This window comes from Anomalospiza imberbis, chromosome W (genome assembly GCF_031753505.1).
Source record: "Anomalospiza imberbis isolate Cuckoo-Finch-1a 21T00152 chromosome W, ASM3175350v1, whole genome shotgun sequence".
In the NCBI taxonomy this organism is placed as follows: Eukaryota; Metazoa; Chordata; class Aves; order Passeriformes; family Viduidae; genus Anomalospiza; species Anomalospiza imberbis.
In genome coordinates, this window is record NC_089720.1 from 4391541 (window position 1) to 4463629 (window position 72089).

At 41.4% G+C, this 72089-nt stretch overlaps 1 pseudogene; it reads right to left on the minus strand.

The window, feature by feature from the left end:
- Positions 1–6808: 6808 nt before the first annotated feature.
- On the minus strand, positions 6809–36670 carry LOC137464324 (polyadenylate-binding protein-interacting protein 1-like; annotated as a pseudogene).
- Between the last annotated feature and the right edge of the window lie 35419 nt (positions 36671–72089).

Here is a 72089-nt window from a genome sequence, read left to right on the forward strand (position 1 = left end):
GTGCCAGTTGGTGTGTTATTGTCAACAGTGCACTGTTGTGGTAGCAATTGGTATCTGTTCTTCTTTGACCTTCAGCAATTCCACAGCCGAAGTGTCCTCTGAGAGGCCAGGCAAGGTATTCATCTGTTTAATACCCTCTGTCTCCACAGCTGCTCTCCCAAAAGCCCAACAATGGGTCCCTGAAATACCCTCTCCTGAGGTAATCTATGCCAAGGATGCACGGGGCCTCTGGACCAGTCACAATGGGGTGTTTTTGCCATTTGTTCCCAGTCAGACTCACTACAGCTTCCAGTACAGTCAGGTGTTGTGATCCCCCTGGCACTCCAGAAATTGAGGTAGATTCTGCCCCTAGGTATCTCGATGGCATCAGGGTACATTGTGTGCTGGTGTAAAGTAAAGCCTTATATTCCTGTGGGTCTAATGTGCCAGGCCATTGGATCCACACAGTGCAATAGATCCGATTGCTCTTTTCCTCCACCTAGCTGAAGGCAAGGCCCCTCTAGTTCATATGAACTGGAGGTTCCTTCAAGAAGATTGGAAGTAACATCAGCCCTTTTATTTGTAGCAGGGCATCTTGCCACCCCACAAGAGCTTATCGATTGCTTGTTCACTGGTGAAATAACTCAAACAGGACAAGCTGTCTTGTAGAAATTTATTTTGGTGCCATGGGATTAACACTCTCAGCTGACAATAAACATCTTACTGTGGAAGTGAGATCTGGAAAAATAAGCTGTATTTCTGACTGACAGACACTTTATAAAAGCCACACCAAACTTTCATGAAGCAGACATCTGCACATTCCCCGGAAATGTGTGTAGCTTCTCCCCAAAGCAGGGATGCCTGCTCTGTGGTTACTCCTCTGAAGGTGGAGCGAAAGGACTCTGTGTACACTATCGTCATTTTGGTGGTAAGTTACATTTGACTCCTAATTAATACTATTTCTTTTGGTAGCTTTACAATAGGTATCTTGATCTCGTGCACTGTTTTATGTAATCTACTAGTAGTTCTTTTAGTTTTATGCTGTGTAGTAACTCCGATTAAGACCTTTTGTCTGTTATCTCCCATCTGCTCAATAAATAACTCATAAATAGACCTGATCTGCCATCCTTAGAACTTGCGGGCCAGAGTGATTTCTTAAATTTAAGCTGTTGCCAAAAATATGAGGCAAAGGCAGGGCTTGTCTGAAGTTCCCACACTCTGTGACACTATTCTGCCTGGGGACTTGCTCACTGGAAACTGGAGCAGTATTTATCCTTGAAGAATTTCCTGCAGTGATTGTTCTTCCTCTCAACTCATGTATTTGTGATTCCAGGCCAGAGGTGGGTTTTCCACCTGACTTCTTCATGTCCTCTCTGTGGTCATGCAGGTAAAAGCACCGGTAACCTTGTGGTGTCTCCTCTCTTGAGTGGGGTAGTGCTGTGAGAGATTAGAAAGATTAATGTCTTGAGATATTTTGGGGTGCATGTATGTGAGGGAAGGGGCAGGTTGGGCATTGCTGTGGTGAGGCAGTGCACTGCCCTACACCCCTGTATTGGTTTTGCACGGCCTAGTTATTGGCAGCAGGGGGGCCAGAAAGATGGCTTCTGTGAGAAGCTACTGGAAGCTTCCCATCATGTCTGGCAGAGCCAATGGCTGATGGCTCTGAAGATGGACATGCTGCTGGCCAAAACTGGGCCAATGAGAGAGGTTGGTAATGCCTCTGTGATGACATATTTAAGAAGAAAATTAAAACAAAATCACAGGTTTTTGCTCTTAGAGAGGAGGAAGAGGTGAGAACATGTGAGGGAAAACAACATGGAGACACCAAGGTCAGTGGAGAAGTAGGGGGAGGAGGTGCTCCAGGTGCCAGAGCTGAGATTCTTCTGCAGGCTGTGGTGAAGACCATGGTGAAGCAGGTTGTCCCCCTGCAGCCCATGGGTCCAGGGGGCATGCAGAGAGATCCACCCACAGCCCACAGGGGAGGTTCCTATGCTGGAGCAGGTAGATGCTTGGAGGAGGCTGTGATCCACTGGAAGACTCGGTGGAGAGAAGGAGCCCCTACTTCCAGGCTGGAGCAGTCTGTCCTTGGAGAACTGCACCCCGTGAAAGACTCACGTCACAGCAGTTTTGGAAGGGCCATTTGCCCGTGGGGGAGTTCACATTGCAGCAGGTGCAGTGTGGCTGCTGCTCATGAGAGTGGACCCACACTGGAGAAGCTCATGGAGAACTGTCTCCTGTGGGAGGGACCTCATGGCCTCACAGGGGAAGGACTCCTCTCCCAAAGCAGCAGAAGAAAATCTTGGTGATGAACTGACCAAAACCCCCATGCCCTGTCTCCCTGTGCTGTTGGTGGGAAGGGGGGAGGGGCTGGGGGGGAAACGATGTTATAAGGGCTTATTTGACTTCTCATTATCCTCCTCTGACTCTGTTAGTAATAAATTTACTTTGCAATTTAAGTTGAGCCTGTTTTGCCCTTGAAATATTTCTCCTGGTCCTTATCTCACTCATGAAGCATTTGTTTTTCGTTTTTTTTTTTTGTTTTTTTTTTTTTCCTTTTTCCCTCCTCTGCCCAGCTGTAGCAGGGGAGGGTGAGCAAGAGACTTTCATGTGTGCCTGGTGTTGGGCCAGTGTCAAACCACGACAATCCCCCACTCCTAGAGCCTGTATCCCAGCCCCACGGTGGCTGCCAATGACTGGCATCCTGGAGACAATGCTCCACACCTGCCCCTGGAGCCCTTAACCCAGCTCCTGAGTGGCCAAATGACAGGCAATCCCTCCTGGGGGAAGGGCCCAGGAAGGCCAAAGGGTATTTAAAGCTGAAAGTGAGGTGAGCATATGTCTTGACCCTACCTCTTCTTGGAATTTCTATCAGCTGAACCACTGGAACACAGGAGTTGGTAGCTATATGTGTCCTCTTCTATATCTTTCTCTCTTTTTTCTTCCAATTTTCTCTTCTCAGAATTTCTGAGTAACTTAGAATTGAATGAGCATAGAGTTTGCTAAGTTAAAGCTTTGAGAAGTATTTTGTGTTGATTGAATGTTGCACTAAACCTTTTGCCCAAGTTGTCTGATTTTCTAAAGTTGCCAGTAGTTTTTTTTTGTTGTTTTGACCTCTTGAGAATATGTTGTTGGTATTACTCCTGTACTTCTAACTCAGAGTACATGAACAACTTGCAAGCCTTTTAAAAAGCTTTGTTGAATGAGGTTTTTTTGGGCCTTACAGGTATTTGCTCCAAATAGCAGAGACTCTGGTCCATACTGGTGGGGCATGGGACATTTCCTCCTTAAATTTCTGGTAGCTCTCTTTAGATTTCTGCTGGTCCTCTTTAATTTCCTCTTTTAATTGCTGGAAGTCCTTGGACAGTCTTTCCACAGATGAGATGCGGGCCTGTATTGGGGTGGAGATAGTTTCTTCATATAGCTGGAGTCTGCTAAGAAAAGTGTCCACTTTTTGTTCTCCTTCTTTCCATGACATCACTCTCAATGAGTTGACATATGACACTGGCATGCTCTGTAGGAATTCCCACCACATGGTTTGTGTACACGGGATGTCATCCATATTTATATAGCATTGCTCGTTATTTGAATCCCTACAGACTATCTCCAGCACAGCTAATTCTCTGAGGTACTCAATACTTTTCTCCATGGTGTTCCACTTGTCTTAGCGCACTAATAGATCAACCTTGCAAAGATACCTTTCTCTCACGCTTGATAGGAATCACCTCCAGAGGCTGAGTGTTTCTGTCCTTTTCCCAATCCCCTTGTCAATGCCCATGTCCCAGGACATGTACCCAAGTTGCTTGGTTTCACTACCATCCAGTTCTAATAGTGTGGGCTGCAATATCCCAGCATTGGGGCAGCCAGGTCACCAGGGACTCACCTGACTGGTGGCTGAAATATTTTCGCATATCTCACAGCTTACCTGGGAACAGGGATCAGATCTCTGGCTCTGTCTCTTCCATTAGTTGTGAGGGCCCTGTTTCCTCTTCATCCCTCACTAAGCAAACTGATTTGGTCTTGGATTTTTTCTTCTGTATGGGGGTGACTGCTACTGGCACGGGTTATTTCTCTGGTTCAGCTGCAGAGTTTGAGTGCCTGTTGTTCTGTTTTCCTCCTCCTCCTTCCCCTGAGGGTGCTGTCTAGTATTGAGCAGTGTCTGATAAATAATAGACAGGGCCCAGCATGTTTCATAACTCTGTGCCTCTCTGGATCTGCCATAGCATTTTTTAAATCAAATATTCTGCCACTTTATCAGGGTCCTGTAGTTTTTCAGGGGTAAACTTCCAAATCATTGGAGCAGAATACTCCATCAAAAGCTGGTCCATTCTCTCCCACATTCTATGCCACTCATGACTATCCATCCCCTGGGGCAGGTCTTGGGACAACTTCCCTAGACATTTCTGTCCTGACTCTAAACATGGTGTGGACCACACTGAGGAGACCTGGCAGACTTAGCAACAAGAACATGCTTTCCTTAACATCCAAAGGGAATTCAAAATCCTCAAAAGCTGTTGTAACAGGCCTGAAGGAAGAGAAGGAGGTGAAAGGCTGGGAAAATCATCCTCTCCTGTTCCCACCACAGGCTGGGTAAAATTATTAATGAATTCTCAGAAGTAGTAGCCAAAGCCAGGACAGGAGAGCAACACTGAATACACATCCCAAATGACCCCCATTATCCTTGATGTTATCACGTCATAAACTGATATCACACAGTACAACAACAAAACAATCTTGATCTCTCTCCCTGCTCTGAAAAAGAGCACTGCTGTGGACACATAATGCATATATGGGAGTATATACAGGGTTAGGTACCACAACCATGTGGACAGACTGAGCAGCCTTGTAACCAGGGAGTTTTGTAGCTAATACACAAATGCATAGATGAAAGATGTTATCTCAACCCTATCATGCCTCAAGTTGGGCACCAATCGAATGTGGTGGTTTAACACCAGCTTGAAACTATACTCCAAATAAGGCACTCCCCTTCCCCCTACCCCCTTTGATAAGAGAGGGACAAAGGCAGAGACTGTGGGTTGAGATAATTTACTGAAAGCAAACAGCAATGGAATAAGAAATCCACAGTGACAGCAGCAATATTAATAACAAAAGCATGTAAAAAAAAAAAAGGTGCTTTACACACAAAAGTTGTTCATCACCTCAACTTAGTTCCGTGTGGCCACTGGGACAAAGACAAGAAGGCGGATGCTCCCCATAAGTCACAGGTATCAGTTGTGTCCATGTGGCCCCCTGGGACAAAGACAAGTTGGCAGGCACTCCCTGCACTTGGCTCTCCCCATCCCTGAGCTTGAGACAATGGAAAACAATTATGGGAAAAACCTCTAAAAGCTAGATCATCCACACTGCAACATGCTGCCACTTCAGACTGCTACACTGAGCTTGGCCCAACTCTTTTTCACCACTGCTTCAGACTGCTCCCCTGGGGTCCATTCCGTGGGGCTGTTGCTGCTTTTTAGTTACATCCCAGAGCCACATTTGCTGCTTTTCAGAACCACCTTCTGGAGCTGCGTCTCAGAGGAATAGGAAGGGAATGGGCAGCAGCTGTGGCAGAGGACAAGGTGCACAGAGCTGATCCCAGCAACTCCCTCCAATGAAGAGGGAGACAAACGGTGCCATTTCCAGGGGTGTGCTCACCTTTTCTTCTCCCCAAAGCTACACTCCCCAGCAATGATGTAGGTGATATAGAAGAGCAACATAGCCATGCCCACATGGCTCTAAACTCCACTTCCTCTCTGTAACCAGGACAAATGCATACTTAATTGCAAAAAAAAAAAAAAAAAAAAAAAAATTAAAGCAAAAACACAAGATAGAGAAAGCTATACCAAAGAAAACAAAGCTGGTTATTTTTTTTTTTAAAACCTCAACTTAAAAGAATATATTAAACACCCAGTACTCACTGTATTAGCAGATACACAAGTCATTTCACCAAATAAGTAAAAATTATTTACATGCATATTTATAACACATGCTCTTTACAATTGCCTTTTGGGAAATATTTCCCATTTGCTTTTGATAAGGGGTTCTACTCAGTCTAACCAGTAACAGGTAATAGGAGGAAATATAACTGAATTTGGCAACAACGACAACGGTATATCCTAGGAAGACTAACATGATTATATGGGTTCAAAAAACTAGCAGTTGACTTCAGAATGTCAACATTTATGAAATATGAGTTTACTCAAAATACAAACTTAAACTATATAAAATAATTAGAATAATGGAGAAAGTGACAAGGATTGCTGAGAGATTAGACATGTTAGATACTTTCAAAAAATATACCAATCACTGCACATACTCCTGGAGAAGCATGGGTTAAAACATAAATATATTCATGTAGTCTTGAAGAACACAGCAAATTACAGGATAGTTTTTGCTTGTAAACGTTGAAAATAAGCTTACCTGAACCAAAGGTCTTGAAATAACCTGATTTCCAAAACACTGTTTTTTCACATATCAACATGTAACATGTTTATTCTAGGAGAGTCCAGACTTCATATATATGTGTTTTGGAAGAGGAAGGAAAAGGAAAACGAAAACCAAAACTCCCCACAAAAATAATCCTTCACAAACCACTTATCACGATTTCATGATTGTGATCTACAGAAAAAAACCCAAAAAAGTAATTGATCATGTGCTCTTTAGTCAGAAAAAAAATTAAATACCATATCTTGTATATTGCAAAAAGGATATGTCCTAGTGTATACTAAACCAAGCAAGCAATTAAATTAAAATTGATTTATTTTTCCTCTTCACCCCCCCCAAAGGTAATCCTATGGGACAGCTCCCCATTACATTTTAATTTCCATTATGATACTTTTAAAATCAATTTTATTGCAGCCAAACATTGTTCATATACCTGTCCATAAAATAAATTGTGATATATACACAACACTAAGTTACAGAGCATAAGTTTACAACTTTTGGAAGATTCTGTTTAACAAAATGGAAATTGAGTAACTTGAGTACTTGAAGAAAGTGAACTTCCTTATTTTGTTACAAATGTTTTTTGCTTCCCTGTACTCTAACCAGACCTAAACTGGTTTAATAAACTAACGTTACTGTGTAACATCTCACTGTTTTCTCTTATGTTTTGATTCTAGACAGAATTTTTCATATGCTTCTTCAATTTCTGGATCCATCTTGTTATCAAGATCATTAAAATACCTAAAAAAAACCAAAAACAAACCCCCCCACCAAAACTGTTATGTTTATGTACAGATTTTCAGAAACAGTAAATAGGTGAAATATTTTACATAAACGTTAAGGATAAAACAGAGCTTATGGGCCCTAGGAAAAAGCATCATAGATATGTACAAATTACTACAGTGTTTGTCACCATTTAGGTCATCTTAGGCTGTCCACAGGTTAAAAGACAGAAATATTTCCAAGATGACAGAAAAATGCAATAATGTAATACAAGCTTTCAAAAATGTAATAACACATTTGCACAGATGCATTTACAAAAATATTATTAGCATCATATTAGCAAAATTTTAGTTGGTTAACATCCCAGTTCAAATACTGTGTCAACTCTCTTGGTTGCACACTAGTCAGAAAAATATATTTATATAGAAAACCTGTATTCCTATTTGTTGATATATGAAAGAAGGTGACCTTACTTCATCTCCCTTTTTTATCTGCATTATATTACCTTCTATTACATGTTAACCAGTCTTTTGGAAAATATCTGTCTTATTTAAGTCACAGAAAAGACTGTATCCCATCAATGATAATCAGTATTGTGCAGAGCGGAGACTAACAGTTTCAAAAAAATCAAGATTGGAAGTGATAGGGATCGCTTAACAGCTTTTTTTTCTCCTCACAGTTACTGAGAAGTAACTTGAGTGTTCCCTGTTTTCTCTAGGTCCAACTGGAGTTTTCATCACCATAAACTAGGACAACAGAGTTGTAGCTGGAACACGATAGTGTATATAATTCTAAACAGCCTTAAAAGAAATCAGCAGCTATTGACTCTCATAAAGGGTGCATTAGTTTCAGGTGCACAGTTTATTACCTTCTGTGATTTAGTCCCAAACAAGGGAATCAGCATGCACATTAAAGCAGATAACATATTTATTTTGTTTGTTCTTCCTTTCCTGTAGAAGTGTAGACTTGAGAAGAAACTCAAGAACCCTTCTCCCTGATGTCAGTCATGAGAAATAGATGATAGAGGATCAGGATAGATTTGTCTATGCTTTTCTTAAGCCTTCAAAGAAGGTTCCACAGTCACCTTGCATGAAGATTGACTCAGTCTTTCATATGCCACTTTTCAGATTTGCTGTGTTTAACTGCTGTCTGTATTAATTTTGCATTTAAGTTGTTCTAAACACAACAGTTAACAAGGGTAGTTTTTTCCACAATATGATCTTGTTGATTTCTGATGACATCACTAATTTATATTCCAAAGTTCCTGTAACTCCCCTCAGCTAATTACCATCTAAAAGTTTTCTAATTTACTAACAAAAACAATGATCCAGACCAGCACTCTTATCATACAAACACAACACTGAAAATGCTTTTGAGTATCAAATGATGATCTAAAAGTCCTCCTTCAACCAGTACAGAGTTCAGAGCAATTTATTTTAGACTTTCTTTCACAGATTTCCTATCAAATTCTTATAAATTGGTGTCAGAAGGTGAGACTATATTCCCATCTACTGCTTCCCCTTTGGCCATTAATTGAGGGAATACTACTTATCCTGAAGAGAAAACCTTAACAACCTTCTCCTTTTGAAAAACACTGAAAATTTTGTAATTATCTCTAGCTAGAATGAATTAAGGTTGTCTCACTACCAACACCTGAAGGTATGATGCATCATTTTGCTTGCAAATTTTTTTCTAAAATGCAGACAAGAGTATGTTTGCACATGGGCAAAAATATATGAATTTAATTGCCCTACTCAGTTGGATAAATATAAACTGTTTCAAACTTGTGTGATTACAAACCAACTTACATCTGAACAAACACATAATTTCCATTGTAAAACTAAATAATATTAATTATTAATTTCTTTTTTACAAGATTGGATTCCTAAATTTGCAGTAAAAATAACTAGTGTTAAAAAAAAACCCAAAACCACCCCACAACAACTATCACTCAAAAAGAAAACATACTGATCTCCAGGTCCTGATAAAGCCACACCATTTTCTTCATAATCTGGAAACAAATCCTCTCTTTCAAGCAGTTCTTGGTATTTTTCTTGGTAATCTGCCATAGTAAAAAATAGACCCAGTAATATATTAGTCCTCTAAATTAATGTACATCTATACAGTTTAAAAATAGCCTATTTAATGACGCCATAAATGGCATGAAACATTATCGAAAAAACTCCTACTACAGTGTTTTCTCAGGACATCAAATTCCAAGAATGATAACTACTTTCCCAAAGAAACAAAGGTAGTCACAGTTGTCTTTACCTCAAATGATGTTGTGCCATGTTGTGTTCAGATTATAGGAAACAAAGAAACAAATCCTTTTGCTACTAACAATGGACAAACAAAAGAGCTGTGGAAACCAAGTGCTGAGGACTATGGCACAAATTCTTCTGAACTATATGAACTCAACTGCACATTCTCCATTTCAAACATTTACCTTCTTTTAACACGGAATAAGGCATGTGTTACACAAAGCCAGGAGTTCAGCTACAGTTTTGTCTGTTAAGTTGTATGAGTTTCAAATATTTTAAGAACAACTTTTTATGTGCTTCAACAGGGCATAATTGCAACTTTTTAAAGATTGAGAAAACAGGGGACATACCCGGATCTGCTGTAGTGAAAGGAATGCCATCAGAAGTGTAAAATGTTGGTTCATTCTAAGAATAGAGTTATACAGTAAGTTATATGAGTTCAGAGACAGATGTTTGTAGCTTTTAGCAATATGATTGTCTATGAATCAAATTCATATTAAACTAAGGAACTGAAATACCAGTACATTCTTACCATAAAATAGTTAGGGTCATTTTCAGGAGTAGCTTTTGTATGTGGAGAAGTTTCATGAACTCTACCCCAGTAACTTGATCATAGTTCCACTACTTTCAGAAGCATATGTTTCACATCTCTGAAAAAACAAAAGCAGCACAAAGTTAGAATGATTTGTGCAAAACAATAATTCGGCTAATGGCTGGCAAATGGGGGAGGGGAAAGACTTAAACCAGACAAACAGAAAACAAACAGAAAGCAAACATATACAACCATCTCATTAAGTGGAACATTAATCTCTAGTAAAAGATAAAAAACAGAACAAAACCAAAATGGAAAGAAACACTCCCCCCACAATTGCTACATGAAAGTGACCAACATACCTTACTTTTTGTAAATGAAAGTTTTTAAGGAAATATTTTGGACATGGCCATTATTCTTGAAGATTTTTAAGATGTTCTGTTTAATATAAAAGCAAAACACTGCAAACAAATTTATCTTCTCACCTGTTACAGTTTGCATCCAACACATTTTCAATTCTCTGAATAGTTTCCTCCATATCATTATTTCCTTTTTCTTTCCAGGCATCTTCTAAAACTGAGCCTGTAAACTAAAGACAAGGTATTAGGTTTTGTTGGGGATTTTTTTGCTTAGTATTTTTTTCTCTTTTAAAGTGAATTATAAAAGTTTAAGAAACTGTCAACAGAAGTTTCTTTAGCAATCCACAGCATTTAGATGCATTATGTGACTACCTATTGAAGGTTCCAATCTTCAACATCTTTTTGTTGAACGGCTTAATGACCACATAAATAGTTCATTTTAGACTACAGACAGTATGGTAACTATGTCCAATGTTGCCTAGAATTTCACAGCCACTTCCCTCATTTCAGTCTTGAAATGTGATTTTGAAACAACTCTTCAGTGATTTAATTACACTGCGAAACAGTCACATTACAACAAAATATGTTTTTTAATATTGCAGTGATTTCTTGTAAAAAAGTGTTACATTTCATCATCTTTCTGAGATTGTGTATCAGTGGGACATGGACCATACTATTACTTGTGTCACATCGACACAAAAATATTACAACATTCTGAATCCTGCTGAAAGGACTAAAAGCATTTGTCAGATCTTAATTGCTTTAAATACATGCTATGAAAAAAGAGACCATATTTTTGCAGATGATGCCACAGACTTGCCTGATAATAACAATAGGCTAGTTAGCTTTAGAAAGACTTCAGTCAACATACCTAGAATCAGATATGCCACAGAATTTCACCTGGGTATGTGTAAAGAGGAGCCAAGAATTATCTGACCAAGCCAACTTGAGTTTTAATACATAAAATCTGTGAGACTGAAACTGTTGCTGAGAGAGTGTTAGCAGCAGACAGTCTAGAACTGCTATGGATGAAAGCTTTTTCTGTTAAGAACAGGTACTTAATTCATTGTCCAATAACTGTACACTAGGAGATAATATTTAAACTACAAAAAATTAATTTTCCTACTATGGTCAAACTTAACAGCAGTTCCTAATCTACTCAGCATAAATACTACATGATCTAAAAATGCTTGGAAAGGTGTCTGATGATACAAAGGAATAAAATGCAAAGATAAAAGCAAGCACTTGTTTCACATTCCCAGTTTTCTGCTGCGGTCCTGCATTGATCCTAGGTAATTAGATAACAACTCTAAGACAGTTTAATTAAAAATAAATATACCACAAAGCAAATAAGTGAAAAGCCCGTATCTACCACTATATTAAATGGAAAGGACAACAGGAGACATCTATTGCTTCAGTAGTGAATCTAGTGTTTGATGAGGTAGCCCAGTCTGGCTACAGATACACTTCAACATTTGTAGATACTTGGAGCTTCCTTCTTCATTCAGGACTATGATGACATATTAAAAAAAAAAAAAAAACAATCTTTTTCTTATTTAAAACTACTGTCTCACCTTGAGCAGTTTCACTGCACACATCAAATTATTATCCATAGGGTTAGAGAAGAGCACATTTAGTAATTCCTGAAGGCCTTCTTGAAGAATTTCTGCTCGTGTGACCTGTCCCTTTGTTCCTTTAATCTGCAAAATATATTTTAAAAAACCAAAACCCAACTACAGTTAAAAGACTTAAGTTTTAGAAATTAATTTAGTCACATTTTCTCTCTCGGATGCTGTATGATTTGGTTTGTGATTAACATAGTTGAGCTCTTCAGCTGAAAGAACATGTCAAATACCGTAACTATTTCTAGAATACAGAGTAGTATCCTTGCAATTCTGACATATACATAACAATGCTTGCCTAGCATTTTTTCATTGCTAATAAATTGCTAAGAAAAGCTGCAAAATGCCTGGCAAGTGATCCACATCATCCCAAATTCTCAGAATCCCATGCTCTTTTCCCATCCCACCTTATGCATTCTCTGCAGCTGTAGAGTACCTTACTTCTAGAAGGCATTCTTTATATATTTTAAAATTAGAAAAAAATGCTTTTAAAATAAATGTTACTCCAAACTGGGCAGCTTCCCCTTCCCCAAATCCTTTGGAAAGCTTCCTTTTTACTTCTAGTAAGTTAAAATTAGATTTCAAGGCCCACTTATGAATAAAAATGGAAGTGTCAGAGTTTTCTTTCCTCATGCCAGCAGAACATTTTTGTAGTGTCTGCTTAAATCAAACCTTTGAAATAATTCAGTGAAAAATATATTTTAAGGACACTACAGTAGTCCGTGAACTTACTGAACTCACGGGTATAAGAGTCAAAGAACTTTTATGTGTACATACATTTTTTTGTACATATCAGAAACAAAAAAAACTGATCTAAGTACAAAATTTCATGCTTCATGCATAAGCCAAGGACTCAACCTTCAGAAGAAATATCTTTCAAGGTCTGCATTTTTATTGTTCATTTTGAAGATTTCCATGCCTTCCTCAAGCATTTGAAAATAGCTCCTATTAGTGGCTGAATACTGAATTACAGGGGTAATTGATACCTATCTGCTTCTGCTAGGTTGTAACATTTTCTATGTTGTTTAAGTGTAGTAATCTGGTGGGTTTACCAGACAAAAACAAATACCAAAAAGTTCATTCCAAAGGTGATTTATGGCTGGTTCTTTTTAGGTATTCTTCCACCGTTTTTTAAATCTTTATATATTTCTCTTGTGATGATCTTGTCCTTTTTCGTTTATCTCTTTCTTGGACACACATTATAATTAAACCGTTCTTAAGTTCTTTTACTTTATTCCCTTTTCCCTTTAAAAAAACAAACTCAAAAAACTCACACCTTAAATGATATTCCATTTTAGTGTTTACTTAAACACAACAAAAATTAATGAATATGAATGACATAGAACTTTCTTCTTACCTCTAGGTTAAGGTAAAGTTCAGCTAAGAACAACACAAAGGAATGAAATTGTTTTTGAGCAGTCTCATCTCCTTTGGCAGCTTCATCTCTGTTTTCATACTCTGTTTGGCACCTGAAAACATTAAAGCAAAAATCATATAGTCTATAGACAAACCAACATATGCAGCATGCTACTTATTTAGTAGAATGCTAAGAACTTATTCACTGCATTAGAACTATTAAATGCTGAATAGTAGGAAGTTTGATTTGTGAAGTGTTGGGGAAGATGAAATAGGAAAACCTTATAAATATGATTGCCTGGCAAAAGATTTGGAAAATACAGACATTGAGATGAGAACTAGATTTGAAATAGCAAACCTTGACTACTGAATAACTAGAAAACAATAGTATAGCCAAGCTGAAAGCAATCCCCCTTTCTGATTAAACAATGCCCTTTACCTGCGGATAGGTCCAAGGGTCAAATGGAATGCTCTGTCTCACCCCCCAATGTATGGTTCATCCCACACCTGTGACCCTCCCCTGAAGTATCAGGTATCTGTGACCCCATTGGCCCAAGTCCTGTTCCAGCCCACCTTGAAGCCCCGAGGTGTGCCCGAGGGACCGGATGCTCTCTTGGACCTTCCTCTCTTGGACCCTCACCTGGAACCCTTGCTCCCTCTCTCTCTCTCTCTCTCCCTCTCCCCCTGGGCCTGCCACAAGTTGCGCCTGGCAACTCCAAGCAGGGCCTTTCCCCCTTTTAATAAACCATATTTTCTAAGACCTGACTTCAGAGATCTGTCATCCATCCAAACCGTCCTGGAGATCCGCGCTCGTTACAGTGAAGGAAGTGAGAGGACTTCACAAAGAATGCAGATTTTTGTTCTTCTAGGTGAGCACTGAGGTATCTGAGAAAGCAAAACGAAATAGGGAAAAGTACAACATGTAAAAATTAAAAGACAGCTACACAGTTTATATATTAGAATATGGGTCCAGGAAGTTGAACATGGGCAGACAAACAACAACAGAAATAAAATAGGTGTATTCTGAAAGATGTTTTCCCCCTTTCAGGGTGCTGCCCACATTGTTTTAGATGCCTTTACATTTATTTGATAAATTCTTTATCCTACCATTTTAAGTGACAGAAGCAAAATTTAGATATAAATGCAGTTAGGATTAAGATAACATCACAATGAGGTAATTTTTTAGTATTCAACAACTGTGTTCTTTTATCATGCATTTACTCCTAAACATAGGTGGACTAAGTGAAACTTTTAAAGTAAGAATCAAATCTGGAGCTTAGGAAGACAGAAGTCCTTAAAGAAAAAGAGTGATTTCTAAAGAATTCCAAATTATTAAAGTCTACTATTCCTTCAAGTGTCATACAGTAAGATTTAAAAGGAAATACATCCATTTAAAACATGTTGCATTTTTGTCAACTGTGAAGTCTAATCATTACTAAACCTTAATCCCCCAAATTCTGTAGTAAGTGAAAATTGAAGAAATTTATCCTTTGTGATTTTATGCATCATAGGTGTAAAGTCAGTGAGCAAACCAACAACTTTTCACAGCAACTTCAGCCAGAAAAGTAATTAAAGAAAAAACACAATGAAATAAGCCCTGGCGAGAGTCAAAGGACAAAGAGTACATATACATGCATTTAGTACACATTTAAAGTTGACTACTGGGGCAGGCACATTTGTCTCTCTCTTAGGATTTTTTTTATAGAGGAGCACAGAGAAGAAAGAGAAAACAATTTCTATTTCTGCTCCTTGTTTTTCCCATGTGGAATGTGTTTGGAGAATTGTTTACCTGGGATGATTGCTTGATTGGATTCTGGTGAGGATTGTTTGAGCCTGATGCCCAATCAAATCCACCTGTGTCTAGACTCTCACAAGAGGGTCACGAATTGTGCTTGAGTTAGATATGGTAGTTAGAAAAAGTAGGTATGTAGTTTTAGTATCTCCTTTAAATAGTATATTAATGTATTGTAGTATAGTTATAATAAAGAAATCATTCAACCTTCTGAACTAGAGTCAAACGTCATAAATTTCTTCCCACTGGGTTCACCTGCATTTACAATAGACTACCTTTTGAATTTACCCTATAACTTGGTATCAGTACAATATAGTCAACTTAAAGGAGCCTACAGAACTTGGAGTCCTATTTTCATATTAAAAATATATGTTAGATATCTAGTATGTACCTATGCTTTAATAATCCTCAATCTAAATTTCTATTTTAAATATGCACACTATGTTAAGAGTTACATACAGAAAAGGAAGACAACCTGAGAAAGCAACAGGCTTAAAATGACACACTGATACTGACCTTTGAAGTAACAACTGCCGAAAGCTCCCACTTTGTGTACTAATGGTTAGATTATGAGATAGTTACATAATCGTGCTCCCATGTAGGAAAAATTTGGGACAGATGTGGCCTTCCAAAATAAAAGTGGAAAAATAAATTATTCATAGCAGTCATGATTAGGTTATCAGGAAATATCTTTAAGAGATTTTTGAAAATGTCTTTTATAACAGTTGACTAGACAATTGCAGAACAGAAGATTAATAATTACTATTTCTCATGTTAATTTTTCTCTCATAAACACTTTGCTATATGCATTTCAGCACTTTGAAGTTCATTATATTGATTTTGTGGCTTTAAGAAAATAACCAGCATTGTGCCATTTGTTCTCAATTCTACTTCTCCATTGTGACCTACACCAAAGAGTATCAGAAAGTGACTTTCAAACTGTTAATAAAAAAAACAACCACCAAAAAACCAAAACAAACCCAAGAGTAGACATTAAGACTTTTTTTAAGGACCAAACAGTGTGTTAAAATAAATATATCACCTTCATTCAGTCTAAGAGCTATTTATCCCAGATTTTTATTTTTGGCAATAAGGAATGCTCAGGGAAAGAGTACAAGAACGTGGTAAATAAAGATAAATACTTTCTCCTGTACATGCTCCAGCAAACTTCTGATTCAGATATTAAAACTATATCATTACAGTTAATAGTTCTTGAAAAGTCATTTTTTCTAAAACAAGTCCTGTTACTTTGAATATTTATACTTTTACAATCTAAAAACAGGTGGTGGCAATGAAATTCCACAACATAAGTTATACACTGTCTGAAAAATATTTTGCTTTGAAACTGATACTTGAAAATTCCAAGAGGTGGTAAAAGTAATTTGGAATCCATTAGTGTTTACATTCAACCTCTCTTAGAACTTAAAGTAGAACATTTCCTTATTTTGGCAATTTATTACTGCTCATTTGTTTTGAGCTCTCTTCTAACAAGACTTGAATTTGATATCATTTCTCAGATATAGCTTCAGTGAGAAGAGGCTCTGGTCTAAGTAATTTTGTCAGCTCTGCCTAAACCCCCCCCCCCCCCCCCCCATGGATACTAAGAATTCATTAAACTTTTCCTTTGGCTTTATCATCTTCGAACATTCCTTTTACATCTATCAGTGCTATAAATGTGTTTGCATGCTTCTGCTTCTAACATGTTTGAAAAAGCATCTTGCCATTATCATGTCAATGTATTATAGCTACTTACCTTCTACAGTCAGAGGAAAATATGCACTAAACATAATTGTACTATGTGCATTACACTGCTGGAAAGAACTGAGATATCTTTGAAAGATACAACAAATTTAAGTAACTAAGAAATTCAAATCAACTTTAGTTTCCAGTAAGAGGCATATTAAATAGCTAATGAGCTTTTTGGTGCTTTAGTCCAATCAGTTGCTTGGACTTGAAGAGGTGGCCCCCTTTTTATAAGGCAAAATATGTCACTTAAATTACACTTCTCTTTCCTAAGGGAAAAAAAAAACAAACCCAAAACCAACCTTAACCAAAAAAAAAAAAAAGCCACAAAACCAAAAAAACCCCAAACCACCATAAAACACACAAAACAAACCAACAAAATCCCACCAAAACAAACCACCACACAGTCAAAACAAAAAACTACTTCAAACATCATCTGTATTTTTTTTAACCATTAGCTTCCCAATCAGTTGGTCTGTATTTTTGGTTGCATCAAATACTGAAACAATGCCATTTGGGGTATTCTGACCTGGCATAGCACACAGAGACTAAATAAATAAATAAATAAATCTCATAGTTTACTAACCACTCATTATAGTACAGTAATGTCTTTGCTGAATTATTGTTGCTTTGTAATCCCAGTTTATCTCCAACTCCAAAAAAGTCAAAATCTAAGCATGAAGGCTAGCCTACCAATACCTATCTTGAGAAATTTTACTTGCTGTAACAGCAACAGTACACCATACTAACTACACAATAGTCAAGACTTCTTAAGTTATGAAGTCAGAGTGTTCAACTTTTGGAAAACAAGATAACTGGCGCTTCACTCTGCCAAGACATAAATGGATTAGGAAGAACAGAGGGAAGTATATAATTAAGTCTTACAGACAGGCTAAGATACCTGATACCCAGATGAAGGGAAGATTGTACAGGATTTTGGTTTCTTTTATTTTAGCCTTTTTTCCTTCACAAACCATCTGTAGATCTGCTCAAACATCACTGATGGCAGATGCTTATAAACACACTTCAGCATATTTAAATGAAGTTTTGAGATAAACCAGGACAAGTAAAAACAAATACTTGAGCAGAGGTTCAAGACAGAAGAATAAGCATAGTTGACTCACACTCAAACACTGTCATATCCTGACATACAATGAAGCTGAAATCATGTGCTTTTGGATACTAGGACAGCATTTTGCACTGAGATAAGTTTTATTTTTCAGAAAAACTGTTATCTTTCAGACTGGTAACACTCAATGCTTCTCAGTTAAGGAAGGCACATCTAACCCTAACCCATTGGACTTGTTTTAAATAGGGGGAGAGAAAAAGAGGCAGCATTAAAATACTTATCCTAAACAAGAGTCAATTTATTAAACATATATGAAGATTCTTCAAATAAAGTTATATGGAATATTTTCATATTTTATTAATTTTTCTCCATGTGTTCAAATAAAGGATGGAAAAATTATGCTGCCAAACACAGCACAAGTAATCTTAATGTATAACTAAACTGTTCTTAATTAAATGTGTATCAATTCTGTATTATAGTAAGAAACATAAGACTCTACAGTTCTTAAGACTCTACACAATACATGACAATCACGTAGGTTCTACATACCCCAGATTATTTCACAGTAAAAAAATCTGCAAGTATCTGCACTTAGAAGGTGCATAAAGTTTACATTCTTCAATGTAGAATTTGAAAGCAACTCAGGATAATGGGAGATACCTAATGTAATAAATAGCAAGCAGAAGTGTCTTCATTTTCTGCAGCAAGCCCAGAAGACAGTAGCAGCAGCTCATTTGCTAAACAACACAGGTTAAGCTGGTTTTTCCAATAGCTCCCCCAATTAGTACAGAGTTCAGCTCAAGGTCTCTGTCCTTGTTTCCATGACCATCAATGGGACTAGACCGAGGTACCAGCAGACTAGCTTTCCTTTTTTCTAATTATGATGTTCTGAAATAGTTATAATACCAAATGAAGAACAAAGCCTGTCAGTAAAAAAGAGTATTTCCCAAAGTAGGTATCATTTTTTTAAAATACAAAAGAACAAAAAATATCTATTATGAAGAATATTTTTGTAGGATAGAATAAAAATGTACAACTGACAGTCCCTGCTATGTAAATCCAGCAATTCAAATATAGCTTCTTTAATGAGCTGCTGTAATTTCAACTCTAGTATGTGATCTGAGAGATTCAAATACACAACAAAGGAAACAGAGTAAATTAGGGAAATTTATCAATCAGCCAAGTATATCTCACTTGAGCTATCATTACAGTTTATTGAGAAAAATCTTTCGCTATACATTTCAGTCTAAAAAGAAAAATTCATACCACTAAAATACTATGTAGGCACAATGATACAACAAATAATACTAGCATGCATATCTTGCATACTAGGTAACAGAGGCATAACATCCATGTTAAGACAGAAAACACAGGCTACCTGTTGATATACGAGTTCAACAAGTTCTTGCAAAGTCTCATCCGCAGTGACCCAGCCATTCACTGTTTCAGCAAAATGCTCTATTTCAGTTTCAAAACAACCTGGTTGCTCAGCGAGGTGATTTAGAAAGTCTTGTACATATTCTGCCAAAGTCAGCCATCATATTCATCTTCAAAGGAAGAATCCTATAGCAGTGAAAGAATACACCAGCTATTTAAAATAAACCTTAAATAGTCACACTTACTATCTCCAGAAGTAACCAGAGCCCTTAGTCTTGAGTAATTCCTGATGCTCTGCATACTTGATAGTGATCTTTATTACACATTTCACTTAAACATTTTTAGCAAATATAGACCTCTGCATCAAAAAGCTCCAGTAGTCAAGAACTAAGTAACATGTTTTTATAGAGTTTAAGGTCTCCCAGCAAAACACATAAAAAGACATATTAAAAAGAAATTAGTTTGCCAAGTTGACTGTAAGATTAACTAACAAACTAACACTAAGTATACCTCCTAAGAATAAAATTACCAAACTGAGGCTCAACACCCTTTCCTGATGCACACACAAACTTTGCTACAGCTATATGAACTGTAGAAGAAAAAATAATTGGAAATTGGAAACAAAATATTTTGAGCTTACCTAGAGTACAAAAGTGGTCCAAAATATTCAGGAGGGGGAGAAATTACAGAAATACAATACAGTATAATGTTCCCATGTATAAAATACAGGCAGGAAATAATGCATACTTTATCAATGTTTATGCTCCTGCTGATGGAACAGAAAGCCGCCCTACTGGGTTTGTGTGGCCAGGTTTTGGTAGCGGGGGGAACTGCAGAGGTAGCTTCTGTAAGAAGCTGCTGGAAGCTTCTCCCATGTCTGGCAGAGCCAACACCAGCCGGCTCCAAGATGGACTTGCCACTAGCCAAGCCTGAGTCAATCAGAGATGGCAGTGATGCCTCAGGGATAACATAGTTAAGAAAAAAAGTTATTGCGCAGATGTAATTGGGACCAGAGGAGAGTGAAGTGAGAATATGTGAGAGGAACAACTCTGCAGACTCTAAGGTCAGTGCAGAAGGAGGGGCAGGAGGTGCTCCAGGCACTGGAGCTGAGATTCCCCTGCAGCCTGTGGTGAAAACCATGGTGAAGCAGCTGTGCCCCTGCAGCCCAGGGAGGGCCACAGGAATACAGAGATCCACCTGCAGCTTCTGAAAGAGCCCATGCTGGAGCAGGGGATGCCTGAGAGGAGGCTGTGACCCCGTGAGATACCTGTGCTGGAGCAGGGTCCTGGCAGGGACCTACAGACCCGTGGAGAGAGGAGTCCACACTGGAGCAGGTTTCCTGGTAGGACTTGTGACCCTGTGGGGGACCCACGCTGGAGCAGGCTGTGCCTGAAGGACTGACCCTGTGTAAGAGTGACCCATGGTGGAGCAGTCTGGGGAGAGCTGTTGCCTATGGGTGGACTCACACTGGAGAAGTTCATGGAGAACTGTCTCCCATGGGAGGGACTCCATGCTGGAGCAAGGGAAAGACTGACTCCTCTCCCAGAGCAGTGGCAGGAACAATGGGAGATGAACTGACCATAACCCCCATTCCTGTCTCCCTGTGCTGATGGGGGTGGAGAAGGTAGAGCTGGGAAAGGGAGGGAAGGTGTTTTTAAGGTCTTATTTTGCTTCTCATTATCCTGCTCTGATTTTGTTAGTAATAAATTCAATTATTATCTCTAATTCAAGCCTGTTTTGCTCATGGACAGTATTTGGTGAGTGATCTACTCCTGGTCCTTCCCTCAACTCATGAATATTTGTTATATTTTCTCGCCCCTGTCCAGCTGCAGAGGGGAGGGAAAGAGGGGCTTTGGTGGGTGCCTGGCATTCAACCAGGGGCAACCCACTAATTTTGTCCATTCAAAAATGAATGTATGTAAGTCTCTAAAGTCATTGCTGTCCTGGATAATTACAATGCTAGTATATGAGAGGAATAGCATAGGAAGCAACATACTTTGTGATGTAACTAGTAATAACACAGTACCAGTAATTCACCTTTTCATACTGTACAAAAGATTGTGAAAAGTATCTCATGAAATCTCAGAAGAGCAAGCAGGAACCTGAAGAGGGAACTGCTAAAGAGCTGACAATTAGTGATTCAAGACATAAGGGTAACATACAAGATACCAGAATTCTCAACTGATCTACTAGTTAATGTGAAAAATATTTAAATACATCTACTGTAATGAAAAATCAAGCTAAAAATATGTTATGGTTTGATACTGGCTCAATGCTAGCGCCCCATGAAAATGTACTTTCTTAAATAATGGTTGTGAGATGTGATTAGGAATTGAGCAGAGCAGGCCTAAGCTTAATAACAAAAGAAAAAACTTTATTAAACTACTACTACTACTATAAAAAAAACAGACACTAAATCCAGGATGAAGACTCTCTAAAACACTCTTCCTCTTCCTACTTAATTTCCAATAAAACTACAGTGAGACACTACCTAGGATTCTTGATCAAGCTGCCACCCTTCAGATAATCAATACTCAATCCCTCAAAGGAGAGAGAAGTCTCTCTTGCACCACAGACTCCCCCAGGAAACACAATTGTCACCCTTGTGTTTCCATGTCACACATGGCAACCGCCCGGAGAAAATCTGCTAGTGTGACACTCTCCTTTCCACGTCACAGTGCTCTCACCAATGTGCATGGACAGACTGCTCATAGAGCCCCTTTAAGGATGCTTTGCTACGGACTAAAAGAGATAACAGTTCAGCATCTCATCTTGGGACTACAGTCCGTCCCCATTTTCTCCCTGGGGCTGAGGGTCTAAGAACAGAGATCATCTTCTTCTTGAAGACAGAGGGCATCACTATTCTTTCCTCAGCTTTCTTCTGTTCTCTCCATTTCTGCACTGGTGGTTGGTGAAGCAGGTCTCTTTGGTTCACTACTGCATCCTCCTAAAATGCAGTCTCTATTGCAGGAGAATTTGGTTCAGTCTATGGCTAACAAGAAAAGTCCAGCCACAAGCCACTCCATCATCTCCTCCCAACTCAAAAATTTCCTCTTCCATCATCTCGGATCCCAGACTGTCTCTCTTCTACTTCAAATCAAGGAGGAGTAATATTTTACAAAGCCTTCATTTCTTAGGAAAGGGTTAAAAGTTCAGACTCCCCGGACGGCTGCAATCTCTGCCGAGAATTCCAACTCCACCAATGGGCATCTTCCCCCCCCTTTTCTCTTTCTCTTCCGCCGGCAAATTTACAGGTGTCGTCAGACTCTCTGTCTCCTTCCTGCTGGGGCAGGGGACAAAGGCATCTCTGCTTCTTTCTACCCTTCCGTCTACAGGAGCTGGCTCGGTTCCAGTCCTTCAGCTCCCTCGGCTCACCTTGACCAGGCCACATGGCTTCCCCTCCCCTACCCAGCCTGTGGCTGGGCAAGGGAGGTCTGCACAGCACTCTGACCGGAACCAAAGAGACAGCTCCCCTGGGAGTTCTTGCTTTTAACCCCCTGTGTTCTCAGGGGTGTGTCCATACCTTCAGTGGTCACTCCAGGTGCCAATATCTAAACCTGACCACTGATTGGTTTGACCCAACTTCCTGAAAAAAATTCACTTCCATGTCAAACCACAACAAAATGGTAACTGCTTTTTCTTTACTTAGTGGACATAAATACACTGATAAGGTTTATAATTGCATTCTCCCTCTCCCCACCATCCCTCCCTTAATGAGGGAATATCCTTTACTTTCTGTCTTCAAAATGCCTCATTCTTTTCTCTACTGCAAAGCAACATGGATCTGTGAAAGATAAAAGCTCTGGATACAAACTATGGAGATAGATACACATTGCTGAAAATCAAGTATTGGCATTAATTTCACACCCTGTAAAGAATGTGTGGGGGAAAATTCAGATTTTCCAAAATTCTTTAAAGACCTGTGTTGTAAGAGTATAAAACTTAAGCTAATGAGGGACACATCAATATAACAGAAGAAAAACTAGAAAGGTTTCATATGATGCTTAATTAAGTAGAATATTTGCCCAGTGAATAATACTGAAGACAAAGTTAATGTGGCCCAGCAGAAATAGGAAAAAAATGATGTATTTAAGGAAATGGTGGCAAATCATTACTCATAAGGATAAAGCCTTCAACAACCTGATCCAAGTTGATTTTGCTCTGAGTTGGGATCGGACCAGACGAACTTCAGAAGTCTTTTCCAACTGAAATTATTCTATGATTCTAATGGTTTAGAGCTTATGAAGCCAAAGAATAAAAGCTAACAAGCATCTAACTTGCTAAATATTCTATTTCTCTAAAGGAAATAAAATTTTACTAGGCAATTTCAAATAGCTCAGTAAAGGTTTTGTACAACTATTTTGGTCCACAGAACTATGACATTATTTGTGCAACAACTGCAGCTTAGTCACATACAGAACAACTAGTATCTCTTCAAACAACCTGTTTGAAAACTCTCCAGCCAAGTTGCAGGGAATGCAGCTGCTGTAGCTAGTAAAAGAAGCTGCTCTTTCTGAAAACCATCAGGTTGTTATGAGATCCTCATTTAGTAGAGAGGAAGGCATATTCCTCTCATCCTCACCTGATAAAAAGTCACTCTTGGAGGAAACATCTTTGTTCTGAAAGGGACTCCAATCCCATTTGGTATACTGGTGTCCTCATATTCATACTCCTCTTCCCATTTTGTAATTAAAAGACTAACCACAGAGGCTAAACTCAGCCCCACATTCATCTATCTCTACTAATTATGCAACTTCAAAGGCAGTCTAGGTTTTAGTAATTATGCCAGGGAACAGAACAAATGGGAGAGAAAAAAATCCAAACTTTATTATATGTTATATATTGTTAAATTAGGAGCTCTCAATACTTAAAACCTAATTAGATTTCAGTCCAGTAACTTCTAGACGTAAACCCCTCATGTTTCTCACTGGCAGATTTTAAGCTTTAACAAAGGAGATAGAACCACGTACTGTATCAACTAAGTTTTGGGTTTTTATCTTCAGATTATACCTACTCAGCCAGTATACAATAGTTAATGCAAAATTAGGTATAAAGACTGTTACAGGTACAAACCTCATAAGACATGAATAGGTAATTTAATTGGCACCTTAATGTTTGACTAAAAGTATAAACCCCACTAGTGAGGCTGCTTAACCTCCTTTTGGGAATTAGTTGAAGAAAAGAAAAAGGAGGTGGAGGAGAAATTCCACCTAAGATAATACAAATATCACTCATAAAACTATTAACTGAGATCATTATGCCCTTCTGATAGAGTAAGTCATATTATTCTCATATATCCATGTCAGAGAACAAGTCTGATATTTCCTACTGGCAATCCAAACCTAAATCTAGTCACCAGTTCTACTGCAGACATCCACAACTTCCAATGGGATGGACAGGTGTATGCAAACAGAATCCTGTGGAAGGGGCTCACAGCTGGCCTGTGAGTCAGAGCGGGTTAGTGAAAAGACGAAAAGCTGATAAGAGTTGCCTTTGCTCCTGAAAGGAGCCTTACCAATGCCATCAGCATGGAAACGAGGGAGAGAAAGAGAGATAAATGAGGGGCAGGTTGCTTTGCTCCAATGAATGTCGTATTGATTTATTTTGACCAATGTCTAAGTATAAACTTTGTGAAAGACTATAAAAGACAGCATGCTGTAAAATAAAGAGAGAAGCCTTCCTAAATACAGTGTGCTCCTCAGTCTGTTATGACCGTCTTGACAGTGACAGAATCCTACAGAGATCTTTCCTCCCCAAAGTCCTGGTAAAGTTTTTCTGAAAAATCTAGTATGCCCTGGATGCTGTAGCCCTTAAAGTATCTTCACAGGTAGCTGATATTTTTGAGTATCAGAACTAACTGGAGATTAAATAATCTAACAATCAAATGTTATATGGAAACACATAGTAATTACAGTAATGTACAATCAAACAAGGAATCAACCAACACATTATTTCTAAAACAATAAATATTTAATAAATAGCAAAAAACAACACGAATTTTCAGATCTAAAAATTTCAGGGAAAATTATAAATGAAAGCTAAGTATTACTTGTAAGAAAAACTGAATTTTCTCAAAACTGCTTTGTTTCAAATTTTAAAACCCATGGTGAAAATATGTGTAATAGTAAAGTGTGCTAAATTCCTTATTTTTATTGCAGGTGGATCCAGTTTACAAAATTAATTTAGCTATTAAAGTAAAAAAAAAAACCTCCAAAAAACAACAACAAAAACTAACAAACAAAAAATCCCCAAACTCAGTAATAGTGAAGAACTAACAAGTCTGAAACATCATTATTCTATCCCTAATATACTCTGATTAGATTAGGGTCCCTCCAACATACTTCCAAATAAATGTTCTAGGTTTTGCTACCATTTTAGGAGTTATTTTTGTTAACAGACGAGTCACTTGTATTCATAGCGTATTCCTACAACATGCCTGTGTGTTTTTGCAAAACAGCTGAAAAGCAACATTGCTGGACTCAAAACTTTGTAATTATACATATGAACACTCATGCCACCCCAAATGGCATTTTTTATTTATTCATAGAAACCATGTAACATGTACTGGGGCAAAGTAGTATTTTTTCCTCCTAGATGATCCATTCACAGAAGCATGTTTGTACTGACATTTGTCAGTGGTTGCATATGATTATGAGCTTTTATTATTCAGGACAGTGATTTTATTCAGTAAGCTGGTAACATCCAGATAACATCGATTTTACTGGTGAGAAAAATCCCTTCAAAATACCAAACCATCATGTTTAGCATTCAAATCAAGTATTTTTTCCCATAGTTATTCAAAATATATTTATTTCAGTATAATTGTTTATTATAATTTGATTGTATTTGTAAAAGCAATAGTTCCCACCTACTTATACCAGTATCAGTTTATCTGCCTGCATAACAAAAAGATATGCCAAGAATTCACATAGATCTTCCCTAGAGTAGAATTACTGTAGCAACAATATGGAAGACATGGAGAGTAGAAAATAAGAAGTACCAACTTTTATTATGTGGTGAATGTACAATATGGATCAGAGATTACCCTTAGCCTGGCTGCAAATATATTTCATATTAGGTATGCTGCTAGGAATGAGCCCAAACCTACTTTTTGCCCTCTGGTGATACAATATCCCTGAAGGAATTAAAAGACATATGACAGTACATAAAGTTAGGCAGTCATGGCAAATCATACCCATGGCATAGTAAATTTAGGAAAGGTAAAGGCTATGCTTAGAAAAGCTAAAGCTCAAGTTTTCTCCCATACTTGCTTCAAAAACCCATGCAATCTGAATAAAAATGCAGCTAAGTTTTTAATGAAAATGTAGTGCAGATATAACTATAACAGAGGTAGTTGTGAAAAAGACAGCTTATGCTGATGTTGGGTGTAATCAATAAGGAATGTAGTTATCTGGAGCAAACGTCAAGCAAAATACTAAAAGCTCTCACAGTATAACATTTACTTATCACAACATTCTGACTGCGTCTCTGGAGGTTATCATCCAAATTTTTGAAATCTCTTCAGCAAATGAAGCATTCAATTTATCTGATACACAAGAGCACAATAAACATTGTTAAACTGAATTGGCATATACTAAGAAAAGACTAACACTCACTGCAAAGTTCTGGTTATATCCCGATGGATAAAACTCAGGTGCTTTAAAAGACAATTTTGATGTTACCACAGGAGCCACAGCTATCTGAGATTCAGCCATTTCTGGTCCAGAATCAGGAACTGAAACTTTTTCTTGTGATCCAGATGGAATTCTTGCCTGTTGCAGGTGTTCTGAAAAGTTTTTGATAAATGGTTTTTGTTAATGGTTTTTCTTATAAACCACTAAATTAGTATGTATTCACACAGAGTACACAAAAACAAATACATCACTTTTTGGACTTTAAATATACTTTTATTTATACTATAAATATACTTTCCTCCAAGCTCAGGAGGGATGCATCCCAATAAAGAGGAAGTCAGGCAAAATTGCCAGAAGACACCTGCATGGATGAACAAGGAGCTCCTGAACAAACTCAAACACGAAAAGGAAGACTACAGAGGGTAGAAGGGACAGATAGCCTGAGAGGGAGACAGATTGTCCAAGCAGCCAGGGATCAGGTTAGCAGAGCAAAAGCCCTGAGAGAATTAAAACTGGCCAGGGACATCAAGGGCAACAAGAAAAGCTTCTATAGGTATGTCCTACCTGACAAATTTGGTGGCCTTCTACGATGGAGTTACAGCAGTGGTGGATGAGGGAAGAGCAGCTACTACCATCTACCTGGACTTGTGCAAAGCATTTGACACTGTCCCACACAAAATCCTTGTCTCTAAACTGCAGAGACGTAGATTTGACAGATGGACCACTCAGTAGATAAAGAACTGGCTGGTCACACTCAAAGAGTTGTGGTCAATGGCTCAATGTCTAAGTGGAGACCAGTGACAAGTGACCTTCCCCAGGGGTCAGTACTGGGACCAGTGCTGTTTAACATCTTTGTTGGTGATATGGTGTCAGGGTCCGCAAATGCATGCAGGGTCCCTGATAGGTTCTTTTTGGAGATCTCAAAGCACAAAAGACACAGCAGGGGACACAACACTTTGCTTAAACAAAAATGCACTTTTATTTAGTGCCAACAACTGCGATAGTGGGAGAGAAATAAAGAGATAGAGTGAAAAATAGAGAAAGAGGGGAAGGGGATTATAGCTACCAGTCTGAAGAGACGAGGCCCTCGGAGCTTGACGAGATGCTCATAGGCTGTCTTCTCCAGGTGGGGTCCGGACAAAGTCCTCAAAACTCCTTGAGTCCTTTATAGGGTTCCTCAAAGCGGGTGGCATCTGGCCAAAGCGGCAGCTCTCCTGGCTACACGGTGGGTGTGGACTCGTTGTTTTGGGAACTAGTTGTAACCGTCGCGTCGGTGCAGGACCAAGAGTACAGGACCGAAGGTACAGGACGAACTGATTAGGGCTCAGTCCACCATGACCAGTCCATTGTTCTTGCACTGAGTTCCCATGGCATCACATACCAGTCCTTAAGGCTTGGCAGACTTTCCACCTCAGCCAGGCTAGAGCTACTTTCAGGGTCTGGGGTCTCAGTCCTTGGAGACAGTCATGAGGCAAACATGAGGGATTTTCGGACAGACCCTGACACCACCCCGTGACTCACGACTGGCGACGAGAGTACTCCATCAACAAGGTCTGCAGCGTTGTCACAAAGTCTTCAGGGCTCGACTCATCAGTGTCTGGCAGCATATATCCCAGAAAAACCGAAACAGAAAAAGATATCGAAGAGAAAGGGGGAAGAAGTAAAAGAAACAAGGACAGGGATTAAGAAAAGATAAAATAGGAAATAGTGATCAATATTGATTGTAACAATTTTTCTTATAATTGAAACAATTTCTTCGAAAACAATCAAAACAAAATCACAGTATAACATTATTGAAACAAACAATACTAATCAAAACAAACAATGAACAACTCTAATTAATTTGCTGTTATAAGCCTAATTTTTTACTGCTCGTGTAGTTCTTCTTGTGTCAATAACTCTAGGAATGTCTTTAACAAAAGGGGTTTTGACTAAACTGTGTGTATCTATAATTGATGTCAATCGGGTCAGCTGCCTCATCATTTTCCAATTCAAAATGTATAAAATGGCTGATAAACAAAACCAATTAAAACCAAGATCAAAAGAACAACAATGGGATGGCACACTTTATTCAGGATGCCTGTAGCAGTAGGTGACCACCCAAAAAGAGTATCCCACCATCTGTGTTCAGCATCCTTCTTTACTCTTTCTAAAACGTGATGTATCTCCTTCACATCATGATGGACTGTTACCAGGGTCTTTTGTCCATTTTTCTTGACCTTTTCTAAAATTTCAATTAAGTCCTGGTGAAGCAACAATTGCTTAATCAAAGTTAAATTCATTCTAATAGAGGCAGGCAATATCTGGTGAATTAGTGTAAAATTGGATTGTAAAAGGTAGTAAGACATAACTGGGACAGTATAAGAAAAATCACATCCCGTAATCGTGGTAAAGTTACAGACACAAAAATTTGAATGATTCTTGGGATTCACTGCTACATTTTCTATAAACACTACATCACAAGCAGTCCTTACACACACACACCCATTACCTATGTACACTAATATTGTTACAGGAGTCTCATCAGGGTGAACTTCAAAATGGCAAATATTCTGCTCTGTGTCCAAACAAATATCTTGAGCTACAATTGCATTGCTTTCACAAATAAAACCTTGTTGCTCCCCGACAATACAAGATTCTAAATTTACAGTTTGCCATTTCTTACCAATTTGACGGGCCCATTCTCTATGCTCGGAAGGATAGAGAATAGCTCCATCATGATTCAGTCCTAATGCAATGATAGGGAAAATCAAATGCACTGAAGCATTAGATATCGTTAACACAAAAGCTGTGGCTGTGTTTGTACTTGGACTGTAAGTGAAGTTCACCAAGTTCCACCAGGATTGGAATTCCTTTTCAAAATCATTTGCATTGTCCCAAATTATTTTTTGAATTTCAGTAGGGAAAATGCCTTCTTCACCTTCTCTTATAATTGAGGCAACAACTGTCTGCATCCAGAGCTGTGCCTGGATGCAGCTAAGGGCCAGGGAAATGTCGTTTTGTGCAACACTAAGTGCATCAATTATTAATTTGTGATCATTCACATTTACCTTTTCCCAATTTGGTAATATGTTCGATAACAACCACTGTTGTGTTCCCAGGGCGGATAAAGAGGACTGCAGGGGTTGTTGTAATTTTGTCAAGTCTCTTGTGGTGGCAACCAGTTTATTCATCAATACTTCTGAATCAATACTATTTAGGATTCCCAATCCTGTTCCCACAACACCGGTTATGTCTCTTGCCATCCATTTCTTGGAAGGGTTCCATTTTCGCAGCCAGGTGGTCCACCCTTGAAACGAAGTTTGCAAAAAGGGTGAACAGTTTGGCTGAATTTCTGAAACATTGTTCTGCATCAGTAATTAAAGTTGTTTAAGAGACCATGCCGGATTGAACAATATTTGTTGTTGGCCAGTTTTCTTTATTACATATGGTCCGATTTCAAAGATTTTCGGGGTGAGCATAACCGGTGGTTGGGTGGTAGGTGTCACAACATTAACATCAAGTCCTCCCCAGTATTTAAATCAATACTTTAAACTTAAAAGAAAGCACTTCAGTATATTTGGACCAAAACCAAATTACTTCTACAGTTTGTGTTAATGTGAAATTGTGCCAATAACCCTGTACGCTTGGGTGCGTACAAACCTTTTTGTGCTTAAAGAGATCCTTTCACCTTTTCGGCATGCTACTACAATTATTTCAGACCATGGCCACTCAGCTGGTTTCTGGCCATGGGGTTGTGGTAGGATGCAGAAAAGTATCACCAGTTTTATCATGGATTAGGTGGTCTTCATGTCCCTCGGAGTTCTTCTGTAAAAGTAAACACAACAGAATCCTGCCACTATAAGGCAGAAAAGGTTAGAATGATGGAATTATCCAGCGTGTTTTTATCCAGTGCTCTTTTCCTAGAGCATCAGAAGCTGTCCATGCATGTTTATTCAGAGAGGGTTTTAGCACAAGTGGTACTAGCCCTATAGTAAGGGAGGTCCACCAGAACAGGTTGGCCAGGGTAATGTGCTGGATTATTAGGATCATCTGGTACACAGCATAGGAGTCAGTGTAGTTACAGACAAGAGAGGTATTCTGTACCTCATGTTGGAAAACACTACAAACAGCTGTCAGCTCCCCAGCCTGAGCACTGCTTCTTTCTCCCTCAGTAATAATTAGTTCACCAGAGGAAATGTGGGGGGCTGCTGCCCTGTATCTCCACATCTTCCCCTCTCGTTTAGCAGAGGTGTCAGTGAACCAAAAACTTGCTGATTGTTCAGGGGAGAAAGGAGGGGCTACTTTGATTACAGAGGCAGGTTTGTCATGGCTGCTATCCAAGCTCTCAGTTTCTTGGATTGCTAAAGTTTTTACATCTCCTTCTGTCATTGAGAAAAAATTACAGTAATGTTCAACCTGAGCATACCACTTTCTAACTGAGGCCCTCTGAGCTCCCCGTCAGGAGGGGGGGTTCCACTAGTGACTGTCTTAATAACCTTGAAGGGGCCCCTTAGCACAATAGGTTGTTGACGTGCTATTTTTTCCACTTCAATGAGAGCCAAACTAACCACAAACAGCCCCTTTTCCCAGGTAGTGTATCTTTTCTCAGTGTCTCTGAAACCACGAGAATAGAAGCCCACAGGCCTTGTTGGACCCTCAGGTCCCCTCTGTCATATGTGTACTGACAGCCCTGAGGCAGCAAATCCCCATTCTACCTGAAAGGGATCTGTAGGATGGATGGGACCCAATGCTTGATAAGCTGTTGCTTCAAAAATCAGCAATTGCAATGCTTTCTCCTGAGAAGGAGTCCAATCCCATTTTACCCCTTTCCTCAACAAGTCATAAAGGGGAACAAATGGGTTGTTCAGGTTACTAGGAAATCTATCTGGTCTTCCTACGGGACATACAGCTGCTGTGGTTTTTTGAATTAAAATCACTGTAGGTTTGAGTGATTCTGGAAGCCCTTGAATTAAAGGGGTCATTATTTTGGGCTTCACAGGTAATTGCATCAGGGATTCAAAACCAGGAATTAATTTTTTTTCATGAATCATTTGCAAGCAAGCGGCTTTGTGCACACTTTCTAGGAGTTGGTCGAGGGTACTAATTATAGCTATGGGGTCTCCCCTGTCCAAGGGGCTCGTTCCCCCGGCCCAAAAAGCCGCACACTGTGTCAGGGACAATGTGTCACATTTATCTCCCGTTGTTAGGAAGACACCATCTCCCCAATACCCACTGGCTTCTTGTTCTGTTAATTTAATTTGATCACCACCAGTGAGGGACACCCGGAAAACATATTCTGTTTCTGATTCGTGAGGGAGACGTGAATATTCTTTCTTTAATTTGGCTAATTCAGTGGCAGTGTATGGTATTTCTTTGGTGGTAATGTGAGGATCAAAATCCTCTTCATTTATAAAATTGTATTCTGTTTTAATGAGAGGTCTCAAATTGGAACAACAAGATTCTCCACAATTTTGTATGTGTACCAATTCTTTCTGGGGATATATGTGTTTAATGTGGTGTGCTTCTTTCTCTTCTACTTCTTTTGGTGATTCTACATGTTTTAAGTTTTTATCTCTCTCCTCTCTAAGACTTCTTTCATATTCTAATTCTTTCTGCAAAACTTCTACTAGGGTTTGTAGGGAGCCTATTACTGCTTTTTCTTTACTCACACGTTTCTCTCCTCTCTAAGACTCCTTTCATGTTCTAATTCTTTCTGCAAGACTTCTACTAAATTTTGCAGGGAGTCTATGATAGCATGTTCCTCACTTCTTTGCTTGAAGCGAGTTTCTACGGCTGCCATAAGACAAGCTCCCAAAACTGAGCACAAGATGGTTTTATTTTTGCCCAGCTTGAATTTTGTATCATGTTGTAAAGCACATATTCTATCAACTACATTATCCAAAGTAAACCAGTTACTTTGTGCCCATTCCTCTTCTCCCGGAGAAGGTTTGGCATTGTGCTTAGCTAGCAAAGCATAAAGTCCAGCTTTAGTTTTGTCATTAAGGTTATCACTCATTTTGTGAAGGGACCAAAACCACTTTCAGGGAGGTACTCTTAAGTTACACACAAGCACAGCTAAAACTGTGTTTCCCTTCGCTTCCCTGGAGTGGGTGAGGGGACCAAAACTGCTTGGGAGGTACTCCTTAGTTACAAATAGTTGTCTCCTCAACTGCACCAAACAGCTCAAAAACACACACAAAAAATAAAACAACAGAGTCCCATCTTTTGTATAAATGAGATCTTCTTAAAAATCCTGAAGACAGGGGATGCTTTTCACATGGGTGTATGCAGTTTGCGGGAAATTCCACTCACCCCCCTTGCTTTCTAGACAGCGCTCACTGGACGTGGCGTGCTAGGTGCGGCTGAAGCGAGGGTCCTTCCCCTGTTACAAACTACATACAACCCGCAACCCTTAATCTGTCTATCAAGATCCTGCCTACTACGCCAATTTAATGTCAGGGTCCGCAAATGCATGCAGGGTCCCTGATAGGTTCTTTTTGGAGATCTCAAAGCACAAAAGACACTGCAGGGGACACAACACTTTGCTTAAACAAAAATGCACTTTTATTTAGTGCCAACAACTGCGATAGTGGGAGAGAAATAAAGAGATAGAGTGAAAGACAGAGAAAGAGGGGAAGGGGATTATAGCTACCAGTCTGAAGAGACGAGGCCCTCAGAGCTTGACGAGATGCTCATAGGCTGTCTTCTCCAGGTGGGGTCCAGACAAAGTCCTCAAAACTCCTTGAGTCTTTTATAGGGTTCCTCAAAGCGGGTGGCATCTGGCCAAAGCGGCAGCTCTCCTGGCTACACGGTGGGTGTGGACTCGTTGTTTTGGGAACTAGTTGTAACCGTCGCGTCGGTGCAGGACCAAGAGTACAGGACCAAAGGTACAGGATGAACTGATTAGGGCTCAGTCCACCATGACCAGTCCATTGTTCTTGCACTGAGTTCCCATGGCATCACATACCAGTCCTTAAGGCTTGGCAGACTTTCCACCTCAGCCAGGCTAGAGCTACTTTCAGGGTCTGGGGTCTCAGTCCTTGGAGACAGTCATGAGGCAAACATGAGGGATTTTCGGACAGACCCTGACATATGGACAGTGGGATCAAGGGCACCCTCAGTAAGTTCGTTGATGACACAGAGCTGTGTGGTGCAGTCAACACGCTGGAGGGAAGGGATGCCATCCAGAGGGACCTGGAGAGGCATGAGAGATGGGCTTGTGGGAACCTCATGAAGGTCAACAAGGCCAAGTGCAAGGTCCTGCACCTGGGTTGGGGCAATCCCAAACACAAGTACAGGCTGGGCAGAGAATGGGTTGAGAGCAGCCCTGGGGAGAAAGACTTGGGAGTGCTAGTTGACAAGAAGCTCAACATGAGCTGGTAATATGCACTTACAGCCCAGAAAGCCAACCCTGTCCTGGGCTATATCAAAAAATGCATGACCAGCAGGGCGAGGGAGGTGATTCTGCCCCTCTATGCTGCTCTTGTGAGACCACACCTGGAGTAATGCATCCAGTTCTGAGGTCTGCATCCAGTTCTGAGGTCTCCAACACAACAAAGATGTGGACCTGCTGGAGCAAGTCCAGAGGAGGGCCATGAAGATGATCAGAGGGCAGAATCACCTCTGCAATGGAGATAGGTTGGGATTGTTCAGTCTGGAGAACAGAAGGCTCTGGGGAGACCTTATGGTGGCCTTTTAGTACTTGGTGGGGGCCTACAAAAAAGCCAGAGGGTGTGGAAGAGGTTTTACAGCAACTTCTGTGAGCCAGAGAGAAGTTTGATAAGAAGATCCGTGTTTACCCCTGAAAGAATTTTCTACCAAGGTCGTTGACATAGAAACCAAGAAAGAAAGAAGGATAAATAAGAGAAACCTGCAACTGTCTATTCCAATAAGCACTTTGTCTTTCCTGACCAATGAGTAAAGTGTAAACTTATGAGTTTTGTAAGAATGTATAAAAAGCATGCATGCTATAATAAAACCAGGTGTGAAGCCTTCTGAAAATGGAGTGTTGCTTTCTATTGTGACCATCTCAACTACGACAAGAGGGGAAGTTTTTACAAGGTCATGGAGTGATAGGATAAGGAGGAATGGCTTCAAACCGAAAGAGTAGGTTTAGATTGGATATTAGGAAGAAATTCTTCCTTGTGAGGTTGGTGAGGCCCTGGCACAGGTTGCCCAGAAAAGCTGTGGCTGCCCCATCCCTGGAAGTATTCAAGGCTAGGTTGGATGGGGCTTGAAGCAACCTGGTCTAGTGGAAGGTGTCCTGGCCCATGGCAGGAGGGTGGAACTAAATGGTCTTTAAGGTCCCTTCCAACCCAAACCATTCTATCATCCTATCCTTCAAATATATATATATAATATGGATAAAAGCTTTCACTTGAGCAAACTCTAGGCACCTTTCTACATGACAGAAAGTGAACATAATCAATGTTCATGTGAAGATGACCAAAAAAAGGGTGAAAGACAGCCCTCTCTTTCCCCATGAAAACATGTTTTCTAAGAGCTAACCTGAGAAACTAGTACATTTTCTTATTATATTCTTGCTGCTTTTGGGTTTTTCTCATAGATTTTATATGTAAAGGCAAGAATCTAAAGGTCAATAAATGGAAGAAATCACTATTTTTTAACATAATCCTTAAAGACACTTAACTATCATTTTTGTACACAATTTTAAAAATTAATCCAATGAAATGGTGTTTTTTAAACCACATTTTCCTAATCCATGTTTATAAATTAGCTCCTAAATTTACTGAAAACATAATCTGGATCTAGCTGAAAAAGGTAACCAACAAATAATGCTTGATGTTACTGTTGGGTTGGGTTTATTTTTTTGTCAAACCTTTAGTCCACAGTTAGAGAATTCTTCTGTAAGGGGAAGAATGAGAACATCTGTAGTCAGATGAACAAATGGCTAAAACACATACATACAGATGTGTGGGCACAAAAAGTGAGGGAGGGACAGACAGAAAGATTGCAAGCAGGCTACAACGGTACATCATACCTTTACTTGGGCACAGGTCCATAGCTCAGAAACATGAGTGCTCATCTAAGGAAACGTGCGGTTGCCAGGCCCCCTACCCAGCTCATCTCCATGCGGTGGCCTCTAAGCCCCTAGGTGCGTGGGGTGGGAGAAAGTACGTGTCCCTGTGGCTAGGCCGAAGGGAGGTGTGTGAGGGAAGCCCCAGGGCTCCACTCTCAGTGGGACGGCGACGGGAATGGGGGTGGGGGGTGCCGGAGCAGCAAGCGAAGCAGGAGCAGGGCACTTTGCACAAAGAAGGGGAGCTCAGCGGACTTTAGGGGGCCACTCCTCGATACCTTCGGCACCGGGGGCCTCTGGAAGGGTGGGGAAGGGGCCATTGCACGGCGGCGGCCAGTACCTGCGTTTTCGGTGCTCAGCGGCGCTGCCTTCGGAGGTCGCAACGGTTCCTGCTGCAGCAAGAGGCTGCCCGTTTTATGCTGCTTTTCGGCCGAGACTGTACTGTGGGAACCACTACCCCCAAGACAGGCCCCACCACCGCTCTCCAACGCGTCCGCGCCGCTGAAAGCAGCACCACCTCGACCTCAGCCCCGACCAGCACCTGGAGTTCAGTCGAAACTATCCGACATACTCGGGTCGGGGTGGCTCAGGCACTCATGGGAAGGAGCCAGCGACTCAATCTCGCTTCTTCGCGACCGGAGCACTTCACTTTCAGTTTCACCCCCACACACACCGCCACGATGGTCGCAACCTAGGCCGGCTCACAGCGCCCCCTCGCAACCTCTCAAGAACTGTCGCCATAGCAACCTCGGTGGCACTGAGACCTAGCACCACCCGCCGCCGGGAGGGGGAGGAGCACGGCCCGCCAGGCGGCCAAGACGCCGGCCCGCCAGTCGCCATAGTGACACGCATGTTTGGGTCAGGCGTGGTATTTGTGAGAGTTGTCCCCATCAGCTCGGCTGCTCGGAGTTAAAGGCTCTCGCCTGGATGTCAGGCTGTGTATCCAACTTCATCTGTTCAGAATTGATGAGTCAGCTTGCCCCTCTTCTCCCCTAACAGGGGCTCAACTTCCAACAACAAACAAGTTTGTGGTTTGTTTGTGTCAGCAGCTGGTTCTGAGGCCTCGGGATGTATTTGAGTCACACCTCCCTCAAAAATCACAAAAGCTTGGAAATGGCATTTTCAAAAAGACAATATTCTCTTGTAATTGTTTCCTACAGGAACTAATAACATACTGTGACCGTAACAGGAACAAGATTGCAGCTACACATGCTAGGAAACCTGTAGCTACAGGTGTCTTCTTTTAAAAGCATCATACTACACTGTGCATATGCGGTTTTTCACAAGAAAGGGGTTTGTGTGGAAAAGTTGTAGGCAAGATTGTAAATTTAAGCCAATAAAGTTAACACATCAACTTTTATATATGTCAGAGTGTCTGGTTCCTCTTTTGGGAAGCGACCTGTTAAGTAAATTGGAGGCTCAGATTGTATTTAAAGATGGAGAAGTACAATTATTTGTACCAGAGACTAAAGCCATTGAGGCAAGGACTTTTATGTTGCAGGGAACACCAGAACCAGACAATTCTGGAGGAATACAGTAAGCAGTAGAAAATGCAGTAACACCCTTGGTTTGGGCCAGTGGAACTCCAGGCCATTCCCAACAAGCTCAGCCTGTAAGCATTACCCTAAAACCTGTATCAAAGCCAGTAAGGCAGAAGCAGTATCCTTTAAAATTAGAAGCTAGAAGGGGAATCAAGAGTCTAATAGAAAATTTCAGGGAATTTGTATTATTGATAGAATGTGAGTCAGAATATAACACTCCTATTTTGCCAGTTAAAAATCCTGGGATGAATAAATACAGGCTGGCAAAAGACCTAAGAGTGATCAATTAAATAGTTCAGGATATCCACCCTGTTGTAGCCAATCCTTATACCTTGTTAACAGCCCTTATGGAATATCACCAATGGTTTACAGTAACAGATCTGAAGGATGCTTTCTTTTGCATACCTCTCGATAAGCAAAGTCAGGGCATTTTTGCCTTTGAGTGGGAAAATACTCAAACTGGCCAGAAGACTCAGCTTACCTAGACTGTGCTACTGCAAGGATTTAGAAATCGTCCAAGGATTTTTGGGAAACCAACTGGCAAAAGAATTAGAGGTCTGGGAAAAGGACAATCCCAAAGGGTTTGTCCTGCAGTATGTTAATGACATCTTGTTAGCAACTGAAACTAATGAAAAGTGTATGGAATTGACTATCAGTCTTCTAAATTTCCTATGCCAAGTAGGCTACAAAGTGTCTTAGGAAAAATCTCAGACCATGAAGCAGCAAGTTACCTACCAAGAATTTGAAATAATACCGGGACAGTGGAAATTAGGAACAGACAGAAAAGAAGCCATTTTCCAGGTACCCCAACCTGTGACTGCCTGAGATTTAAGAGCATTCTTGGGTATGGCTGGATGGTGCAGATTGTAGGTTTCAAATTATGAACTTTTAGTTAAACTATTGTATGAGCTTTTAAAGGAGGCCCTGGAAGGACCTTTGATTTGGACTCCTGAGGGTGAACATGCATTCCGTAACTTAAAGCTGGCCTTGATGTCTGCGCCTGCCTTAGCACTTCCAGACTTAACAAAGCCCTTTGAGCTTTTTGTGCACAAACGACAGCACCTAGCCTTCAGAGTTCTGGCTCAGAAGGTAGAAGACTTCAAGAGGCCTGTGGGGTACTTTTCAAAACAGCGTGACAAGGTCAGCCAGGGATGGCCCAGATGCCTGCAAGCCTTAGTGGCGACTGTTCTCCTCATCTAAGAGGCCAGGAAATTGACTTTGGGACAATAGATAGCAGTGTATATTCCACATACTATAACCACTGTATTAGGACAAAAAGAGGAGCATTGGCTTTCCCTGAATCATATGCTGAAGTATCAGACTATTTTAATGGAGCAAGAAGATGTGGAGTTGAAATTAACCACAGTGTTAAATCCAGCCTAATTCCTGAACACCCTGATGCAAGGGAATGAACAGTTAACCCATGATTGCTTACAGACAATTTAGCAAGTTTATGCAAGGCGACCAGGCCTACAAGACACACCCACTGAAGATCCAGAGTTCTTTGTAGATGGAAGTAGCTTGGTGCAAGATGGAAAACGAAGAGCCAGCTATGCCATAGTCATGTCAACCAAGATAATAGAAGCTGCACTGCTGCCCACGGACACCTCAGCACAAAGGGCAGAGCTCATAGCCCTATGAAGAGACATGGAATTGGCAGCAGGAAAAAGACCAACTTGAAATATGCTTTTAGCATTGTGTATGCCCATGGAGCTATATGGAAGGAAAGAGGCCTATTAATAGGACAAGAATCTCCCATTAAATATAAACAAGAAATATTGTCCCTTCTCAATGCTATCCAACTGCCCAAAGAAGTGGCTGTACTACACTGCAAGGTACATCAGTGTGGAGATTCCCGAATTCATACAGGAAATAGACTTGCAGATAAAGTAGCACGAGAGGTAGCACAATAAGGCATCCTAGCATTAATACCTGATAAAGCTATGTCACTGCCAGAAGGTAGCCCTGGATATAGCCAAGCAGATTTAAAATTAGCTACTTATCTAAAAGCCCAAAATAAAGAGGGTAGATGTCTGGGAACTCCCAATAACCAGGTCATAGTCCCACCACAACTGATGTTACAAATTGTAAAAGATAAACACCAGCAAACCCACTGGGGAATTGATGCTATGATGACAAGTCTATGGACTCAGATACTCAGTGTTCGGATGACAAAAATTGTCAGGTCTATTACAGAAAAATGCCAGATATGTCTTAAAAATAATCATTTGAATTCAAAAAGACCACCTATGGGGATTACTAAAAGAGGAAACACTCCCAGGGAGTACTGGCAAATTGATTTTTCTGAGCTACCATGCCAACAAGGATACAGGTATCTCCTAGTATTGGTGGATACCTTTTCCAAGTGGCCAGCTTTCCCCTGCCTCACCAACAGGGCTAGAGAAGTTTCCAACATACTCCTCAAAGAGATCATACTCAGGTCCAGAGTGCCTATAGGGATGTTATCTGATAGGGGACCTCATTTTATATCTGAAGTGTTACATCAACTTAGTAAACAGTTGGGTATAAGTCAGGATTTACATACTCTGTGGAGCCAACAATCTAGTGGAAAGGTTGAGTAAATGAATCAAACTTAAAAGAGACAAATTAGCAAAATTTGTCAGGAAACTTTCTTGAAATGGCCACAGGTGTTACCATTAGCTTTGTTATGAATTAGAGTGCAACCCCAAACTAAACTGATGGCGAGCCTGTATGAGTTGATGTTTAGAAGACCGTATTCTGTTGCAACTTTCTCTGGATCTGAAGAAGAAACTGGGAATCAGGAAACAGAACAATATTTTCTTTCATTGGGGAAATCTTGAATGAACTAAATAGATTTATCATTGTCTCAGAACCTCTTACCCTAGACACCCCAGTTCATTCATTTCAGCCTGGGGATCACATATACATCAAGACCTGAAAATCTTAACCACTTCAGGAGCAGTGGAAAGGACCTTATCTAGTTCTGTTGACTACAAGAACAGCAGTGAAGGTGAAAGGAATTAAATCCTGGATACATTGCACCTGAATTAAGAGGGCTCCCAACTCAGAGTGGACAGTGGAAAACACCAGACCCCTGTGGCTGAAAATTTTGAAGACATCTGTAAACGAGCAGCAAAATGTACAGACTAATGTTTATGGGAATCTTTTTATCTTCAGGTGGAGGTGTTGAAGAAAATTAAATTTTGACTTTAATCCAAGGGTTTGGTAAGATTCTCAATCTGTCCAGCATTACAGCCTGCCTCCCTATCCCCAGTTCAGCAGGGAAACCTATTCCTTGGGGGATTATCCCTATAGATCTGTGAATAGTGATTCAATATGATAATCTGACTAATGCAATAGCAAAGGCCAATATCACCCATTATTTGGATGAGAAGGAGAGATGTAGGCAATGAGGAGATGGTATTCTTGAGGATCCAACAGCTTGGAGGCCAGGAGATAATAGAACTGTTTCTGGGAAAAAAAAGAAGTAAGGAGTGTCCAACAGGATCCCATAGTCTCAACCAGCATTTTTTAGAATTCGCCTTAGCAGCTTCAGGAGGAGGAACAACCCGGCTGTGAGATTTATGTTACTAAAAATCACACCCAAAATGTTTCAAACTTGCCAGAGTATCAAAGTCTCTGAACCAAGCCTCATACCTGGATGAAGCCCTTAGACAGACAATGGAATGTCCCAGATAAAAAGGCAAGATGTATTCCATTTGCCATCTGTATGGCAGTTGTCTTCTGTTAAGTGGGCAGTTTTCCTTATCTCTTCCACAGCCAATCCTCTCTCGGGGGAGACATCTGCTGATAATAGGCTATTGAATGTCACTGCATGACTAATAAGAATTATAACATCCCATTGTGAGATGCTCCGCCAAGAGGGAGGAGCCAAGCATTTCTACCTGGATATAATGAGTTTCTAGAACACCAGCACAGTTTTTTCTGCACTAGATTTCCCAGAAGAACAGCTGCCTCTTCCACTGCAGGAAGACTACACCCTTTTCTACAAAATCACTGCTCCAACAGAACCACACCTAACACTCCAAGAAAACTGCAGCCATAATTCCCAATTAGACTGCTACCAACACCCTGACTAACAGAGTGTCAGGTTGTATTCTGACTCTGTCAGTGTTGTTTTAGTTCACTGCATTGTTTATTTTATCTTTTTATTTTCTTCCCTAATAAAGAACTGTTATTCCTGCTCCCATATTTTTGCCTGAGAGCCCCCCTTAATTTCAAATTTGTAACAATTCAAAAGAAAGAGGTCTACATTTTTTTTTCCATTTCAAGGGAGGCTCCTGCTTTCCTTAACAGACACCTGTCTTTCCAAACCAAGACATGGAAATACTTGGGGAAGGTGGGATGTTGTCTAGATTGGGGAATCATATCTATGTATAATTTATGTAAAAATCAGTGGAGGTGTGGAGAAAAACAAAACAATGGAAGTCAGCCCAGCACTATAAGCTGGATGGCCAAATTACTTGTAAATTGAAGTAACCAACCTTTAAATTGCATGAAATCTCTGAAGTTCCTTCCCCAGGTTATACTGTTTGGGCTACCTCAGGCAGATATTGGGCCACCTGACTCCTGTTTGGACCCACCACCAGGCAAGTTACCTTAGAGTTATTAACCTTATGCCCAGCTTGGAAAAGAAGCCCCATAAAAGCCCAGTATTGGGGTATGGTAAAAAAGACACCAAGGATGAATGGACAGGGCCTTCAGCTTCCATACAGTTTGGATGGGCCATGTAGAGTTTGCTCTTGTCAGAAGCCATGGCTCTGGAAAACAGCATTTTGTTAGATAATCTAACTTGGCAAGTAAAGAAACTATCCTAAGCCACAGAAAGGGGATTTCAAATTATAAATTGGGAAATACAGGCAAATACTAAATTGACATTACAAAAAAGACTGACCTTAGATCTATTACTGGCCAAAGAACAAGGGGTCTGTGGGTATTTAAAACTGAATAGAGAACATTGTTGTGTACACATCCCAAATGTAACAGAAGATCTCCAGAAACAACTTGACAAAATGCGGCAAGTTGCTGAAAATAGCAGTGCTATCCAAATGGCCTCAGAAACTAATTGGTTCGATAAAATTCTTCAAGGAATAGGAGGATGGTCCCTGAAAGGATGGCTGGCTGGAATACTGGAAGCTATCATAATTGTGATTGTGATTGTAATAATTATTGGTCTTGCTATTGGTTGCGTTTGCAAAATGATCAGTCATAATCTTGCAGGAATATATGTGACTATAGATAAAACCTGAGTTGAAACTTGTCAAATGGCCTAAAGGAATTTGAGATGTTTCAAAGGGGGGAATTGATACGAAAAGGCTTAATCCAATTTCTACTGTGCCCATGTACTTTTAGCAATAAACAGGGTATGTAGCATCTGCTTTCTCAGCAAGAACAGTTGGAAGATAAGGGGAAGACATCTGTCTTAGGAATGCAGCTACAGCCAAAACAAGAACTGAACCTGGGAACTTCAGGAGGGTTTTATGGTAACAAGCAAATCATAATATGCATGTGGTGACTGCATATAAGCAACACACTTGTAGAAGATACTGTGCATGCAAGGCCCAGAGGCCTGTAATAAATAATGCCCTTCTTAACACTAAATTGGTGTTAAGGACTCTTATTTGACTGGTTTTCAGTTCATTTTGGTGACACTGCCAGGTTTGGGGCATCCACAATCTCCCTGGGCAAACTGTTCCAGTGTCTCACCCACCCTCACAGTAAAAAAATTCTTCCTAATATCTGACCTAAATTTCCCCTCTCTCAGTTTGTACCCATTACTCCTTGTCCTATCACTACAGTTCCTGATGAAGAGTCCCTCTCTGGCTTACCTGTAGGCCCCCTTCAGGTACTGGAAGGTTGCGATGCAACCTCCAGGCTGAACAGCCCCAACTTTCTCAGCCTGTCTTCATAAGGGAGGTGCTCCAGACCTCTTATCAACTTCAGGGCCTTCGTCTGGACTTGCTCCAACAGTTCCATATCCTTCTTATGTTGGGGACACCAGAACTGTACAGAGTACTCCAGGTGTAGTCTCATAAGAGTAGAGGGGGAGAATCACCTCCCTTGACCTGCTGGCCATGCTCCTTTTGATGCAGCCCAGGATTTAGTTGGCTTTCTGGGCCGTGAGTGCACACTGCCAGCTCATGTTGAGTTTTTCCTCAACCATCACCCCTAAGTCTTTCTCCACAGGACTGTTCTCAATCACTTTTCCACCCAACCTGTAGGTGCGCCTGGGATTGCCATGACCCAGGTGTAGGACCATACCTGAGGAAGCCTACACTAGAGGTTACACTAGTAAGATTGGGGATGAAAAGATCTCTTTCTGACCTTCTTCAGCAACTACTGTGTCTGTTCACTGCCTCTTTTAGTTGCTCCCATATGGTCACAGACTGGTGCCTGGTTGCTGTTTTGCTCTTACCTTGATTCTCCCACTGGGCTGGTGGAGTGGCCTCCTACAGAGAGGAGCCCTTCCTATGTGCCCTTCCTTGAAAACTGCCGTGCCATGCCCTGGCTGATGTGGCATGCCCTGTTTGCCAGCTGTCTTGGTTTTGCTGCGGGTTGCTCATGCTCTTTAGGGGCCCCTTATGAGCGAGTGGGAGTGGACACTGTTTCTGCTGGCTCCGCCCATGCGAAGTCACTGCTCTAGAGTGAACTGCCAACTATATGGATCTTGGTACTCCTACTGTTTCCCTGACTCTAGAAACTTGCCCCATTTGCAATGACCCCCCTGCTCTGCTGGGGGAAATGCCTGCACTGGATCTGTTCACCTTGATGAGTGATGGTGTTCAAGGCCAGGCTGGATGGGGCTTTGGTCATCCAGGTCTGTTGGAAGGTTCCCTGTCCATAGCAGAAGGGTTGGAACTAGATGATCTTGAAGGTCCCTTCCAATCCAAGCCTTTCTATGTTTCTGTGATTCAGGTAGAGTAAACAGGTGACTATTTCTACTGTATTGTGCTTTCATAAAACTGCTAAGAAGTTAATCACCAAAGAAGAACTCCCAAAGACAAAAGAAGTTGCTTAGCTTGTCAGCATCAGGGAATTTGAGATGTTTAAATATGACTCATATCTAGAAGTGAATATTGCAGAAGCTAGTGGATGATCTAATGTCCAGTTTTAGTATTATGGGCCAACACCTCCCCTTGCAATACAAAACTATAATTGTTCCTTCATATATAAATATGTTTTAAAGCACTTTCTGGGAATCTTTCACAATGGAAAACAGGATGGGTTATTTTAATAATTCCTGAAGTCACTGGGGTTCTCTTTAACATTTAGCATTCTCTGATTCTTGAACAGAGAAGGATACAAAATGCTGGCAATAATACTTGTCCAATAGCATATTCAGCTAGTAGTTTCTGATTTTAATTTTGGGTAGTTTACCTTTTATTAGGAAAAATCCTATCATCACTGCAAATTATTGGCCTACTGTCTATACAGTGCTGTCTGAAGGTCCCAACACAAGGTTTTCAGGAATATGCAGATCACAGTCATTTACAATCACATGAGATATTTGAGCAAAGTATCTTTTGCTTTGTCCTGAACCTTATATAAAAACTCTGGATAATGCCCTGAGATTTTTGACTTTTCATTAGAAAACAATAGTCTTCCTATGAAAGCCTCCTCACTTGTTTCTTGAACAATTAGAAATATTCATTGCATGCCTTGCCTGAAATAGGTGGGTAAAACAGAAAGTGGAATAACATTCTGCTGTAGCAGTTAAGCCATAAGCCAGACACAGCCTGAACACAAATTGTTCTCTGAATGACGTTATTACCCCTTTTTACTCTAAAAAACCCTATTGTTTCCCTTTCTCAACTCTTACCAAAAACCTCTAACCTTATACCCACTCCCCCATCCTTAGCTTATAGAGAGAGAAAAAAAAGGGGGGGGGGGGAGGAAAGGAGGAAAGGAACAAGGGAGAAAACACTCCCCTCCCACCATAAAGACAACAAAATTTACTTATATTCCCTATCAGAAGCCCCATGCTTAGATGAAAATTGCAATCTAAAATTATACGATCGGAACAAACAAAAAAAAAATTGCTGTCTCCCTATTCCTACCCTGGATAGATGCAGCTAAAGCCCTTGGTGAAATAAATCACTTAGGGTGCTGGCTCAGCAAGCAAGCCAACGCTACATCTGCCATCCCAAGTGATCTTTTAAAGGAAGAAGAAACCACGAGACATGCATCACTTCAAAATCGAGCAGCTATCGACTTCCTACTGCTAACCCATGGACATGGCTGCAAAGACTTTGAAGGGATGTCTTGCTTCAATCTCGCTTCATGCTCGGAATCCATCCACGCAAACATCCAGAAACTGAAGGAATTTGTGAAGAACTTAAAAGTAGAAAACAACCCAGACTGGGTCAATGACCTTTTCGGTCAATGGGGATTAACGGGATGGGTTGCATCTTTGGTTAAGGGAATTTTGTGGATTTTCATTGTAATTGTCATTGTATTAGCTATGTTCTCATGCCTTGTTCATTGTTATAAAAGAACTATTGGGAACGCCTTTTTACTAAATACAGAAAGTGGAGTTGTAGCAGCCAGAGGCCCTGCAAGGCCTCCCTGGCGGTCACTTGCCTAAGATAAGAAATGCCTAGTCATGATGACTGGACCAAAGGAGCCCCTCTTCCGCCTTTGGACCCTTGTTATCTCTCTGTAAGACTATAGGTCATATTCGCCTCGACCCTTACTATTGGACCATTTCCTAAAACCCCTGCACCCTATATAAACCCCCATTTCTGCCCAGTTCAGCAGAAGAGCTGTCACTGAAATCCTTTGCAGGAGCTGCCAATAAAGACACCGCTGTGGAACTTCATACAGCCTTCTCCTCTCTCTCTCCCTGTGTCTGCCCAAGGCACTTAGCAAGCAAAGAGCTGAAATAACTGAAGAGCTGAATTCACCAAAGAGCTGATCTCACTTAAGAGCTGAGCTGCTCGCTAAGATTGCCTGTGGCTGGGAGCTTGCCTGAGGGACCTGGACAGGTTGTGCTTATCAGCCCAGTGCTATCCGGGACACCTACGTCAGCCGAGGTCGGATAGACCCCGGGAACCCCAGGCCGTAATAAAGAACCACAGTATATTAGCAACTGCAGTAGAACCCAAACCATGCTTGGCCACAAGCTGACGTAGTTCGCATAGAGCTGGCCATTGAAAAGGGGTATATTTATCAGAGCTAGTTCCATTGCCCATTATTACAGGATAATCTCCCGGTGTCTCATCCTTTGGTTCCCCGCCCCCAGACACAGGAACATCAATGAGTTCTGCTCCCTCATAATCTCCACTTGCGATAGCAGCAAGCTTTACATTTCCCAGACGCTTGCCGGATCTGGCAGGGCTGTCAGCAACAAGACAACTATGGTATTGTCATGGTGTTCTGCAGGGGGACGATGATCCCTTGTGTTCCTTGCCGGCGTGTAAGGCTGTAATTCCGGTAGAGGTGGGGCTGAGGAGATGGCTGCTCCGTTTCCAGGTCAGATGTCTGCTGGGGTTCCTGGTGGTGACGTTCCCAGACCCACCCTTGGGGGCAGGGTCGGAGGCAGGGCCACTCCCACTAGAGGCACGGCTGTGTTCCTCGGCTTAGGTGTTCCTGTGTTCCACCATGCTTAGGTGCGGGGCCCCGCCCCCTGACGCAGGCAGGATCGGGGGGGAGGGCACATCCCCCAATGTAGGCGTGGCCAGGCTCCACGGAGGCGTGGCTTTGCAGCCAGCCCACTCCGTCTCAGGAGGGGGCAGTCTTGACGCTTCCATGGTGATGGGAGGTGCAGGCGGTCCTGGTGCAAATGGTGGGGGGCCGGTCTCAGCGTCTGCGTGACACGGTATAATAAACGTGGAATTCCCCTTTATCCCAGGAGGGGTCTGAGCGGCCGCTATGTGGTCTGGTCCCCCAGAACAGGGTGGCATAGCGTGCCCGCCTGGATTGGCGATATATTGGTCCGAGGTGGCTGCATAGTGATTACAGCAGTCCGGAGTGGACACGGAGTTGCCGGGGCTGTGGCGGCTGCCATCTCTCCACGTGTCTGGATTGCGCAATCCAACCCCCCGCCTCCTTGAGCAATGCCGGCAGCCGCAGCTCAGGCAGCCTGTGGATAGTCGATGTTTCCTCGGATTGCGCCACTCCCCACGGTCGCTCCGCAGCGGTCAGCCGCAGTCCCATTGTAGCAGCATTTTCGCAGCAGCTGGGGCCGGCCGGCTCCCTGGGTAATGCCGGCTCCTGCGCGGGGTGGAACAAAGAAGCGGCTGCGCTGCTGCCCTTCCCCCTTTGCCTTTCATAATCCAGTTGTTTTAACAAGTCCAGAACGAGCGTCCATGGTTAGGTACCGATGGCTGCGTCATCACCAAATGAGGCTGCTGCAAATACATTTTGTCCAACTGTCATGGTTTGACACTGGCGCAATGCCAGCACCCCCATGAAAATGCACCTTCCCAAATAATTGCTGTAAGATGTGATCAGGAACAGAGCAGAGCAGGCCCAAGCTTAATAACAAAGAAAAAACTTTATTAAACTACTACTACTATAAAAAACACAGACACTAAATCCAGGATGAAGACCCTCCAAAACACCCCTCCTCCTCCCATCCAATTTCCAAACAAAACCAGTGAGACACCACCCAGGATTCCTGATCAAGTTGCCACCCTTCAGATAATCAATACTCAATCCCTCAAAGGAGAGAGAAGGAGAGAGAAGTCTCTCTTGCACCACAGACTCCCCCAGGAAACACAATTGTCACCCTTGTGTTTCCATGTCACACATGGCAACCGCCCGGAGAAAATCTGCCATGGTGACACTCTTCTTTCCATGTCACAGTGCTCTCACCACCGTGCATGGACAGACTGCTCATAGGGCTCCTTTAAGGATGCTTTGCCACGGACTAAAAGAGACAACAGTTCAGCATCTCATCTTGGGACCACAGTCCCCCCCATTTTCCCCCTGGGGCCAAGGATCCAAGAACAGAGATCATCTTCTTCCTGAAGACAGAGGGCGCCACCATTCCCTCCTCAGCTTTCCTCTGTTCTCTCCATTTCTGCACTGGTGGTTGGTGAAGCAGGTCTCTTTGGTTCACCACCGCATCCCCCTAAAATGCAGTTTCTATTGCAGGAGAATTTGGTTCAGTCTATGGCTAACAAGAAAAGTCCAGCCACAAGCCACTCCATCATCTCCTTCCACCCAAAAATTTCTTCTTCTAACATCTCAGATCCCAGACTGCCTCTCTTCTACTTCAAATCAAGGAGGAGTAGTGTTTTACAAAGCCTTCATTTCTTAGGAAAGGGTTAAAAGTTTAGACTAACCGGACGGCTGAAATCTCTGCCCAGAAGCCAATTCCCAAGTCCAAGGCTGGGCACCTCCCCCCCCTTCTCCTTTTCCTCCACTGGTAAATTTACAGGTGCCGTCTGGACTCTCTGTCTCTTCCCCCGGGGGATGTGGGGGGGGGGGGGGGGCAAAGGCATCTCTGCTTCTCTCCACCCTTCCATCCACAGGAGCTGGCTTGCCCAGCCTGTGGCTGGGCAGGGGAGGTCTGCACTGCACTCTGACTGGAACCAAAGAGAAAGCTCCCCTGGGAGTTCCCGCCCCCAACCCCCTGTGCTCTCAGAGGCACGCCCACACCCCCAGCGGCCACCCGAGGCGCCAACATCCAAACCCGACCACCGACTGGCCCGACCCAACCTCCTGAAAAAAAATCACTTCCATGTCAAACCACAACACCAACCCTCTCCCAAAAGGGCAAATCTAAAACAGTCCCTTCTGATACATCCAGCTCATGGCTTTCACACCACATGAGCAAAGCTTGTAGAGCTTGTTCATTGTAATTAATCCCTCTCCTTTTAAAGAAAAAGATCCATGCCTTCTATACGGAGTCTTCTGGTACTGACATCCAGGCTCTCATGGTTTCCTAGGTGATTCCAGTCCATAAAAACAGGGCTGGAAACTTCACAGCCCTTTCCGCTGTCTACCTAGCAAAGTCCCAGTTTTTCACTGTGACGGCTCTTCCACCTTTCCGGCTCTCATGCCAATTCATGTGACATTCACATTCTCTGGACAGCTTCTCTCAGGACAAGCACAGAGAGAAGAACAGAAAACAATCTTTATCTCTTCTCCTTTGTTTTCTCCATGTGGAATTTGGTATGGAGATTGTTTACCTGAAGTGATTGCTTGATTGGATTCTGGTGAAGGTTGTTTGGGTTCAATGACCAATTGGATCCAGCTGTATCTTGGACTCTCAGCAGGCAGTCACGAGTTAGTTAGTTGATGGTTGTTGATAGGTTAGTAAGAAGTATGTATGTAGAATAGGATAGTCTCTCTTTAAATAGTATGTTAATGTCTTATAGTATAGTTTTAATAAAGCAGATCCTTCAGCCTTCTGATCTGCAGCCAGACATCATCATTTCTTCCCTGTCGGGGTTGCCCTTTTTTAATATAGATTCCCAGCTTTTAAGCTGTCTTGGTTTTGGACTGATTTCCAGCTTTCACACCCTTCTGGCTATCGCGCCAATTCCCAGCTTTTACGCTATCTCCCGGTTCTGGACCGATTTCCAGCTTTTATGCTGGTCCAGCTATGATGCTGTAATAAATGAATGCTCCATTTTAATAATTAAAGAAATTTATTAAATGGTCAAAGTATAAATTTGGAAAAAAAAAAGCCACAAGTGATTCGACTCTGAGCCAGGTGATCAGTGTCGGGGAGACTTAGGACTTGGCCTCTATTGCAACAAAGTCCCTGTAGGTCTCCAAGGCTCAGTTCTAAGGGGTCCATTTTTATACTGTCTCTCGGGCTTTGGAAGGGGGTCTTCTTTAGCATATTATCGCGCTTTTCCTGGTGGAAAATTGCTGGACTCCTGTCAGGTGAAAATTTCCGGGATAAGCTTCTGATGATGCCTATCAGAATGCCTTCTGCTGGGGTCTAGTCAGACGAGAAATCCCTTGGAATATACACCTTTGGAGACAGTGTCTTCCTGGAGTTTTGAATTTCTATCACTTAGCTCGCTTGTTGCCCGACACTGGTTTTAGTACCCAAATGCTGTGGTTTTTAATTTCATTTAGCACAAATTATTTTATAACATATATTACATATAACAATCCCTCCCCTTTTATATTAATTTATTAATTCGTGCTTGTTATGGCAAGTTTCAGCTAGTTCGTTCATTACACATTTTCAAAATTAATTTCCAACATTTATAAAATCTAGCACCTACATTTATTAAATTAACAATCTTTGATGTGATAGATTATTCTGATTTTCATAATTTAAAACTTATATTGCTACATGTATCTTAGGATGTTAGTTTTATTACGAGGTAGCTTAAGGTTTACCATGGCTCCTTCCTAAGCAGGATATTGGTAAAAGACTCTACTTGTTTTCTATGTCTGCTAAAACTCATCCTTTTAGCTATCCCACAGCACCTGTGTTTTGTATATTTCATAATGATCTCTGAGTTGACTCATCTGGTCTTCAAACCTAGCTAAAGTTTTCGCGGCTCTGCTTTTCCTATCTTCTTCTCTTAGTTTCATTATTCTAGATGCCTTAGGTGCTTTTGCTAGTTCAGGATCTACTGGTGTTGTTGCTATCTGCATACTTTGGACAACAGAGTGGATTAACTGGATAAAACATGGTATTAAACAGGGTAGAAACAGCAATCCACCTATTGAACATAATATTAAAAACCCTATCTTCTTCCACCAAGCTGCTCCTCTGAACAATTGATCCCATCATGAAGCTTGGAGGATGGAATTCCACTGTTGGACTGGTACATGTGCTATTCTCTTAATCTCTGCAGCAAGGTTGTTTATAGCCTCCCTATAATCGTCAATTTCTACACAGCATTCTGATTCATTAAATTTTCCACAAACCCCTCCTTCTTCGGCTAACAAGTAGTCCAGAGCTATTCGGTTCTGGTATACAAAGGCTCGCATTTGAGAGTGCTGTTTGGCCAATAGTTGTAAAGCTTCTGAAGTATGATTTAACACAACTTCTACTACAGCCTAGAGTCTTATTCGTTGATTAAGTAGATAAATTGGGGTTCTAAATCCCCAGCTCCCATCTTGAGCCCAAGTGGCCGGGCCATAATAGGCGATTATCCTTTCTGCTGGCCATTCGTCCTCTCCCCATTTTTGGTCTCCTCCTGCTTTTGGGAATTCTAGTTTCAACTCTCTCTTTTCTCTATCCAGAGTCTCATATAGGGGTACTCCCAGTAAATTGCTCTCTGACCGAGATAGTACAAAGAAGGAGGGTCTTATCATACATAAAGTACAGGATCCTTTGCGTTTAGGGGGTAGTTCACTGTATGCCTTTTCCCCGCAAATCCAATATATTCCATTGAGGGCTTTCCATGGGTCTTTGACAGCCCCTGGTTTTTCCAAGTAATCCTTTAGGGCCTCCAAGGATTGGTAAGAGTTAGCTCCAGAGCTCTTGAACCAGCACAATTTAATTTGGTTATCCCAGTCACAATTTATTTCTTTGGTTCGACCCCAATACCCAGCGGGAGCCTTCGGCTGCCTGGTCTTGGTATTATTGTTTGAATTTACTGCTAAGGTAGATATACAAGCGGTATAACCTACCATTTGTGTGTATCTTTTCCCTTCCCAACTGATACAAATTATTCCAATTATTTTTCGATCTAGAACCCACCCTTCAGGCCGTATTACCGTTTTAGACATTTCGGTGTAATTCCACCTCAGAAGTTGCTCTGGACTTAAACCCTCCCCCTTCTATGGCCATTTCTCGGCTGATTTGAGCCCTCCACAAATCCAACAGTTGGATAATCCTAACTCTGTAGCAATCTCTTCCATCAGATCTATGAAGAGGTTTTCATTTGAATCGGTTGAACTCCAGCTGCTATATTGCTGTTCTAACTGCTCATATTGCTCGCTTAATTCTTTTAGCTTCTCCTGTTCGATCTCTTTTTTTCTTACTTCTGACTCCTGTTTCTTTAACTCTTGAGTTATTTGTTTCATTCTACTTTCAGGATCTGCACCTTTTTCATCTTTAGCAAAACAAAAAAATCTTATCATACCATAAACAAATTTGATCATCATTCTCTTTTACAAAATTAAGTAACAGAGGTTCCTTATCAAGAGAAGTTATTTTCCCGTATTTTGTATTCTCTCCTACCCAGTATATCTTTCCCCCTCTAGTACACATTCCATTTTTTCTGGGATCGTAGCACGTCGGACTAGCCTGAGCATGTGCCATAAAGGTGGATTCCATCCTTTCCCCAATCCATACTGTATGGTTACACTGATCACAGATGGGGATATTAGGTTTTAACCCAGCAGCCCTCTTATGTAATATATGTGTTAATGTTTTCATATTCTCTTTCATAGGTCACGCTGCTAACCACCGATCCTTAGGTGTCGCTCTGGGGTCATGACAAATTATTCCTCCTTCTGATTGACATACTTTATATCAAGTGCCATTATACATGCAGCTTCCCCTTTCGTTGCCATTCTTGCAGTCAAAGTTAGTCCGGTATGCCATGATTCTTGTAACTGTCAGTCCTTTTAAGGTGGTCTTAAGGCGTTGCTTCACAGTCTTGGGCTGGACTCTGCCCCTCAACATTGAGGTGTTTCTCAGTGATCAGGCTGACCGTCCTGCCCATCATTAGGCTCAGAACCATCAGAGTTCCCCACAGACGTACCCCTCTGCCTTTGCCTGCACCCACTGGGTTGCCACCAGTGACGAGGTAATCCATCTTCATGGCAGCGGGGGTATTCTTCAAAGGACTCATAAATGGAACGAGCTGCCCACCTCCTCTTAAAAGTGTCCCACCTTGACAGTTTGACTGCATCGGCACTACAAGGTACTTTGTTTAACCTGCGACACTCAATTGTAATGGCTTATGCTCTGGAGTTCAATTTACCTCTCATTCCCTCCTGGAACAACCTGTACCACTCTATAGACTCTAATTCCAATATGCCTGCGTTAGTGGTGACCACTTAGGCAAGGGTGGTTATAGCATGTTCCTCCTTCCAGCACGTTGGACAAAGTCCGTGAAGGCTATATCCTCTCCTACTATGTGCAAACCAAATTTCTTGACAATAATAGCATTTAAAATGAATGAATGGATAACATTCACACCCCTGTATCGAACAACTTATCCCCTTCAGTCATTAGTATGCCGGTGCAATTTTATCTTCAAAATCTCCTGGAGGAGAAGTCACTTTCCATTCTGGTGTCCTCTCCTGACGTTCAATCCTTTTTACTTGGGAAGTGTGAGTCCAACACTTCTCAGCTGTTTGTATTGCTGTGTCTGTGGTTAGAAGCACAATGAAAGGACCCTCCCAATGAGGAGTTAGGGAAATTTCTTTCCAAGCCTTAATCAATACCTCATCTCCTGGTTGTATTTTATGTATGGCAAACCCCAAAGGGGTGCTGTTAGAGGCTGTCTGAAGCCCCCTCATTCTCCTTTTGCCTTCCAATTGCCACGAGGAGAAACCCCTTCCCCCACTACAGTTCCGTCTTGGAGAGAGCAGCAGTGCTGTGCCATCACGTTAGCTGTTCCGAACAAGGCCTGGCAAGGACTTGGCAAGGAATCGGCAAAGACCTGGCATGGACCCAGCGAGATATGGCCTACTGCATATTTTCCCACTCTACTCCTTGAGGCCAAATGAACTTTTGGGGTGACTCTAGTGGCCTCTCACTAAAGACCCCTCATCTGCCCCGTTATCACCGTGATAGATGGAGATCGAGAACCCTCCTCCCAAGGACTAAGACTGAGACCACTACCACAGGGAGTGGGGAAACCACTAATGACATGACCTGTTCTTCAGTAATTCCAATGGACTTATTCTTCATTGTGTTCGTCCTGCCTTGGTGGTTTCAGTGGACTCACCTCTTCCCCCGCAGCAATTACAATAGACTCTCATTGTCCTGCATGTTCCCCCCCTTTTTCCTCTGTGGACTATAACTGGACCCCTGAGTTGACCAGAACTTCGAAGACTTCCCCAACACGACAAGACGGATCCATATCGTCCGGACCACTGAGGATCTCACCTGTGTTGGTAGCTATTCCCATTCCCCTCTTCTCTCTCTCTCTCTCTCTCTATCCTTTTATCTCCTTTCTGATCCCCACTATCGCATTTACTGTTTTGGTCCCTAATAAAGGTGCATTTGTTGTGAATAACTGATAGTCCCTTGTTGTTTGCCTTTTTGCACTTTTGGAATCGGTGAAAAGAACCATCACAATTCCTTTGCCCCTACCGGTGGATCGTGACAGGTGCTTTGCATTATTAATCCCTTCTTCCTTAGCTCTTGCAGATTCTTATTTATTGCTATTAAATATGGCTGAATTTGGCTGTCCTCCAGCTTGAGGTGTCCAACTGGCATCCCATGTTCATATGACATTCCAGAAAGCATTTCAAAGGGTGATAGCCCACTTTTTGAGTTAGGCATAGTTCTTATATTTAGTAGGGCTAAAGGAAGGCACTTGATCCATGACATTTTAGTTTCCAACATCAGTTTTGACAAGTGGGCTTTTAGCATCTGATTTATCCTTTCTACTCACCCTGAACTCTGAGGGTGCCATGGAGTATGATATTCCCAGCAGATTCCTAGAGCTTCGTCCAACTGCTTGATAATTTTTGATGTAAAGTGCATTCCCTGATCTGAATCTATAGAATCTACTATACCATATTGAGGTATAATATCTTCTAGACACTGTCTGAGCTGTAGCCTTGGTGCTTGGAAAGGCCTCCACCCAATGTGTCAATTGATCTACCATTACCAACAGGTATTTATACCTTCCCACTTTAGGTAGTTTAGTGAAATCTACCTGAATCTTTTCAAATGGATGATATGCCAATGGCCGACCTCCGAATTGAGTTTGTCGTGACCTGGCCTTATTTATCTTTTGACAGGACATGCATCCTTGTACCTCCTGTTTAGCTAACTCATAAATCCTTTTGCACCCAAAGAATTTCAAAAATTGTTCTGCAAGTGCTTGTGTCCCCCAGTGGGTCTGCTGGTGAAGCCTATTTAGAATTTTCCTTGCATACTCTTCGGATAATAATTGTCTTCCATCAGGCAGCTTCCATTTACCTTCCTCCCACTTGCCTCCTATTTTCTCGTACCATTCAATTTCCTTCGAGGAGGGACAGGAGGGATAGTCCTGGGTCTTATCCCCTCTAACTTCTGGAATATTCATTACCAATAATGCTGCCTTTTTAGCTTCCCTGTCTGCCAGATTGTTTCCCCGAGTCCAAAATTGCATCCCCAGCTGGTGTCCCTTAACATGTACTACAGAAATTGCTTCTGGTCCTCTAATAGCCTCTAGGATCTGTCTTATTAATTCTTCATGAACCAACCTTCTTCCACAAGTGCTGATCAAACCTCTTTCTTCCCAAATTTTCCCAAAAGTGTGGACTACCCCAAAGGCATATTTGGAATCAGTAAAAATTGTCCCCCTCTTCCCTTTTAAACTTTTGAGTGCTTGTAAGACCACATACAGTTCACAAGCTGGTGCCGACCAGCTGGCACCTAGAGGTCCTGACTCTACTACTTTTCCTGACTTCCCATCTACTATTGCATATCCTGACTTCCTTTTTCCTTCTATAACCCTTGCTGATCCATCTACAAACCATTTTCCCCCATCCTCTAACTCTTCTTCTTCCAAGTCCTGTCTTATCTTTCTCTGTAATTCCACCATTTCTGCACAATTATGATTACACTCCTCCAGTGCTTCTCCGAATAAGAATTATGCTGGATTTTGAGCAGCAGTTGTCCGTAACTCTAAATCAGGTGAATGCAACAATATAGCTTCATACTTCAAAAGCCTAGCATCCGTGAGCCATTTGTCTGCTTTCTGTTGCAAAATGCTTCTTAGATTGTGTGTAGTATAGACCACTAGTGGTGCTCTGAAGGTGACCTTTTTAGCTTCTTCTACTAGTAATGCTACTGCCACTATTGCCTGAAGACAAGTGGGCCAGCCTCTGCTTACGGGATCTAAGAGTTTTGACATATATCCCACAGGTTTCTTGGCTTAAGCCCAATCCTGCGTTAGTACACCATGGGCAGTGTGATTACTAACATCTGCTAACAACTGAAACTGCTTCTTTACATCAGGAAGGCTCAGCACTGGAGCGATTATGAGCATCTCCTTTAATCCTCTAAATCTCTTGTCATCTTGCTCTGCCCATTTTACCCTACCAGTAGTCAATTTTTCATACAGAAATTTCACCTTCTCACTATACCCTTCAATCCACTGTCTGCAGTACCCCACAAGTCCCAATAGCTGCCTAACCTCCTTTTTTGATCATGGAGGAGGTAATGCAATAATTCCTGCAACCCTCTCAGGGTCTAATTTCTTTTTCCCTTTCGTAATCTAGTGCCCTAGATACTTGACCTCTGTCTCAGTAAACTGAAGCTTTGATTTTGACACCTTTAATCCATTTTTTCCTAAAAAGTTCAATAAAGCTATTGTGCTTGCACTCACTTCCTCCTCTTTAGGACCTGCTATGAGTAAATCGTCAACATACTGCAATAGTTTGATTCCCTCTGTGGACACAAACTGATTTAATAGTTTCTCAAGAGCTTGTCCAAACAGGTTAGGAGAATCTACAAAACCCTGTGGCAGACATGTCCACCTGAACTGTTGTTTTCTATTTGTTTCAGGATCCTCCTGTTACAGGTAAAAATTGACCCAGCCAAATTAAAAAGAAAAAACAATTTTTATTATAGCGATCAAATTCTATCTAAGCCAGCCACAAAGAAAAGGACAGTGCAGAGGCCGGGATCGGCGCTGGGTGAGACACAGGTCCAACCGCTCTAGCAGAGGGTCTCCTATGCTTCACGCCATCCATCCTGCGCGAGCAGTTTTTATACAGTTTATTTTGCTTGAGGCCGGGATTTCGGGCGATCAGCCTTTTCTTTCTATTCAAAGTCCCACATATTCATAGTCTCTTTTCTCTGCGCCGGGTTGAACAATTCGAGGTCCAGGAAGTGATGTACATCGATGATTGAGTTACTGGAACCGGCATTGAGATGCATCTTCCGGAGGTTCCAGTGATCCCAATCTCAGGTAGTTGTCGGACGATCATCGTTTGGGAGTTCCTAGATTATCTCGAGAAACGGCCCATCTCCGAGCAAGCCACATGTATTAACTTGCAAATGACGCCTTATCGGCAATGGTTTCAACATACCTGAGGCAACCCCCTTGCCTTGGCTCACCTGCTTTATGTCTATATTTTAATCATATAAAACTTCTACCCATATGCTGTGGTGTGGTTTTTGCTTTGTGTTTGCCCACTATTCTCCTCCCTAATCCCCTCCCCTCCCGAGTTACCAATCTCCCCAAGCCCTTACCTAACTTCCTCCCTCCTAAGTTGTCAATCCTCCCTATCCCTACCCCTTTTTCCAGAGTGTTCCTTGCCTATCTTGTAGAATTTGATACCCCATTTGTTACTTTGTATTATCCCCCTCCCCTGCTCTCCCTGATAGCTTTATAGAATGTTAGTCCTGCCCTAGATTCCTCCCCTGCCATGCCCTCATTGGTTGGTTGCCCTATACCACTCCCCCTATAAAAACCTCTGCAGACCCCCTGGGCTTTGTCTTGGGGTCCCAGGTCGTGGACCTAATAAATCCATCCAGTTTTACCCCAAGTCCCGTGTCATCGTTATCTGTTCCTGCGCCGGACCAAGCAATAACTGGGAATAGCAGAGCTCACAGGGGGAAGGTCGCGCCCCTGCCATTGCTGCCCAGCACGATATGACAGCGCGCTGTGACACCCATATATCACTTTATAGGTGTGAATTATACATACTACACATAACAATCCCTCCCCTTCTATATTAACACCTTAATTCGTGCCTTTCCTAAAAACTCTACATTTAGTGATTCCCTTGTTGATCACGTGTAGTTACCTTCTAATACAAAAAAACTTCTTTAGTTCCTTGTGATCCCATCATCCCATTCCTCTCTTGAAATTTCCTGGTAAAACTTGTGTCTCCTTCTCCCTTTATTTGCCCTTCAAACCTGGCCAAGGCTTCTGCTGCTCTGCTGTGTGGGTTTTCTTCTCCTAATTTCATTATTTTTGATACCTGATTAAATTTTCCTGTTGCACATTCTGGATCCGTGGGCATGGCCGCCACCTGCATCCCCTGTACCACTGAGTGGATTAGTCTGATAAAACAGGGTATCAAGCAGGGCAGGAATATGATTCCAGCCACGGAACATACAATGAAAAATATTACCTTTTTCCATCAAGCCCTGTCAAACAAATGGTCCCACCACGACGCTTGGAGTATTGAGTTCCATTTCTGTATGGGAACGTGTGCTACACCTTTGATTTCAGTTGCTAGGTCTCTAATAGTTTCCCCATAATCATCAATTTCTATACAGCATTCTGACTCATTAAATTTCCCACAAACTCCCCCTTCTTTGGCCAGCAAATAGTTGAGAGCTATCCTATTTTGATATACAAAAGCTCTCACTAAGCTGCCAAAAACATGCCTTGTGAACAAAGGAATAACCCTTAAAAGCAATAGTCTGTTGCATATTCATATATCTCATACATGATGCATAAATTCCTTGCAGATTAAGATTTTTTTCTGGTTTTTGTCAACTTCTTCCCCTTAATCCTGGTGATTCCATAAAGACGGAGAGAAGGTGGAAGAATGTTTGTCTTTTCCGATAAGGAGCCTGTAACTCTTTATGTGCCCTGTCACTGTTATCTCTGTGCGAAGAGTTTCTTGATAATCTTATCCCTTTTCTTGAGCTAGTAAAAAAATATCTTACATCACAGAGTTTCTATTTTAACATTATGTTATGACCTAAAACTATATTTAACACACTACTTAAGAGAATTAATACAGCATAACTTTCTAACATTACACATATAATATTAATTGTAATATTTGCGAAAAGCCAATCATAAAAGATGCATTTTTCACAATGGCCAAAAGCCTTGAAGGACAACCAGACGCCAAGAGACCCTGCACAAGGACCGGGTTCATCCAGAGGACATAATGAGGATGACTACTTACTTCATCCAGACCACCAGAAGATAGTGCGCAAGCGCGGAACAATGAAAAGCTGATTAATATATGAAGTGAGAGTAGGTAGGGATAGGTAATGAGTATGTATAGGTGATGTTGAAACTTTTGTAAATATGTATGATCTTAAGTGTATATAAACAGAGCGTCTGCTCTGTTTGGTACACATGTTTGTGGTGGAGCGTTCCCCCCATGTGCCCAGCGCTGAATAAACATACCTACTTCACAAACCCGCTGGTTGTGGAGTCTCTATTCTGCATGTCATTGTTTGGAGGGGACCCACACCCCTGTGCTTTTGTGTGTTTTGTTGTGAAAAGCCAGAGTTGGCAGGTTTCAGTCCTGAAGCCAATTCTGCAACTCCTATCTTGTGGAGAATCCCCCACCAGTCTGTGGTTTGTTGTGGAGAACTAGAATTGGCAAGTTCTAATCCTGAGGCCAATTCTGCAGCTGCTGCCTTGTGGGGATGGTGTTGTTCCTATGCAGGACTAGGTATTTATCATGCAGCTTCCTCTGTGGGGGCTATAGGAAAACTTTAAGGGCAAATATTTTTTTATCCTTACTTGGTTAATTTGTTAGTCTCCTCCCTACCCCTGGGGTGGACTTGATGCAAAAAATTGGGCTAGGGAGCAATTGGTTAGTAAAAAAAACTGATTGGTTATTAAGAAAGGCTTTAGGCAGTGGCATTACTTGGCACCAAACTCGAACTCAGTCATGTCCAAATAGAAAATCACTGAAACAAATGGAGCAAACTGATAAGGCAAATTGCTCTAGGGCAAAAAACAGAAGCCTGCTAAAATCCTGAAATACAGGCAACTCACATGCCCAATTCACAGCCTGCAACTCCTACAAAATTTTTAAAAGCAGTCTCACTGAAGCATAGACAGATGATTCTCCAACTAATTAAAGATGAAAAGTGGTATGTTTATTACAGTGCTGAGCACAAGCTGAATTATTTCCAAAGGCATGTGCAGAAAGTCATAAGCTCCTGCTCTCTATTTATCCAGAAAAGGTTTACCACATTCAGATGGTTTCTATGATGCTTATTATATAAACATTAGTTCTTACCTAGTATTATAATTAGTTGAATATCCATTACGTCTCTGCAATTGTCCTCTTTAATTGGGTCGGTGGGCTCTGGAGAGGAAGTATAGACGTGTTCCACATGGTAAACTCTTCACCCATGTCAAGTTGTCAGGGCTCCTTGACTTGCTGGTCACAGTCCAAACCTCTTCTCATTCTTAGAACCTAGTGGTATGTATGGTTCCTGCACTCTTACAATACTTCATCTATCACCTGCCATTCCCAACTTTGTTTCAGTTATCCCCACCTGGTATCACAGTATATATTCCTTGCTAACTACATTTCTAAGTTAACCCCTTGACTCATCACTACCTCTGCTGAACAATCTATTGGAGGAAACCCCACTGAAAACCTGTGGGAAAAAACAAAAGCGGTGCAATAAGCACTTCATAGAATAAAAGCTAAAACTCCACCTGAATAAGTTAATGCAATTAACTGTTTCACTCAGGTATATTTTTCTGGGGAAGTTTGTTTATTTTCTCTTTTCTAGGAATGTCAAACATCCCTGCATTGAAGATAAGGAAGACAGTTTTAGAGCAGAGAAACTGCAAGCAGCAAAATCACACCTAAATGTGATAACCATTTCTTCATGTGGACTCTTGTCACTTTGTGTTAGCCACAAGAAGTTTTTACTTCTTTTTAATAATTGGTCTAGTCGGCCAAGTTTTCACTTTTCTTTTATAAGAACCTACCAACCCATGACATGGAGCTGCATGAAAACCAATGAAATTTTAAGTGCCAACATAAGTGCTTGCATTGTCAGTTTGTAACTTTTTGTAATTTGTTTGTGTTTTCACTGCAAGTGACTTGGTGGGACACCAAATATTAGTTAAAGAATTCTACATAATCTTGATTTTGATTTTTGTTTAACTTTTGTCTTTTTAGTAAAAAAAGGTGTGGCTAAAGGTCTTATGGATGTATAATTTGTCTCAACTAATTTTATCCTGAGAAATGGTATAAGAATTTATACATATTTGAAATCATACAAATAAGTACTAACTTTCTGTAGTAAACGCCAATCACTTATTTTAAAAATTTAAAAAAGTTTAATAAAAATAAAATGGAAAAAAAATAATACAAGTATAGTAATAAAGATTAAACAATTAGAGTAAGGACAATTAAAGAGACAATAACAGCAAAAAAAAAAATTACAGCCCGGGCTGGGTACCTCTTTCTGGACCAAAAGTGAGCCAGGAGAAGGACCCCGATAAAAGAGAATTCCCTCCTTAAGAGGGGTAACCTGTTGCATACACAAAGCACTTCATGAATATGCATATTTTTATTTAAAACAAGAAATTCATCCGGTACTTGTTGAGGAATTCCTGTTAATCCCAGGCGCCTTGAAGTCTAAGTCGAGTTTGGAGAAGTTAGGTTTTTTTGTTGATAAGGAAAGCCATAAATTCCTCTCCTCTGGAAGATTTAGGGGTTTCTGTAATTGTTATCTCTGTGTGAAGAATTTCTTGATCATCTTCTCCTTCTCTTGAGCAAAAAGAATACCACACACACATATTTTCTATTTTAACTACTAAAGCTTAATTTCAATTACAAAACTACATTTACTATATTATTAAAATGTTACTACAGCATAACTTTCCAACCTAGCATAATACATATAGTAAATATCTGCGTAGAGCCATATAATATGCATTTTTCACAATCCTTCCTCTTTCTTTTTATAATTACTTTGGCTCGAGCAATATTTACTGCTTTCTAGCCTTCATTTTTCGTTCATTTTCCTCATAAATCAATCTATCTTCTTGAAAGGGGTCTTCTATATTATTTTGTTTCTTTAATACCATAATATTTTCCACCGTTTTTGTTGTATCCAATTTTTGATCCATGGTCACTAATTGCATGCCTTGAACTACACTGGTGATGAGTCGAATGAAACAGGGGATCAAACAAGTAAGAAATATTAGACCAGCTGTAGCGCATAACAGGAAGAAACCTAGCTTTTTCCACCATTCTTTTCCCAAAATGTTATCCCTCCAGCTAGTATTCAGCATTGGTTCCCACCTTTGAACTGGTACATGGGCTATTTTTCTGATATCATTGACTATATCTAAGACAGCATCCCCGTTGTCATCTATTTTTAAACAGCAATCTGATGTATTGAATTTTCCACAAACACCCCCTTCTTCAGCTAATAGATAATCCAAAGCCAACCTGTTCTGATACACTGCTGCTCTGATTTGGGTCTGTTGTCTTGACATTAATGCCATTGCCCGACCAGTTTTGTTTGTTATTATTTCTACAGCAGCTTAGAGTCTTATAATGCGATTTAACATGTAAATTGGGGTTCGATATCCCCAACTGCCATCTTGTGCCCAGGTGGCTGGCCCAAATGTTTCCAATATACGTTCAGGGTGCCATTCCTCGTCTCCCCATGTTTGGAACCCTCCAATTAAGTCTCTCTTGTTTCTTTTTAGATCCTCATAAACTGGTATCCCTAAGTGATCCCCTTCAGGCCCTGGCAAAAGAAAACATCCTGGCTGTATGACTCCCAGAGTACAGCTCCCTTTCCACTGAGAGGGAAGTTTTGGGTATGCCCTTTTTCCACAAATCCAGAATAAGCCATCTGGAGCTTTTCAATAGTCAAATGTTTGCTCATCTATATTCTCCCAAAATTTAGAAATCTCTGGGATGCCAACGTAAGGATTTTTTCCCGTATCATTACACTGAAAAAGCCTGATTTTATTATTATACTCACAATTTCCTTTTTTTTTACTTTTTCCTGGGTCCAGTACATGGTAGGTTCTTCTGGGACCCACCATACAGAAGTTCCATTACTGACTTTATATCTTTTACAGGGAGTTTTTCCTACTTCATGAAGGAACTTTTTCCCATTGCGCCAAAGACATCCTTCCCCTATGACTACTGAACTCAAAATCCACCCCTCTGGTCGGTTTTCTCCCCTTATACTTGTCTGGTTCCACTTAAGGAGCTCAATTGGGCCTAAGCTGCTGCCTTTCCATGGCCATTCTTCTGACATCAGGGCCCCTCCACAGACCCAACAATTGGTTATGTTAAGTTCCTTACTTATTCTTTCCCCCAATTCTACAAACTGATTTTTACCCATCCTCGATATATCTATCTCTTTTTCTAATTTTTGTTCCAGTTTTGTATACAAATTGTCAAGTGAGATTGGTACAGGTTTAGGTGGTGGTGCCGGCTTAGCCTTTTTGTTTATCAATTGCTCTTTTACCAAATCCTGTGCTTTATTCCCAATAGCGTATGTGAAACAAATCCATCTCTCCCCTTTTGGGCATTCACTTCCCATCCTGTTACCACTTATTCCTAAATTCTCAGTAATCCAGTACTTTTGTCCATTGTGCATGCAGTTTCCTAATTTGGATGGGTTATAACAGTGACTGTTGACTTGAGTGTGCGAGATAAAAAAGGAGCCTCGGTGTCTTTCCATATACAGCTTCTGGCAACACCTGTAGCATGGCCTTGTCGAAATCCCAAAAGGGATTTGGGTGAATCAAACAGGGTATATGACGTGGCACTGATTGAGGTTGTAATTCGCCCTCCTCTTTGTATAAATCACAGGCTAAGGCCAAAATACAGGAGTTTTCTGTCCGAAACAGTCCCGATCCTCCTGTCGGTGGTGGCAGTATTCTTTCCCAAGGAGGGTACCGGAGGCGCCTCAAAGTTTGTCCAGGCGGTATTTGAAACCACTGATGTAAGCTCGGTCTTACTTCCCAGTCAGGTGTGATCCTGTGTATATTTCTTGGATCATTCGGGTCTTCCCAGTTCCTTACCAACCATTCCCCGTTTAAGAGTCAATTTTATATCACCTGGTTCAGATGCTATAGTTCACTCCTTAGGTTCTTCCACAGGTCCTTTGATTCTGCTGGCGTGGATCCACCCTCATTCCCTGGTCCGGATCGCAGCCTCGGTCGTCAGCAATACCTGAAAAGGACTTTCCCATTGTGGAGTTAAAGATTGTTCTTTCCATGTTTTTACCAACACCCATTCTCCTGGGTGAATATTAGGGATTTTAAAGTCTAAAGGTGTGGTTTGGGGGATTATTCCTTTTAACCTCAAATTTTCAAGAGTTTTTGCAATGGTGTTAACATATCCTTTAACACTCTTTTCCCCTGCCTCATAGGTAGCATTTTCATGTTGGGTGGTCAGAAAAGGTAATCCAAACATAATTTCATAAGGTGACACTCCCAGGTCTGACCTGGGTTGTGTTTGGATCCTCAGTAAGGCTAAAGGTAGGCATTGTACCCACGACATTCGGGTTTCAACTATTAATTTAGTTAAAGTTCTTTTTAGAGTCTGGTTCATCCTCTCTACTCGGCCGGAACTTTGTGGATGCCATGGGGTGTGTAATTCCCATTTTATCCCTAAGGTCTGAATTAATTGTTGTAATACTTTTGACGTAAAGTGTGTTCCTCTGTCTGAGTCTATCCTATTAACCATTCCATATCTTGGAATAATCTGTTCCAAAAGGGTTTTACTTACCACGTTGGCTGTGGCCTTGGCAGTGGGAACCGCTTCCACCCAATGAGTTAGATGGTCTGTTATTACTAATAAATACTTCAATCTTTGAACTTGAGGAAGTTCAGTAAAATCTACTTGGATACTTTGAAATGATCGAAGAGCTAATTTCCGACCTCCCAATGTGGTTTTCCTCATTACCTTTTTATTTATCCTTTGGCAAGTTATACATTTTTCAGTTACTTTCTTTGCTATCCCAAAAATCCCAATACACCCATAGTTCCTTAGAAAATGATCACACAAAGCCTGAGTACCCCAGTGAGTTTTCTGATGCATGTTTTCTAATATTCTTCTAGTAAGCATTTTATTAAGTAATTGTCTTCCATCAGGAAGTTTCCATTTCCCTGATTCATCTTGTTCAGCTCCTATCTCCTTTAATTCTTTTTCCTCTGCTTCACTATATTTTGGAATTTCCAGTTTCTCCTCATTTGGAGTTAATATTAGCATAACTCTTTCAGCTCTGTTTTCTGCTGCATCCTTAGCTTCCTGGTCCTCCAAGTTATTTCCTCTTACTTCTGGAGTCACTCCCTTTTGGTGACCCTTAATGTGTACTACAGCTATCTCTTCTGGTAATTTTAATGCTTCTAAAACCTCTAAAATGAGCCCCTCATGTACTAATCCTTTTCCCCTTGAATTAAGCAATCCTCTTTCATCCCAAATTTTTCCAAAGGTATGTACTACTCCAAAGGCATACCTTGAATCAGTATATATAGTTCCCTTTTTGTGTGCTAAATATTCCAGTGCCCTTTTTAGAGCATATAATTCACAGGTTTGAGCTGACCAGTTTGAAGGTAATTTTCCTTTTTCAATAGTTTGCATGTTTTTCCCAACAACTACTGCATACCCTGACATTCTTTTTCCTTGTAGACACCTGGAGGAACCATCCACAAAAATTATCTCCCCTTCTGAAAGGGCTTGTTCTTCAAGGTCTTCTCGAACTTTTGTTTGGTACTGGATAATTTCTAGACAATCATGTATTAGATTATCTGTTGGTACACTATAACCTTTTGGAATATTTAACAAACAGGTTCTTTCTGCTCCGGTATCTACCACAAATTCCAATTCTTCTTCTTGGGGACCTACTTTTAAAGTTATCACAGGCTCTAGATGGTATCTGTCCCCTAGAAAATAGAGCCTTTGACACCCCTATTCTTCCTCTGTGCTCATCTCTTTGAAGATTTTCAAATCTTTTGCCCGCTTAGGACAGTCCCTTCAATAATGTCCTTCGCCCTGACAGTAAAAACAGACATTCCTAGAATGCTCCTGAGGTTTGGTTTGTATTGGGGTTTTATTCTTTTCTGTTCCCCTGTCTCTACGACCTTCATATTTAGGAGTAATTGTTTTCTCTCATGGTGACTGCCATAATTTTTGCCTTCAGTTTAGCTTTTTCTTCATATCTCCGGACATAAACTTTCTGAGCTTCCTTCAATAAGTCATCTAATGGTTTATCATGCCAATCCTCAATTTTTTCTAATTTCTTTCTAATATCTGGCCAAGCGTTTGTAACAAAGTCAATCCTTAACAAAGCTTTTCCCACATCAGTTTCAGGATCTATTCCGGAATATTGTTTTATATTTCTCCTAAGTCTGTCTAACCATTCAGTTGGAGTCTCTTCTTTCCCCTGCTGTGTCTCAAAAGCCTTTTTAGCATTTTGCCCTCGAGGTGCCGCCCCTTTTATTCCCTTGATTATTGTATTGCGATAGTCATTCATAAGTTTTCTCCCCTGCTCACTATTTTGACCCCACCCCGGAGGTTGAATTGGCATTATTTCTTCTCCAGAGGGCCCCTGTGGATGTTCCTTATTCCAGGCCTTTATGCCTGCAACTCTGATCATCTCCCTTTCTTCCTGAGAAAATAGTATCTTCTTTATAGACTGCATCTCTTCCCAAGTGTAAATGTTTGGACCTAAAAATTGGTCCAGTTGTTCAGCTGTGCCAATGGGATCCTCTAAAATCCCTTTGATTTTTTTTTTTTTTTAATTTCTGACTTCGGAAGAAGTCAGGGGAGCATTCACAAATCCAGTCCAACCCCCTCCCATCGGGACCTCTCTCAGTGGAAATAGACCAATTTCTTTCTCCCCGTATTTTTCTGTAGCCTTATTTTCGTGTGGTGAGGAAAAATCAGGAGAAAGCTGCCTCTTAACTGCACCTCCAGTATTTTTATAAGGGGCATCTTCTAGGGACAGGGAGCTCCTTTGAACCGGAGCTGCGGTTTCCAAGGGAACGGAGCTCCGGGCAGGAAAGGCGGTGTGAGGAGGACATACCATAGAGGCCAGGTCCTCCAGAGGCGGAGCACGGGCGGGGTTTGCTGCCGGAGCTGCTGAAGGGGGAAGCATGTCCGGGGGATACCGGATGGGAGTGCGGTCAGCCTCCACGTGGCTAATGGCGGCTGAGCCAGCCGCTCCCAGCAGAGGCAGGGCAGCGGCGGCAGCGCTCAGCGTAGCCGGAATGGGCAAAGCCGCGGGGGATGGGGCCGAGAAAACCGCTGCGGGAGAAGCGGCCAGAGACGGGACAGCCGGGACTAACGGGAGCCCGCCAGGCGCGGCTAGCGAACCAGCCGCGGACAAACTGGGCAGGATGGGGGAGGGGGCCGGTCGGGCAGCCGCGAGCAGCGAGGCGGGGGCCGGTACCGACGCGGCAGGCGGCGAAACAGGGACCAGGGGGGTGGCTGCGGGCAGCGGGGCGGGAGCCTGCAGAGCCGCCGCTGCGGGCAGTGAACCCACGCCTGGGACGGGAACCGGGGCAGGAACACGCGGCGAGCCAGGACCCGGGGTAGGCGCAGGAACCGGGACAGGCACCGACACCGGGGCCGGCGGAGCTGAGGGGAGCAGCTCGATGGGACCCGAAACCGGTGCTGGGGCTGCGGGTAGGGCAGGCGTGAATGGGAAGGGAGGAGGTAACATTTCTAAAGGCTCCCATTCTTTTTCTTTTCCTCTTTTTTCCTCTTGCTCCCCTCCCTTCTCTTTCCCTTTTTTCCTTTCTTGTTTTGTTTCGGGGATTTCTGATACCTTAAAGATTTTTACTTTCCTAAAATCCCCTGTCCAACACGTGGCATATTCTCTTTCTCCTGAATTAAACGGTTCCTTTGAGTTTACAAATACATTTAAAGCCTGACAAATCCATTTCTCAAAAGAACCATATCTAGGCCAATAAACGTGGTCAGATCTTATTTCCTTTTTTGGCCATTCAAGCATACAAAATTGTATCATCTTTCTTGCACAAGGGCTTTTTTTTTTTCCCCAGTTGGCTAACATAACTCTCAGGGGACTATCCTGGGGTATCTCCACTGATAATTTCCCACTCTTTTTTTTTTTTTTTTTTCCTGCACTTTCCCCACTGGATTTCTGTACCATTCCTCAAGATCCCATCCACTCACCCCCTGCCTCTGTTCCACCTTCCTCCCCCTACCCAAATACCACTTTTACTACACTCTCAAAAAAAAAAAAACAAACTCCTTTTTCTCACACCGCCCCTCAACACAACACACTTTCCTCCAAGGAACTACAACAAAGCTTAAAATAAACAATCTGCATTACATATACTTTCATTCGTCCCCATTCACTCAAGTTTATTTTCCACTTACTCACACACACAACAAAACAACCACAACAACAAGGTACCTTTTATTTTTCAACACACCTATTACACCTTTAGGTGTCCCTGGCCAGTCCCGGTGTTCTTGGATACCCCTCAATCCGGCTGTGTTGTTCCCAACCCCAGATTCTCTCGGGTGTACCCTCACTCCGGCAAAATTTTACTCAGTCCTTGGTGCTCTCGAAGATTAATATCTCAACCCAGCAGCAACCCTGGGTGCTCTTGAAGATTAATATCTCAACCCAGCAGACTTTTATTCAACCCTGGGTGCTCTTGAAGATTAATATCTCAACCCAGCAGCAACCCTGGGTGCTCTTGAATATTAATCCCTCAACCCAGCCCATTCAATTCAACCTAGCAAAAAAATTTTAAAGGCCCCCCTTTTTACCTTCTTATTTTCCCCAATGGATTATACCAGGAACACTCTCGGCTTCTTCTCTCCAAGGGGTCCCACTCCTTCCCCGAGACCCAATCTAAATTTTCCCCGGGGGGATTCTCTCACTCTTATCATTCGCTTCGTCTCTGTACTGGCCGCTTTTCTCGCGAAAAAGACTGAAACGCAGCATAAGAAACCCCTCAATCGCTTAGCAGGTCTGGGGTACCCAGCCTGCCTCTCATTCACACACATTCATCCCCCCCTTATCCACCCCGACCCAACAAATACTTACCTATCCCTTGTCCTTGGGTCCTTGTTCTTCGTGTACACGTTGATCTTAGGAGCTAATTACCACGGTTTAGGAATTCTTTCCCTTTTCTTTATTGTCTCTTTTTGTCCATTGGATCGTAACCTGCATCTGTCGGTAGCACCAGGGGAGCACAGTGAGGCTGCCTAATCAGGGCAGGACGCGTCTCCCTCACTCTGACTCTCCTAAGGCACCGGCAGAGAGGTGTTAGGAACCATCCTCTGCTACCATTTGTAATAAACGCCAATCACTTATTTTAAAAATTTATAAAAGTTTAATAAAAATAAAATGGAAAAAAATTAATACAAGTATAGTAATAAAGATTAAACAATTAGAGTTAGGACAGTTAAGGAGACAATAACAGCAAAAAAAAAAATTACAGCCCGGGCTGGGTACCTCTTTCTGGACCAAAAGTGAGCCAGGAGAAGGACCCCGATAAAAGGGAATTCCCTCCTTAAGAGGGGTAACCTGTTGCATACACAAATCACTTCATGAATATGCATATTTTTTATTTAAAACAAGAAATTCGTCCGGTACTTGTTGAGGAATTCCTGTTAATCCCAGGCGCCTTGAAGTCTAAGTCGAGTTTGGAGAAGTTAGGTTTTTTTGTTGATAAGGAAAGCCATAAATTCCTCTCCTCTGGAAGATTTAGGGGTTTCTGTAATTGTTATCTCTGTGTGAAGAATTTCTTGATTATCTTCTCCTTCTCTTGAGCAAAAAGAATACCACACACACATATTTTCTATTTTAACTACTAAAGCTTAATTTCAATTACAAAACTACATTTACTATATTATTAAAATGTTACTACAGCATAACTTTCCAACCTAGCATAATACATATAGTAAATATCTGCGTAGAGCCATATAATATGCATTTTTCACACTTTCCCAGTTCCACCTTGGAAGGCTTCAAAATTATTAGAATTTGGCTAAATTTTTAATTTAGTGAAATAAATTTAATTAGTGAATTAAAGAATCTTAACAAAACACAAGCAAATGGTACATGAGAAATTATTGAATCCCCCTTCCTAAACCAGGAGGGGTAGCCATGGACTTCAAATAGGATGAATAAAATACAGAAAAGACTTCTACCAGCTCTCAAACTAATTTACTGTTGAATTTCATGCCATATGTTTTAAGAGAGTATTTGAATTTTGCCTCACTTCTCCTATTTATGCTAATCAGTGCAGTGACTATAGCACATTCTGCAATACACATGCTTCTCAGTTGTGGTTGCAGAATGTAATGAAGGCAATTTACTCACTAAAGTTCAAAAGAAAAAGCTACTTGGGATAATTGAATTAAGTTTGAAAGGTAATTAATTTCATGTTTAATCCCACCAATAATAAAGCCACCGTTTCTGGTTTGTGTCAAGATTAAATTACAACAGTGCTATAATCGGTCTCCCGGAAAACAGAGCATAGCCCTGTGTCCTAGCTTGTAAAATAAGCATGTATTCTATTTTTGCCATCTGTTGGGAGTTAGGCAGTTTTTTCTTATCTCTTTCAAGAACAATGACACTGCCAGGAAGATAATCTCCTGTCAATGGGCTATTGAATTACTCACTGTGGCTGGTAAGACTAGTTACATCATCCCATTGTGAGATGCTCCACCCAGAGGGAGGAGCCAAGCATCCCTGCCACCATAAAACAAGCATTTGTGAGACAACAGACAGCCTTCTTCGCCGGATTTCCCAGAGGAATCAAGAACCAGGCCCAGCTGCTCCTTCGCTGCATCTTCAGAAAGGACCTACACCCCTCTGCAGATTGCCGCTCCAGGAGGAGCAGCCACCATCTGGCTGGACTACTATCAACACCCTGACTTCTCAGGGTGTCAGGTTTTTCTCACTCTGCCAGTGGTTGTTTTTTTTGCTTGTGCTAAATTGCATTGTTATTTAGTTTTTTTCCTTCCTAGTAAAAAACTGTTATTCCCATTCTCATATCTTTGCCTGAGAGCCCTTTTAATTCTGAAATTGTGATAATTCGGAAGGAGGGGGTTTACCTTTTCCATTTCACAGGAGGCTTTTGCCTTCCTTCACAGACTCCTGTCTTTTCAAACCAAGACACCCTGATGTAAGGATATGTTTCCATGAGAGCATTTTGTATGAAAATGTTTTGTGTGTTAAATTTGTGTCATAATTTTTGCTGTTTCTATCTTTTCTCCTATTATCTTTCCTCATTATCTCCGTAGACAAGAGACAATGTTTGAGGCATGGGGTGGAGACTGAAATAGTTCATGCTTCAAACACTGATATAAAAGAGTTTTGCCCACTGTAAGAAAAACTGTATAAAGAAGCTGTAACCAAAGAAGCTTCACTGAAGATACATGACTGGGACTTTGGACTACAGGAAGCCCAGTTAGCACAGGCACTGCCTTTGGATTTTGGTATTCATAACATCCAACCACGAAATTGGATCCTAGTTAAGGAGTAGAAAGAAGCACCACTGGAAGTGAAGTGGCATGGACCTTTCCAAGTGTCACTAAGCACAAAAATATCCGTCAAGACAGCTGAGCACGGGGGACCCATCATACTTGGGTCAAGGTCTCTAAGGCCCTGGAGATTTGGACATCTCAGGTGGAGGAGAAGGATGGGAGGCCACAACTGACACTTTGCAGGAGTGGACCAGAGCAGTAGCCAGTGTGTCGAGACATCAGGGTGTTGTAGTATCCCATGAACTCCCTCCCCTCCCAGCCAATTCCCAACGGCATTGCACCATAGAGTTCTTTCCTCCTGGGGAAAAAGACAGACTCCTCCATAGACTTCTGTCTCACTGATCCCTGGTTTCTCCT